The sequence below is a fragment of the Acipenser ruthenus genome, chromosome 18 (assembly GCF_902713425.1).
Source record: "Acipenser ruthenus chromosome 18, fAciRut3.2 maternal haplotype, whole genome shotgun sequence".
NCBI lineage: Eukaryota > Metazoa > Chordata > Actinopteri > Acipenseriformes > Acipenseridae > Acipenser > Acipenser ruthenus.
The window spans coordinates 347,220-417,500 of record NC_081206.1 but is presented as its reverse complement, the minus strand read 5'-3'; the positions used below and the strand labels follow the sequence as shown (position 1 = coordinate 417,500).

The following is a 70,281-nucleotide window of genomic DNA, read 5'->3' as shown; positions in this document are numbered from 1 at the left end:
CCAGAAAGTGCACAAAGCTAATGGGCTTTATTTAAAAGCGCGTCCATTATTTGCCTGTTAGCTTACTTTGACAAAACTCATTACAGTCTTTCGCCACTTAGTCTTGCAAATCCCATTTATTAAACTCCGGCTCCAGTGCAACCGTTTTGTAAGCCTGTCTCATGGTCTTCAACAGAGAGTCTGAGCGCTGCTTATTCCCGTACATTTTCAGTATGAACCCCCTGGTTCGGTGCTAAAGCGTGGGAGAAGCGCCAATGAATTACAAAGGTGGAGCTGTCCAGCTGGGTGCAGAATCAAATGAGTGGCTTTTCAGCTAAAGAAGCTTTAAGATTGTGCCCAGTTTATTGGAATGCACAGTAACTGGCATCTGATAACCCAGCACGTTTACAGGAATTAGATGAATTCCACAGCCTAGACAACAACCACTAGCATCTTGTAATAAATAGACTTTTAAAATGATTATTCTTATTTATTTATTTCTTGCTTGGTTTTGTATTGAAGAAGCATTACATCCATCTTTTTTATGTTTTCTGGTAGCTATTAATATGTATTTGTGTCGTTTTACAAAAGCCAAGATATCATATAACTTAGGAAAATTGCAAAAGCGTGCAAGGGTGAAATAATAGCGAAATTGAAACTCTGGAAAGCAATAATTTAAAAAGTATAAGGTCTGCATTTGATGAAGAGCGGTTTCGTTGGAGTAAACACCATGTGCCCACACAACACATTCAATTCACAACAGATGCGCCTCTCTGAAATCAGAATGATGTGCTTATTTGTGGCACGCCAGTTCGCAGGTATCTGCTTATTGTACACAAGACACTTGGAATCATCACAAGGGCTCTGCTCATACCACAGCGTTGGATCATCTTACTGGCTTTGATGTTGCATGATTTTAAAAGGACTGTCTCGGATTCCCCATGATCAGGGAAATCGGCTTCCAGTCTTCTTTATCTAAAAGGGCCAAAACATTTCTGCAAGAAGCAGAGCTCAAAGGAAGTGTCACAAAAAATCTTGGTCCTGTTCTAGAGGAAAGGTTTTCTAACAGTTTTACAATATCGGTCGACCCAAAATCAACAAGAAGCTCCAACTTCCCACAGAACTTATTGTCCTGTTCCTTCATTTTCAAAATGTGTGGTTCATTTATTATTATCAGAACCAGATATCTTTAAAGGAGCGCTCTCGTGGTGCCTGCTTGCATTGTGCCTAACCATAACCACTGCTGTTGTCATTACACAATTCACAATGTAATTACACCATTCACAATGTGATTACACCATTCACAATGTAATTACACCATTCACAATGTCATTACACCATTCACAATGTAATTACACCATTCACAATGTGATTACACCATTCACAATGTAATTACACCATTCACAATGTCATTACACCATTCACAATGTAATTACACCATTCACAATGTGATTACACCATTCACAATGTCATTACTATGTAACCACACATAACATTCCAGTGTAATTACAGTGAGGATAGAGACAGTGTAACTGTTTGCTAATTTAAATCCTTTGCATGCATTTGAAAATGGGACGATTATCAAAGACGAGATTCTGAGATATTTACTAAGAAAGGAAGTTGGAGAAATGACCAGCGGAGCCCCAGTGGTTCACCATTCATTCATTCATTAATTCATTCATGTGTGTGTAAGCAGTAAAGAATATACAGAAAGGAATATATACTACAATGCCACCAGCTTGGTTCCTATTTCAACATGTGCCTGGCAGCTGAAGGTATCTCAGATACCTATAGCGGATAAGTAATATTGAGATGGAGCTATGGAATATTTCACAAATTGAAAACAGAGCCCAGATCTGTGTTGAAGCCACTCAGTTTTCTGTACCTTCATATCTGAAACCTGTTTTAAATCAAATTGACTATAAGAGCACACATGTAGACATGGAGCACCTCTCTCTCTCTCTCTCTCTCTCTCTCTCTCTCTCTCTCTCTCTCTCTCTCTCTCTCTCTCTCTCTCTTGTTCTCTCTCTCTCTTGCTCTGTGTCTCTTTGTTCACTGTAATTTATTGTGAGAGGGATTTGATTGTTTGCTATTGTTGCTTTGCATTATGAATGAAGTGCTATTGCTGGTGTGGGTTTGCCTGTTCGTTCTCATGTGGGTCATTGGTAATGTTCACATTGTTGTGGGCAGTTTCACTGAGTGATGCTGCTGCTTTTGTTCAGCGGCTCGTTTGATCATTTTTTACATGTGCTGTAAATGTTCTTGATTTGTCCCTCAGATTGTCTTTGTTCCTTGGTAATCAGTCATCTTGTAAGGGCTTGCTAACTTAATTGACATTATTGCAGGCATCTGGAAACAAGAGAGCAGATAGGAAACTGCTTGCGAGACAGGAAGATGAAGTTGGATCTCCCTTCTAAACACTCCAGCACTCTGGTTCATGTTTCAGACTCTCGGTCACTGTGACAAACGCAAGAAGAACACATTACAGGAACATATGATATTTACAAACGAGAGGGGGCCATTCAACCTGTCTACGCTCATCCTGAAAACTTTGTCAAGTTGGGTCTTAAAGGATCACAATGATGGATCTTCGACAATGCGGCTTGGTAACCCTTGGTGTCCCATTCCATCCCCTCAGCACTCTCTGTGTAAAGAAGAGTCTCCTTCCCTCTGTTCAAGGTCTATCTCCACTTCAATTCCAGCTGCATCCCCTAGTCCTGCTTTCTGTTCTGAAGGTATTAATCATGAAGCTAACATACTGAAGGTATTTGTGATGAAGGTAACACACTGAAGGTATTTGTGATGAAGGTAGCTGTAACAGTGGTGGTATCTCTAAAAAGGATAGAAAGTTGAATGAACCTTTACATGATGGTATGACTGTGTGGTTGAATACACATTTGAATGGTTATTTTTCCATATTTGAAAACAATATGTTATGTTGCAATTACTCACGGTTTCAGAGTTTCCGTGTGAAGCAACGTAAACGCTACAAAGAAAGGAATGGTCTTTATGAGATTCCAAACGTAGGCCAACATGTTACTCACTTGTAATTGAGGAAATTATTTTTTTTATTAATGACTACTTGTTTTACAAAATCCTTTGTTTTTTAAATATCAGTAGCTTTTTTTGGTCTGTCTTTCAAAAGTTGACCTTTGAAAATTGGTTTTGTTGTGTAAGTGTTTGTGATTCACCCCCCACACTGACTATTACATGATGACTCGAGACACGGTCTGCACTCTCACTCTGATTCCTGGGCACAGCACATGCATTCCTAATTACGTGACCATATTCTCATTGATCACAGAAGAGACTTGGACAGATCGCATTCATGTTGCTTACCCATGCTGTGTGGAAAAGTACGCTGAGCCATATCTTCAATAGAGATGTGCAGGAAAGACCTGTCTCACAAACACTCCTCAGCTCAAGTTATGTGATATCTTCAATAGAGATGTGCAGAAAAGACATGTCTCTATGTGTAACAGTCACTGAAAACCAAGAGAGTGACACAACTTTTTTCCCTCTAAAAAACAAAAGGATAGGTAAGTAAGTTCAGATCTGATTCACTTATTCTTCACCTTTCCCTTACCCTTTTTTTATCTGGGTTACAATCATTCTGAGCAGTGGTCCTAGTCCTAAATCTGAAGGGACCGGAACGCCACTAAAATATTGATTTTCTTGAACAAAAATTATTATACAAATTCACATTGTATTTTATATTGAACTTCTAGTAACACATATAATAGGAAATGCATTTATCTAATTTCTACTCAGTCGTAATCTTAAAGGATCTTTCAGGATCTTTGGGATAAAAACCACCCGACTAAGTTCTGGTATCAAATCAGGTTAGTACTGATGGTGTGAACAGCCTCCTCTCCTTCTTAACCTTATGTTTCTCTTATGTGAATACGGTTTTGAAAAAAAATCAGATTGAATTATTGATTATACTTTTATTTTAAAATGCAACTTCACCACAGATATGAACAAGAGGCAAACAAGGCTGGCGCACGGAAGTCAACCATTGAGAATGTGGAACCCTTTCAAGCACGGCCACAGACTTGCATTTATATTATTAAACCGAGTCGTTGTGTAAAAGAAGGCTCAGCAGGCAGCCTGTTGGTTTGTTTGCAGAATCTGTTCCAGTTTGATCTCTGTTAACATTTGATGATTCACAGGCACAGATTTTACTTGCTTGAAGTGTACAAAGGCAGACGATTGCCTTTTTATTGATTTTGGAATTGCTATTAGCTGTTGTCTGGTTAATGTAAAGCTTGATACTTCCTTACTTCCTCCTTAGCTCAGTGTTTGAATGTACATTACCAGCACTGAATGCACACAGCTAGGTACAGTGTTTGAATGTGCATTACCAGCGCTGAGTGCACACAACTAGGTACAGTGTTTGAATGTGCATTACCAGCACTGAATGCACACAGCTAGGTACAGTGTTTGAATGTACATTACCAGCACTGAATGCACACAGCTAGGTACAGTGTTTGAATGTGCATTACCAGCGCTGAATGCACACAGCTAGGTACAGTGTTTGAATGTGCATTACCAGCGCTGAGTGCACACAGCTAGGTACAGTGTTTGAATGTGCATTACCAGCACTGAATGCACACAGCTAGGTACAGTGTTTGAATGTGCATTACCAGCGCTGAGTGCACACAGCTAGGTACAGTGTTTGAATGTACATTACCAGCGCTGAGTGCACACAGCTAGGTACAGTGTTTGAATGTGCATTACCAGCGCTGAGTGCACACAGCTAGGTACAGTGTTTGAATGTGCATTACCAGCACTGAGTGCACTCAGCTAGGGAGAGGTCATAAATGACCTCTGCTTTCTGACCCCCAGATGTTCTAAGTGTGGTCAAATAATAGAGCAATTTCAATAAAAGAAACTGATGTTTAGTGAGGAGACTGATGCAAGCAGACCATGACTAAGATTAAAGCACATGGAAACATGAGCGTTAGGATATCCCCCGGGAATATTTCAGAAACGTCAGTGACTAACGTCAAGCTGCTGGATGTGGTTCTATGAACACGTTTTATATGACCATCAATAAAATGAATTAGAACAATGGGCTTTGAGAATCAAACCAACTCTGTTTGGATTCCTTTTCCTTCCTCTTGACAGTCTGGCTCTACATCTAACCATGTATCATGAAAGAGTCTTGAATAATAATGAGAATAATAATAATGATACTAATAATGATACTACTACTACTACTACTACTAATAATAATAATAGTTAGAATTGGGTCCAATTGGATACCCCTCTCCCCCAAAAAATGCAATTAACCTCAACTATAAAAATAATTTAGTTAAGAGCTCATTGCGTTACACTGCAGACTGAGAATGCAGTCTACACATGCAAGCAATTCTTAGAACATTTTACAAGCTTCTTTTTTATTGCTAAAACATAAAGCTCACACACAAATGGGTACTAACCTGAGGTCTTGAATGCAGCTGGAGAGTGGAATCATGTTGTCAAAGCTGTGCACTTCCTAATTATATAAAAATACCTCTGTACACAGCACTGCACACGGGAGGCGACGGTTCAGCTAAGAAAGCACCAGCACTCTTACTGCAAGAACACTGCAGAGATGTTGGCAGGAGGTTGTGTGCGTCATTCGACATGTAATGAAAAGGCTTGCATTGATTGCAAAGTCAAATGTACAGCTTGTTTACTATAGGGATCCGCAGGTGTTCAATTGAAACCACATTGAACTGCAGAACGAGTCCCTTTATAAGAGTCTTGGCAATGCTGGTGCACGGGGTTTGAAGGTCATGCTAAAACACATGCAGCTGGAAGAAACTGCATAACAGCAGATAAAAACACGGGCAGCCTTGTAGTGGAACTCAAGCTTCTTGACTAATCAGAGCAGGCTGGTGCGCAGTACACTCTTCAGGCAGCCTTCTGAAAACACTACTAACTGTACTTAGGGAAACCAGGGAAAGGCTGAATAGTTTAAACACACAGCTTCCATTGTATTTCATTTGGGTGCAACAATTTCCATTTCACACTACATAAATAATCTGGATCAAATAATGTTAAAAAAGTGATTGTGAATGAAGCAAACAAACAAAAACTCCAACAAAAAATAATATTCAAGATGCCATGTGTTGTGCTCCTCGTTCTTTTCGAAGGTACAGTTATTTGAATCATTTTAATAAGCAGAACACTTTCACTGTTTACATTATCGAAAACGCATATAGAAACGTGTATTTAAAATGTCTTTGACCACTTCATTTAATTAACCAAAACAAAGTGTATATATATATAATAACCAGTATGCATGATTGTTATAAGATGAACATGTAGTTTTAAGATAGTAGTAGTCATTGTATATGACCTGACCCCAGACTTTGGCTTAATCTTAACCCTAACCTAATGGAAAGCAACTCTTCTGAAAGGGAACGGTCACCATTCCTACAGCTCCACAATATTTCATGCCACTGGAATTGACAGAAGATAGAAGTTTAACATGGTGCAGGTTTGCACTGAAGCACACATCTTCAAAGTACTTTAAACATGTTCACAGGGAGGTCCTTTAGAGTCATTCCTGAAGCGTGGGGTTCAGTAGTGCAACATCATACACATTACCTTAACAAAACAGCCTGGCTTCCATTGGATGGAGGTGGGAGAGCGGCCAGTCCCTCCCGAATCTCTGTCCTGAGGTAAACCAGGGTCTGAGAGTGGAACTCGAAGCTCAACAGCCAGTCCTGTTCAGGAGGTCCGAGGCGGTGTGAGCAGAGAAAGAGAAGCACACTCACAGATTTCACTTTAACAAAAGCCAGTTCTGTCTTTGGAGTGGCTTTAGGAAAGCAGGCACATCTAAAGAACATAAAAATAAGTTTGCTAAATGTTATATACAGCCACGTGTAAAATGTGTTTTTTTTAAATAACAGCTGATGCAGAGAGCTTGTGGAGATCATCACTACAAACTGCTTTATCTTATGCAGAACTGTATCTGCAGCTGTAGTATAGGGTTACCAGAAATGCCTGTGCTTCCAGTATCTCATGGTTTCTTCCAGTATCTGCATGGTATTCCAGTATCTCCATGGTATTCCAGTATCTCATGGTTTCTTCCAGTATCTACATGGTATTCCAGTATCTGCATGGTATTCCAGTATCTACATGGTATTCCAGTATCTACATGGTATTCCAGTATCTGCATGGTATTCCAGTATCTGCATGGTATTCCAGTATCTGCATGGTATTCCAGTATCTCCATGGTATTCCAGTATCTGCATGGTATTCCAGTATCTGCATGGTATTCCAGTATCTCCATGGTATTCCAGTATCTGCATGGTATTCCAGTATCTGCATGGTATTCCAGTATCTACATGGTATTCCAGTATCTCATGGTTTCTTCCAGTATCTGCATGGTATTCCAGTATCTGCATGGTATTCCAGTATCTGCATGGTATTCCAGTATCTGCATGGTATTCCAGTATCTCATGGTTTCTTCCAGTATCTACATGGTATTCCAGTATCTGCATGATATTCCAGTATCTGCATGGTATTCCAGTATCTGCATGGTATTCCAGTATCTCATGGTTTCTTCCAGTATCTGCATGGTATTCCAGTATCTGCATGGTATTCCAGTATCTGCATGGTATTCCAGTATCTCATGGTTTCTTCCAGTATCTGCATGGTATTCCAGTATCTGCATGGTATTCCAGTATCTGCATGGTATTCCAGTATCTCATGGTTTCTTCCAGTATCTGCATGGTATTCCAGTATCTGCATGGTATTCCAGTATCTGCATGGTATTCCAGTATCTGCATGATATTCCAGTATCTCATGGTTTCTTCCAGTATCTGCATGGTATTCCAGTATCTGCATGGTATTCCAGTATCTGCATGGTATTCCAGTATCTCATGGTTTCTTCCAGTATCTGCATGGTATTCCAGTATCTGCATGGTATTCCAGTATCTGCATGGTATTCCAGTATCTCATGGTTTCTTCCAGTATCTGCATGGTATTCCAGTATCTGCATGGTATTCCAGTATCTGCATGGTATTCCAGTATCTCATGGTTTCTTCCAGTATCTGCATGGTATTCCAGTATCTCATGGTTTCTTCCAGTATCTGCATGGTATTCCAGTATCTGCATGGTATTCCAGTATCTCATGGTTTCTTCCAGTATCTGCATGATATTCCAGTATCTGCATGGTATTCCAGTATCTGCATGGTATTCCAGTATCTGCATGGTATTCCAGTATCTCATGGTTTCTTCCAGTATCTGCATGATATTCCAGTATCTGCATGGTATTCCAGTATCTGCATGGTATTCCAGTATCTGCATGATATTCCAGTATCTCATGGTTTCTTCCAGTATCTGCATGGTATTCCAGTATCTGCATGGTATTCCAGTATCTCATGGTTTCTTCCAGTATCTGCATGATATTCCAGTATCTGCATGGTATTCCAGTATCTGCATGGTATTCCAGTATCTGCATGGTATTCCAGTATCTCATGGTTTCTTCCAGTATCTGCATGGTATTCCAGTATCTGCATGGTATTCCAGTATCTGCATGGTATTCCAGTATCTGCATGGTATTCCAGTATCTGCATGGTATTCCAGTACACAGAAATGACAGCTCTGACGTGCAGCGCTGTGCATGGATTCATTAAATAATCCTTCAGTCAGGAATACCATTGCAATTTAAAATGTTATTAGGGGATACAAACAGCTGGCATGTCACACCAGATGGTGTTGCTTTGAAAGTCTGTTTGACATCACTGAACCAGTGCTGAGAGATCAGCTGGCAGGGCGGCAGTCCCACAGGCAAGACCCATGCATTACTACAAAGAGAAGTAGGGTTACATTTCTCTGGCTTGAGTTCTATTGGTAACAGCCACTGGAAGAATGCCAACTGCAGCAAGGCACTGGAAACTGAACACAAAACAGGTCACGGAACTGACAACAAGCATCACAGCTAAATAACAAAGTGCACACGGAGGAAAGTGATCGTTAGCTACTGTAACTAGCAAACATCTGTGTGTTATGGAGTTATAACAATGTACCAAGCTGCTGTCCTGACCATTAAGAGGGGAAGCACAGCTATCGTGCACAATAAGCTGGAAAAGACCTCAAAAGCAGTACACCTGCTGTTTAACACTAGCAGAACAGGGCTCTGCTTTCAATGCATCAGATCAAGCTACCTGTCCCAGGCTGTCTGCCAAGTGGTGCTGTACATCAAACAGTACTGCAAGCGTGGACGTTCACAAATCATGCGAGTCCTCTGACAGAGGAGAAGGGAGCATGCTGAGCTTTTCCACTTACTGTGAGGGCTGACTCTGTACTGTTACTTACCTCAACTGCATGGCGAGTCTCTTTGGAAAACTGTGCGTAACATTATCCACTCTGATCACACGCAGTGCTTTATGAGTCACTTCAATGACTGATTTCCATTCACTAGATTAGATTAATTAGACTTCTGAAATTGGACATTGTTTTCCAAGGCTTACAGCGTGGCACAGCAGCTAAGGGCACTACTGGGGTCTGGGTGTTACAGGGAAAGCCCAGGTGAGCCTTTCATCTGTCCCAGTCTATTTTGTATTAACTGCCTATTTTAGAAATGCTATTCGTTCAACACCCCATTAATATCTTTATTGAGTGAAGGTGATCCAATATCCAATGTATCCAATAGCCTGCATCCGAATTATATCACAGACATTGTCCAGCTGCACTGGGAAAGGTCGTTTTTTGTGTGTGTGTGTGTTAGGTTTTAGTTTTTTAAGTGGGAAAGTGGTGATGACGTCAGCGTGAATTGAGTAACCATTTCCAGTGGTTTTTTTGTTTTGTTTTGTTTGTTTGTTTTGGTTTTGTATCGGGGGTGTTTTATCGGTTAAAACCGAAAATCAGAAGCGCTAATTATATTATTATAGTCACTTCTATTGTGTATGTGTATACATATGTGTATTATGAAAGCATATATTAAAATAACATTCAAATATAAAGCTGTATGCTAGGGCTACGCAGACAGTTGATAGGTAGGGGGTACGTGACCATCAAAGGTTTGGGAGCCGCTGCTCTCTAGTCTAACCAGTAGTAAAGATCCTAACCTGCACTGTCCTAAGACACTGTGGTGGTCTACAGGTCTCTCTAGCAGCGGTGCGCGGAATGGGGGCGCGGCTAAGGGGCAGTTCTGGATAGAACATTTTAAATAAATACATAAATGACAGCTAATTAGTCCAAGTTCTTACCTTTCAAATGAGCCGTTGACTCTAAGATTGTACAGCCGGAGAAAGGATGTTTGAAGTGGCGAGTGTGAGTGAAACTGCAGTGAACAGCGTCGAAATGACGGCTACCATGCACGGGACACAAGTGCAAAAAGAAACAAAACACTAATGTTTTAACAGCTGTTTTTTTCCGGATTTAATGTAAATAGCGAATTTTTCACTAGATTTAACAACAACAACAACAACAACAACAACAACAACAATAATAATAATAATAATAAATAATCCAGATTTAGCAAAACACATAAATGTTAATAAACACATTCTTACAAGCAGGAGTTTAACGGCAACTCTGCAGCACACAGTGCCAAATGAAACGCGCCAGCGGGCGTGGGCTTGCATGTTAGCTTCGGATTTAGCTGGCAAAATATTTGTTTTTTGTGAAAACCCAGATTTATTTTTTCAGATTATTTTTTTTAGATTTAATTGCTGAACGATAATGTTTTTCAGATGTATCTGTTAGGGTAAATGTTGAATCGCCAAGTTTTTTTAAAAAAAGATTTAAATTACATGTATTTTGTGACGGATTTACAAATTTGTCTGCTGAGGGGGCGGCTGCGCACAAACTGCTCAATATGTACAGTAGTATACTAAAGATCCTAACTTCCACCGTCCTACGAGACACTCTACTATATACAGTAGTGTACTAAAGGGGTTTTAGATAGTATACCCATATATAGTCATTTCTTTAAGGAATTTAAATACCCAGCCGCGTGTAAAATGTGTTTTAGATATTGTAAAACAGAAGCAGATGTCATCGGCTTCGTTGCATGAGCTTTAAGATACATCACCGAGCTTGCGGTGCTGAAAAAGAAGGGAATAAATCTGCGCGCGTTTATGCATCACTTTTCCTCAGTCGACAGCGCTGTATTGCCACAGCCTGCCATGCCGTATCCAAACACTGGGGGGCAGAGCTGACATTGGAAATCCTGTAAAGAGAAAACAAAAAACCAATAAACCGATTCACAGACAAAATAGATGAACAGCCAGATACGTCATCAGCTTTAACAAGGTAACATATCTCTGTCATAGACTGTCCGAACTCGTAGAGCACAAACATAATAATTACACAATACCTTGCTTGATAATAATAACAATACTAACAGGAATGAAATTCGCTGTGCAGATACACGAATATAAACGAGAATGTTTGAAGTATCCTTTAAATGCGGCACATCATAATTCCACCGTGCACTTAGACTGCCCTCTAGCGGTTGATATTAGGTTTGCATGGTTAGGGTTCAGAAGTCCCAATGCAGTACCACAGAAGTATAATGCAGTAATCAAAGACCGTGTTAGCTGCAGTTCAGTGCATAGCAATAGTAAAATGCCAGTCTGGTTGGAATTGTTCGGATGTACTAAATGCAAATGTACTGTGATCTATTACTGCACCCGGCTAATGCACTTAACTCGTTTTCAAAACTCAGCGCTACTAGCAAAAACTAAAACTAAAAAAAACACATACATGTAGGAAAATTACAAAGAGCGTAACGGTTTTTTTTTAAATTTAATGTCCCGTCACAATGGGCAAGGCAGCAACAGCGCATGACGTCACTCACCTGCACTGTGTCGGGACGGAACCAAAAAACACATCATTCACGGCGTTCATGTTTCTGCTCCGGCTCAACACCATGTAGCACAACACGCGAAACGGACGAAGCGCAGATAAACGCAGTTTGTTTTGAGTTTTGAGTTTCGATTCAGTGTTTTGTTGACTCACTCATCAAGATGGCTGGTTTGGAGCTGCTGTATAATTCTGTCATCGATAACATCGCGTCTCCGCAGGATGCCTTGCTCTGTTTCGTGCATTGGGAAATTATAAGACACGGGTATAAATGCCTTGGGACTGGAGACCAGGTAAGAAACGATGCATTTGTATTGGTTACCTTAGTTACACGAGTTACATACAACACGTAACATTATTATTATTATTATTATTTATTTCTTAGCAGACGCCCTTATCCAGGGCGACTTACAATCGCAAGCAAATACAAATACATTCAAGTGTTACAATACAAGTCATACAATAAGAGCAAGAAATACAATAATTTTTTCAAGTGTGACAAACCACAATTCAATAATACAGCAGATAATAGTGATAGTTACATCAGGATACGGTTAAGTACAAAATACTACAGGTTAAGCACTTGGCAGATTACAGTATTCTGAAGTACAGGATTAAATGCAGTAAAATAGGGGGCAGATAAGAGCAAAATAAAGCACATTTAAATGAAGGGTGATAGTGTCCCAGGATACAAACAGAGGAGTTCTACAGGTGCTGTTTGAAGAGGTGAGTCTTAAGGAGGCGCCGGAATGTGGTCAGGGACTGGGCAGTCCTAATACCATTAATGATAATGATGTATTTGATTGATTTATTGTTTTACCAGTACGGTTTTATATTACACGTTTGCACGGAGATTCCGAGATTGAAGCAGTATTGTTCTTAAGAAATGAAGTAACCAACTTTATAAGAAACACAAGTAAATAATTGTGGCCACTGATGTTAACTTCTCGAAACGATGAGTGTTTGGGGTACACATAGATCTACTTTATTAGGTGGCTTTTTCTGTACAGTATGGATATGTTAAGGTTGCCACCTCGGAGGTTCAAAATAACAGGATGTATTTATATATCGATTTATTTGAATAGCCAGGGACCAATGACAAGCGATCTGAATTGCTGCCTGCTCACTGGAACGAAAGCAGTGAACTGTACACACTGCGTTATGAGTCCAGTGATGGTAAAGTCCAGCTTCTTGTGAAAGCCATCGCTGTGGACTCCTCCGTCATCTTCAACGTCATGGTAAGCGTTCAATAATAAACACCGTGTTACCTTCTGCTTGCAACTGGAAGTCTGTATGATGTTAAAGAGAATCGCCGTGGTAAACAACGAGAGTCTATTTATGTCATTATTTGGCATAAATACATTATTATTATTATTATTATTATTATTATTACATCTTGTTTAAAAATATGTGCTGTACAAACCTTTTCAAGAGATGCAGAGAGATCTACTACAACTACTACTACTAATAGTCAAACTAAAAACAGTATCTAAAGTTAGGTCGTTTCTGTTGTGCTGTTTCAGTTAGATCGTTTCTGTTGCGCTGTTTCAGTTAGATCGTTTCTGTTGTGCTGTTTCAGTTAGATCCTTTCTGTTGCGCTGTTTCAGTTAGATCGTTTCTGTTGCGCTGTTTCAGTTAGATCGTTTCTGTTGCACTGTAGCTGTTTCAGTTAGATCGTTTCTGTTGCGCTGTTTCAGTTAGATCGTTTCTGTTGCGCTGTTTCAGTTAGATCGTTTCTGTTGTGCTGTTTCAGTTAGATCCTTTCTGTTGTGCTGTTTCAGTTAGATCCTTTCTGTTGTGCTGTTTCAGTTAGATCGTTTCTGTTGCGCTGTTTCAGTTAGATCGTTTCTGTTGTGCTGTTTCAGTTAGATCGTTTCTGTTGTGCTGTTTCAGTTAGATCCTTTCTGTTGTGCTGTTTCAGTTAGATCGTTTCTGTTGTGCTGTTTCAGTTAGATCCTTTCTGTTGTGCTGTTTCAGTTAGATCGTTTCTGTTGTGCTGTTTCAGTTAGATCGTTTCTGTTGTGCTGTTTCAGTTAGATCCTTTCTGTTGTGCTGTTTCAGTTAGATCCTTTCTGTTGTGCTGTTTCAGTTAGATCCTTTCTGTTGTGCTGTTTCAGTTAGATCCTTTCTGTTGCGCTGTTTCAGTTAGATCCTTTCTGTTGTGCTGTTTCAGTTAGATCGTTTCTGTTGCGCTGTTTCAGTTAGATCCTTTCTGTTGTGCTGTTTCAGTTAGATCGTTTCTGTTGTGCTGTTTCAGTTAGATCGTTTCTGTTGTGCTGTTTCAGTTAGATCGTTTCTGTTGTGCTGTTTCAGTTAGATCCTTTCTGTTGTGCTGTTTCAGTTAGATCGTTTCTGTTGTGCTGTTTCAGTTAGATCGTTTCTGTTGTGCTGTTTCAGTTAGATCCTTTCTGTTGTGCTGTTTCAGTTAGATCCTTTCTGTTGTGCTGTTTCAGTTAGATCCTTTCAGTTAGATCCTTTCTGTTGTGCTGTTTCAGTTAGATCGTTTCTGTTGTGCTGTTTCAGTTAGATCGTTTCTGTTGCACTGTAGCTGTTTCAGTTAGATCGTTTCTGTTGCGCTGTTTCAGTTAGATCGTTTCTGTTGTGCTGTTTCAGTTAGATCGTTTCTGTTGCGCTGTTTCAGTTAGATCGTTTCTGTTGTGCTGTTTCAGTTAGATCGTTTCTGTTGTGCTGTTTCAGTTAGATCGTTTCTGTTGTGCTGTTTCAGTTAGATCGTTTCTGTTGTGCTGTTTCAGTTAGATCGTTTCTGTTGTGCTGTTTCAGTTAGGTCGTTTCTGTTGTGCTGTTTCAGTTAGATCGTTTCTGTTGTGCTGTTTCAGTTAGATCGTTTCTGTTGTGCTGTTTCAGTTAGATCGTTTCTGTTGCGCTGTTTCAGTTAGATCGTTTCTGTTGTGCTGTTTCAGTTAGATCGTTTCTGTTGTGCTGTTTCAGTTAGATCGTTTCTGTTGTGCTGTTTCAGTTAGATCGTTTCTGTTGTGCTGTTTCAGTTAGATCGTTTCTGTTGTGCTGTTTCAGTTAGATCGTTTTTGTTGCATTGTAGCTGTTTCAGTTAGATCGTTTCTGTTGCACTGTAGCTGTTTCAGTTAGATCGTTTCTGTTGCGCTGTTTCAGTTAGATCGTTTCTGTTGTGCTGTTTCAGTTAGATCGTTTCTGTTGTGCTGTTTCAGTTAGATCGTTTCTGTTGTGCTGTTTCAGTTAGATCGTTTCTGTTGTGCTGTTTCAGTTAGATCCTTTCTGTTGTGCTGTTTCAGTTAGATCCTTTCTGTTGTGCTGTTTCAGTTAGATCCTTTCTGTTGTGCTGTTTCAGTTAGATCCTTTCTGTTGTGCTGTTTCAGTTAGATCCTTTCTGTTGTGCTGTTTCAGTTAGATCCTTTCTGTTGTGCTGTTTCAGTTAGATCCTTTCTGTTGTGCTGTTTCAGTTAGATCGTTTCTGTTGTGCTGTTTCAGTTAGATCGTTTCTGTTGTGCTGTTTCAGTTAGATCGTTTCTGTTGTGCTGTTTCAGTTAGATCGTTTCTGTTGCGCTGTTTCTCTTAGATCGTTTCTTTTTTGTTTTTGCAGCGTTCAGGTTCGGAGGAAGTTGCTGATATGACAGTGAGCCTCAGCGATTATGTAAATTGTGATCATCTTCAGGATTTCGACAGGTTTGTTGAATGTCGATATTATTCATGTACTCTATTCGTGCTATTAGCATGGCTTATAACATACCATGAAGTTTTGCTAATGCAGTGCAGGGGCGGGACTCCCATTGCTTAGCATTTAGAACCACACTGGGTTTTACTACACAAGCTTGGTCACCCCTGCACTTAGTAATGTCTGGAGTAGCACTCCGGGGGTGGAGTAGCAGTGACAGCGGTGCACTTCAATCCTTGCTTCACACACTTGCTACATTTCCGGGGGAAAGCTGTCAGTCTGGAGGTGCACACAGTGTGACCTGCGGTTCCTTTTCCTCGCAGGGTTTTTAAGAACACAAAAGAACTGGGAGGTCGAGTGCAGTCGGGAATCCTTTCTTCTGGGCCTGGGTCCAGGTCTGGGTCTGGGAAGGGTAAAGAACCCGCCAAGTCCTGTAAGAAGAGCCTGCAGGACGAGGACCCTTTCAGAATCCCAACAAGAACGGCTGTCAGGCAGCCCGGCTGGTAAGGGGGTGAGAAGCTGGGGGGCTCAGAACACACAGAATCCCAACAAGAACGACTGTCAGGCAGCCCGGCTGGTAAGGAGGTGAGAAGCTGGGGGGCTCAGAACACAGAATCCCAACAAGAACGGCTGTCAGGCAGCCCGGCTGGTAAGGGGGGTGAGAAGCTGGGGGGCTCAGAACACACAGAATCCCAACAAGAACGGCTGTCAGGCAGCCCGGCTGGTAAGGGGGGTGAGAAGCTGGGGGGCTCAGAACACACAGAATCCCAACAAGAACGGCTGTCAGGCAGCCCGGCTGGTAAGGGGGGTGAGAAGCTGGGGGGCTCAGAACACACAGAATCCCAACAAGAACGACTGTCAGGCAGCCCGGCTGGTAAGGGGGTGAGAAGCTGGGGGGCTCAGAACACACAGAATCCCAACAAGAACGGCTGTCAGGCAGCCCGGCTGGTAAGGGGGGTGAGAAGCTGGGGGGCTCAGAACACACAGAATCCCAACAAGAACGACTGTCAGGCAGCCCGGCTGGTAAGGGGGTAAGACGCTGGGGGGCTCAGAACACACTTTCAGATGAACGTGACACACACTAACCTTGGACTAACTAGCTGACAGCTGCTTTCACAGAATCTTGGTCCGCCTTAATCCAAGACAAGTGCTAATCAAGGTCTGTGAAACCAGCCACTGACGATTCACAGACCCAGATTAACACTAATCTTAGTTCCTGATGTTAATTTAGGTAAACTAGTCCAATGTTACAGTTTATTGGGTTCTGTGAAGCCAGCCAACACCCAAAACCGATAATAATAATAATAATAATAATAATAATAATAATAATACTAGTGAAGTGAAGAGGGCGCTCCTGGGTCAGTGTGTCACATTATTGAAGTTCATTTATTAGAAAAAAAAATACTGAACCACTTCCGGTGACTTGTCTGAATATACTACTCATGGGCACATGACTGTTCAAGAACAGTTATTATTATTATTTTTTATGATTACAGTTACACAAGATGCATTATACATACTATATACATTACACCTGAAACTCCAAATACCATTTAAAGATGTTGAGCGCTCCACCACAAACTGGCCACAAGGTGGCGTCAGTAGAACTGTACCACAGTGTAAACTGGGTTGCAAGACATACAAATACACTTGGTCAGTGTTCAGAATGATTCTGAAAAAGCTTTTGTCGTCTTCACCTTGATTGTGTTTTGCTTACGTTTCCCATTGCTAATTGATGTATTGGAAAGGGCTCTGTCCAAGTGTTCTGATTGAAGACTGTGTGTCAGTGTAGAGATGCACACACTGTAGATTAGTCTGTGTGTGTCAGTGTAGAGATGCGCACACTGTAGATTAGTCTGTGTGTGTCAGTGTAGAGATGCGCACACTGTGGATTAGTCTGTGTGTGTCAGTGTAGAGATGCGCACACTGTGGATTAGTCTGTGTGTGTCAGTGTAGAGATGCGCACACTGTAGATTAGTCTGTGTGTGTCAGTGTAGAGATGCGCACACTGTAGATTAGTCTGTGTGTGTCAGTGTAGAGATGCGCACACTGTAGATTAGTCTGTGTGTGTCAGTGTAGAGATGCACACACTAGATTAGTCTGTGTGTGTCAGTGTAGAGATGCTCACACTGTAGATTAGTCTGTGTGTGTCAGTGTAGAGATGCACACACTGTAGATTAGTCTGTGTGTGTCAGTGTAGAGATGCGCACACTGTAGATTAGTCTGTGTGTGTCAGTGTAGAGATGCGCACACTGTGGATTAGTCTGTGTGTGTCAGTGTAGAGATGCTCACACTGTAGATTAGTCTGTGTGTGTCAGTGTAGAGATGCACACACTGTAGATTAGTCTGTGTGTGTCAGTGTAGAGATGCGCACACTGTGGATTAGTCTGTGTGTGTCAGTGTAGAGATGCGCACACTGTGGATTAGTCTGTGTGTGTCAGTGTAGAGATGCGCACACTGTAGATTAGTCTGTGTGTGTCAGTGTAGAGATGCACACACTGTAGATTAGTCTGCGTGTGTCAGTGTAGAGATGCTCACACTGTAGATTAGTCTGTGTGTGTCAGTGTAGAGATGCACACACTGTGGATTAGTCTGTGTGTGTCAGTGTAGAGATGCACACACTGTGGATTAGTCTGTGTGTGTCAGTGTAGAGATGCACACACTGTAGATTAGTCTGTGTGTGTCAGTGTAGAGATGCACACACTGTAGATTAGTCTGTGTGTGTCAGTGTAGAGATGCTCACACTGTAGATTAGTCTGTGTGTGTCAGTGTAGAGATGCACACACTGTGGATTAGTCTGTGTGTGTCAGTGTAGAGATGCGCACACTGTAGATTAGTCTGTGTGTGTCAGTGTAGAGATGCTCACACTGTAGATTAGTCTGTGTGTGTCAGTGTAGAGATGCTCACACTGTAGATTAGTCTGTGTGTGTCAGTGTAGAGATGCACACACTGTGGATTAGTCTGTGTGTGTCAGTGTAGAGATGCGCACACTGTAGATTAGTCTGTGTGTGTCAGTGTAGAGATGCGCACACTGTAGATTAGTCTGCGTGTGTCAGTGTAGAGATGCGCACACTGTAGATTAGTCTGTGTGTGTCAGTGTAGAGATGCACACACTGTAGATTAGTCTGTGTGTGTCAGTGTAGAGATGCGCACACTGTAGATTAGTCTGTGTGTGTCAGTGTAGAGATGCGCACACTGTAGATTAGTCTGTGTGTGTCAGTGTAGAGATGCTCACACTGTAGATTAGTCTGTGTGTGTCAGTGTAGAGATGCTCACACTGTGGATTAGTCTGTGTGTGTCAGTGTACAGATGCTCACACTGTGGATTAGTCTGTGTGTGTCAGTGTAGAGATGCACACACTGTAGATTAGTCTGTGTGTGTCAGTGTAGAGATGCTCACACTGTAGATTAGTCTGTGTGTGTCAGTGTAGAGATGCGCACACTGTAGATTAGTCTGTGTGTGTCAGTGTAGAGATGCGCACACTAGATTAGTCTGTGTGTGTCAGTGTAGAGATGCACACACCGTAGATTAGTCTGTGTGTGTCAGTGTAGAGATGCGCACACTGTAGATTAGTCTGTGTGTGTCAGTGTAGAGATGCGCACACTGTAGATTAGTCTGTGTGTGTCAGTGTAGAGATGCGCACACTGTAGATTAGTCTGTGTGTGTCAGTGTAGAGATGCACACACTGTGGATTAGTCTGTGTGTGTCAGTGTAGAGATGCACACACTGTAGATTAGTCTGTGTGTGTCAGTGTAGAGATGCACACACTGTAGATTAGTCTGTGTGTGTCAGTGTAGAGATGCACACACTGTAGATTAGTCTGTGTGTGTCAGTGTAGAGATGCACACACTGTGGATTAGTCTGTGTGTGTCAGTGTAGAGATGCGCACACTGTAGATTAGTCTGCGTGTGTCAGTGTAGAGATGCACACACTGTAGATTAGTCTGTGTGTGTCAGTGTAGAGATGCACACACTGTAGATTAGTCTGTGTGTGTCAGTGTAGAGATGCGCACACTGTAGATTAGTCTGTGTGTGTCAGTGTAGAGATGCTCACACTGTAGATTAGTCTGTGTGTGTCAGTGTAGAGATGCACACACTGTAGATTAGTCTGTGTGTGTCAGTGTAGAGATGCACACACTGTAGATTAGTCTGCGTGTGTCAGTGTAGAGATGCGCACACTGTAGATTAGTCTGCGTGTGTCAGTGTAGAGATGCACACACTGTAGATTAGTCTGTGTGTGTCAGTGTAGAGATGCACACACTGTAGATTAGTCTGTGTGTGTCAGTGTAGAGATGCACACACTAGATTAGTCTGCGTGTGTCAGTGTAGAGATGCGCACACTGTAGATTAGTCTGCGTGTGTCAGTGTAGAGATGCACACACTAGATTAGTCTGCGTGTGTCAGTGTAGAGATGCGCACACTGTAGATTAGTCTGTGTGTGTCAGTGTAGAGATGCGCACACTGTAGACTAGTATTGTGATAAAGCTGTGTAAAATCTTACAGTAAATATCACTGCAGTGGAAGCTGATGAAGAGCCTGCTTGAGAAGCACAGTGCAGACAATGCAGCGAGCCCTTTAGCAAAGTCACACTGTAGTGTTCAGCGGTCACGTCTGCTCTGAAAAGGTGTGCTTACTGCAGCTGGGCTGCAGATACAGTCTGGTTTGTTTGAGGATATTAATGACCTTTTGTGTGTCCCATTCTATAAATATTCACAGCTTGGATTGTTAATTGGTGTTGTGCTGACAGGAGAGAAAGGCAGTGTCATCACTGCTCCGCTATGGGAGAAATACAGGAGAATCTGAAAACTGCTCATTAATTGCATTTATCTTGGAATAAAACATTGTAGTAGCAAGAGTGATTGCAGGCAGTACTGGGTTATGAGAGATTCTGCATTTCTATCACTGATTTGTAGCCCATTGGAATGTCATGAATAATCCCTTTCATAACAAGCCCCTTCCATGCACATCACAGCTAAGCACTGTATCGTGTAATAAGGACGCCTGGGTTTTGTGGGGTTGTGTACATGGCTCTTGTTTTGCTGCTTCGTTGTGATGGTGCAGAATGTGTTTTTTTTGTTCTTTATTTCAGGGCTCAGCCCATGAACCCTTTTGCAGCTGGAGGAGCAGATTTAGATCCCTTCGGGTAAGAGCCTGGCTCTTTCTTTTTAAACATTTCACTGAGAGGAATACACCAGCTCCTGTGTTCAGTATATCCAGGGAACGGTATCTCGTTATTGATTTGCTTTCACAGCAGATGGCTGTGGATTGAAATGCCATCCGCTCTGTCAAGGTTATCGCTTGCCCTTGAGCTCCTTGATGCCATTTCCAGCCCTCGTTTCGAAGCTTTCTACAGTAAACGCTGTCTGTCCTGCGAGGCGTTCGTGTACCACAGCTGTGTGAAGCCAGGTTCATAAAGACGCAAGCCTTGGAAAGCAGTCCGGTTCAGCACTGAAAAGATGTGCTTACTGTTTCCCATGCCGCAGTTCTGTTACGTTGAACCATCATTAAGTGCTTCTGTCTTGATTCGTTTTTCCAACACACAGATCCTGCTGTAGGTCTCTGACCCTCCACACAAGCAGACTCCTGTTTGAAAGCTGAGGGATTATTCTTCACAGTGTGAACTGGCACGCGAATGAATGTCCATTAAAGGATCAAACCCAGAGAAGGGCCTGATCACAAAAGCATTACCTAATGTGTCAGACAGATTTACTGCTCTGTAATTCCTATTAATCTGCATTGATACAAACAGTCCTGGAGAATTTCAGTTTATTCCAGATCCTCTTGCAGCGTGGCAATTGATATTCAGTGCAGAAGCCAGTGCATGTGTTTGGGGTCCTGTGGGTTTAGCAGGGACCAAGTCTCTGTGCTGCAGCCACCAGTCATTCCAGCCTACCCTGCTGCCTCAACATCATACGCTAGACAGCAGCAGCTTCTGCTTTGAATTATTTAAAAGAACATCTAAAGACATTCAAGTTTTAGTTCAGAAATAAACCCCCGAAGATGATGAATAATTGAATGCACTTTCTAAAGAGCCCCAGGAAGGGATTGTATTTTCCCTGCAGCTGTATCACTGAATCTAGAGAAACAGCAGCAGCAGCAGCATCTGGTGATTACAGTGTGACGGCAGCAGCTCACCTTGAGAAAAGCAATAAACAGAATGATGCTGCCGGCCGTCAGGACGCTGTGTGGATGACATCCAGGCAGGTATACAGCTGGGCAGCATGTGATAAACCGTGTAAATTCATTTCATCTCGCTGGAATCACAAGAGCAGTTTTATATGCGGTCAGTGCCAGGGCTGCAGGTATTGTGGAGGTGAATGTGTTTTATCCATTTCTAATTGTTTTGTTGTTTTTTTTTGGCAATGTCCCTATTTTGGGAGGGACACATGATTCTTAATCCACAGCGCTGTGCTTGACCTCTGCCTTGGTCTCTGGATTAAAACAGATTACTCTTGTGAAGATGTGGGTGGTTGATGAAAGCACTGATCTCAAAGGCTTCATTAGGAAATGGGTGCTTTTGTCACTTGAAGAGCATTGAAACATGAGCGAACACAGAGAAATATAAAACTCTATAAACTACACAGACCGTAATAGCACACATGCACCGATCAGAACGTATCAGTGATACAGACCCACATGCTCTGAGATATAGCGTTTTTACAGCTGGTACACAACTGTATTCTATGATTCTCATTCTGCAGGCTGTGTTGTAGGGTTCTGCACTGCAGGATTCCCAGCGCTAACACGGCTGGAATGTGTGTTCATTCTGCAGGGGTCGTCCGGGGGGTATGATAATGGACCCCCTGAGAGCCGGTTTTCCAAGATCGGGATTGGATCCCTCTTCCGGGATCCCAATGAGACTTCCCCCAGGCGCTGTCCCTCCAGGAGCCCGGTTTGATCCCTTCGGACCAGTCGGAAGGCCAGGGTATGTGGCTCTCTTTGGATGTTAAAGTTGGACCTTGGTCCTCCTCCTTGTAGATAATTTTGAACTGTATCTTGTATCTGTGTAGCGAGATTATGGAACCCAGAGTTCTCGGTCAGAATTGTCTTTTAAAATGCATTGGTCTGCTTGTAAGTGTTTCTTTTTGTTTCTTTCAGCCCAGATCCGGATCACTTGCCCCCTCCTGGGTATGATGACATGTTTATGTAATGCTGAACCAGTCCAACGCCTTTGTTAGCACTTTAAACATCTGGACAAAAAACCTGCCCCAACAGAAAAAAAACAATTACTTTTAGTTTTAAGGATCCATTAGAAAATAATCAAACGATAACGAATCATTAAAACAAATCACAGCTATAGCAGTGGTGTTGTAAACCTGTATACAAGAATGCATTTGAAAATGCAGTGGCTTAAGTGTGCACTGTCTTCTTAAATTACATTAATAAGAACTAGCTTGGGGTGATAGTGAGTGCTGCTGAACCTTCACAACACGGGACGCCAGAACATATCTACAGTGTTGACGGGTGCACTTTATTAGGCAAGGTCTGTGCTGGGGCTGACCCTCAAAATAAGAAACAGACAGACAGAAAGCCTGTCTCTGTGCTTGTCTTCTGTACCCTGGTTTTAGCCGGCTGCACTGTGTTGCTGTGGAGCAAAACGATGCTAAAATAACAATGTGTTTCATTAAAGACAACACAGTTTGTGTCTTGCAGGTCAGCGCTTGTGTTAAATACAGTAAAACTGTGTTGTCCTGAATAGAGCATTTAACCAAAACTGTGGTTTCCTTTAGCGAGTATGTGATGACGTTACAAGTAGCAGCTCTGTTCTGTTTGAAATTCCCTTGGGTTTCTTTTTTTATTATTTTTTTGTTGATTTTTTTTTAATGTTGAATTCTAAGCTTTAATAAAACCATGTTGTTTTTGAAATATTCTCTTTATTGTCTTCCAGAATTCATCCATTGTGCATTTTACTGTATATAAAAGCAAACCTGTTGTTCTTGTTCATTTGTACCCGCTTGCTCCCAGCCTGTGTGTCTGTCTGTAACCAGTGTTGGTCAATGAGCTTCGGCACCAGAACAGTGAATTCACTGAGCTTGCAGTGAAGGCAAGAAGTACAGAACTGTGTGTGTGCCTGTAACCTAGAACAAGTGTCTGTTATTAACATGCACAGTGCAAGCAGGTCATCTTTTTTTTTTTTTACTAGTTATAATGCTTCATTGTTCGTTTAGTCTCTTTTGCAAAAATACATTTTAGAGCGCCTCCTTAAATACTGGCCCAAAAATAGGTGCAGAACATTGTACCTGTTCAATTTTCCTAACACTTCAAGAGTTTACTGCAGTGACTGCTGTTGCACTGGGACAGCATTCTGTGTGACTGGCTGCTTCTACCATCCCCCCTGACACACACAGTTAAAGCCTTGACTGCATGCAAGCCTGACTGCTGCTGCTTAGTAATACTGAGGGGGGGAGGATCAACACATTTCTATTGAGCCTTCATGACTTCCACTTGTATTTGTGTGCTTATAGCTTTACTCTGCTTGTTAGCACTGGTGGAGTCGATTTATAAGATAAGCTTTTAATGGAGGTTTCAAATACTAAAGAAGAAAACAGAGACACAGCCGCACACACAGCCACACACACATAGAGCCGCAGCCGCACACACAGACACAGAGACACACACAGAGACACAGACGCACACACAGACACAGAGACACACACAGAGACACACACAGGCACACGTAGGGGTCATTGGTATTCACAGAAGGACTCCTGCTGTTTGGTTGATGGGATTCCATTCTGATTACCTGTGAATTGGAACGATCCGTGTATCTCACTGCACAGCCACAGTGAGAAGCTATTAGGAGCTACTCATCCTATTAAAGTGTCTTCTTCTCTGAAGCAAGGCTTTGTGAATCAGGGACTCAAGGGCTGGCAAGGCAGTGGGAAGTGAAAGGAAGCCTTTTGTCAAGAAGGATGCAAGGGCTTTATTGTATTTTATTATCATTACTGTTATTATTACTGCCTTTCTGTTTTAGTTTTTTTTTTTTTTTGACACAAGCACCCATGAATAAACCACTCGTGATTTCATCTAGAATTCTTCCCTCTGTCCCTCAACAATCAGACTGCAGTTTGCATTTTAATTCAGTTCTGCACACAGTGAATATTGCATAGCCTTACATTGTTCAGCCTTTGCAAATATTTTCTGCTCTCATTTGATTTATGGTGCAACACAAGCACCGCAGAAATGACCCCCATATGCTTTTTAATGGACAACAGTACTGTGTTAAATACATTCACAGGTTTCAATAAGGCTCGCTGGGTAATATCAGCTCAGAAATGTGGCGTTGTATCTTCTTATTGGGTATATTTCTAACCATCCAGTTATATTTAGGTGTTATAACCGTTATAACTGCAAGAAGGAAGATCAGATCCCTGACAGTTGTTTGCTCTGGCATTTTGCATGTGTTGGTTTCATTTTCCATTCTTTTCAACATGATCTTATGTCTGGAACCTTAGCGTGGTTTCCATGGCTACGTGCAGCTCCAATTCCATGTCAGTATTGATTGAAGACATTAGCTTTCCGAGCCTTCAGTTTAACATGGTGATATTGCAGCATCTGCACAGGTATTGGCTTGGTTAAACAACGCTATGTTAAAAGCAAAGCAACACTTTCCCCAGGTACCTGATTAGGGTGTGTGTTACTGACCCGCTTGTGATGAAACGGAGCTGGGGCAGGGATGTGTGGCACTGAGAAACAATAAAACAGCTTCTATTGATCATAGTAATGATCAGGCAGCAGCATGAACTAGCTGTAACGAGACACTGAATTAAAACATGGTTACAATGCCGTGATAAACCAAGGTCTTCCATTAGCAAGAGTCACAATGCAGACCCTGTGCATCAGCTTCAATGCCCTGTACCTGTAATAGTGTTATTGATAGCTTGTGTTAGATTACAATGGCAAAGAAGCTGCCTGGAGGGGATATCCATTCATCTCATCAGATAAGAACAATTCCAGCAAGCGTTGGATTCATTTTATAGCCCATAAGAAAGACAAACCAATGGAAGTAAGAATGCCTGGCCCTGCAGAACAGCTCTCGCATGCACTGCATCATACTGAATAAACAGGGGTAGCCCAGCCTGCCTGTCATAAGGAAGCATGGATAAGCCTGGAGTCGTTCATGTAGACAGATTTTCACAGCAGCTGTCAGCTTTCTTGTTTTCTGTAAAGCATTGAGATAAGGGAGTAAGCGAATGTATTTATCCAAGGCAGTCTGTACTGGAGGCAGTGTGGAGGGTAATTGGAGTGTGCAGTGGAGTGGAGTTTAATTAGAGTGTGCATTGGAGTGTGGCGGGTAATTGGAGTGTGGAGGTTAATTGGAGTGTGCAGTGGAGTGTGCATTGTGCAGTGGAGTAATGCCAGGTGTTTAAATGTAGTTTACCAGGTGACAGCACTGCAGTAAAGATCGGACTGTGTTGCCTTGCCTGTTAATCACACAAACGTCTGAACAACATTGTTGTCTAATGCCATCATCGATGTTTACCCATAGGGCCACATGCGCTTTTTAGAACCATGTTATTTACACCACATATACAAGTGTAACCCATTCCAATTCACACTGCTGACACAGATGTGCCATCTGTGCTCATGAAAATCAGGAACACAATGAGTTAAAAAAACAACATGTTTATTGGATATAATAGAAAACAAAGATTTTAAAGCACGGTACGATATGCACAAATACATAGCTACGTTTACCGTGTCTTCGTGAATTGACAATGTATTACACAAACACACATGCGAGTAACATCTTTCACAGGTTTTATTTTCTGGTAACTGGTCTTTGCTGAAGTGAATGGTTGCTTAGCACGCTGCTTAAAATACAACAATGCAAAATTCTAAAATGAAATACAAAAACATATTAAAAACCATAACAGTCTCACTCTGAGGCACTCTTGTGTGAAGCTGTGCCATGTAACTGGCTTCAGAGTTTGCAATACAAAGGTTTTACAAATATTTACATGATAGCAAACACTGTGCTGGCCACACCAGGCATTTCTCAAGAGGACACATTGAAGCACGCTGCAAAATCATGGGTTAAACTGAAGCACGCTGCAAAAGCATGGGTTAAACTGAAGCACGCTGCAAAATCATGGGTTAAACTGAAGCACGCTGCAAAATCATGGGTTAAACTGAAGCACGCTGCAAAATCATGGGTTAAACTGAAGCACGCTGCAAAATCATGGGTTAAACTGAAGCACGCTGCAAAATCATGGGTTAAACTGAAGCACGCTGCAAAATCATGGGATAAACTGAAGCACGCTGCAAAATCATGGGTTAAACTGACACAAATGTGTTTAACAAGGACAACATTCAGTTTGTTTTAAATGTGTAACAAAGGACTCTATAGTTTGTGTTTTAATATAGATATTGTCCTCAAACACTAATCAGATTGCCTGTAATCAAACGTGTCTGGATTAACACGTTGTGTTTGTAGTGGTACGGTATACGATTTTGTTTGGGAGAGGGTTTAGTTCAGTTGTTTACACAGTTAAAATTTACATCAGTGTTGTCATTTCAATCAGCCATGTCAGTAAGCTTTATGTTTAGCAGTGCTGGAGTGATACTGGACAGCGTGCCTCACTGCCTCTGCGCAGGCGTGGCTGTACCAGCAATAGCATTTGTATTTATTTATGGAAACAGGGTAAATGTTCATTAATTTCAATACAAATATATCCGATAAGTATTCACATCTTAAAACAACAAAACAAAAACACAAACAGGTGACTTACATTCGGTCTCGTGTCTGAGCTTATTACTACTAGCAGTGCAGTTAATACCTACCTAACCTTAAGACCTACAGACTCGAAGTGTATTGCTGTGTAAGTGGCGTTGCTGTTGCACGGAGCTCTTTCCAGTTTAGGGCCTGTAAGCAAGCAGTAAAGCACAGAGGATCGTGTCGTTTGTTGTACATCGGATAGATTTACTCTGCAACACCTCTGTTCTCAACCTGCTCTGGGTTTTGATTTGTGTTGTTACCATGGACACCCCCATTTGAGTTGTATATTAGTTCATTATTATAGTCATTATTATATTCATGTTTTCGAAACTGTTGTGCTCTTGGTCTGTTGCTGGTTTCGTATGTACAACATTGGCAAATGAAATAAAACTGCAGACCGGTTTAATTCAATACATTAAAGACATATTATATGAACGCGTGGCAAACGTGTAACTTGTACAGTAAATACACACCTCGAAGTGTTTACTTCTAACCATCATTTATTAAAAAAAAAAAAAAAAATACGTTTCAGAAAAACCGTTTAGAGAAAGGAATCTGCCACTTATGACATCAAGATTCAGCCCGCCTTTGGCGTTTTCTTTGTCCTGTGCGCTCCTGCACAAGAATGCAAAAACCTGAGACAGGAGGATTGTTGTATTTTCTGTGTGTATGTTTCATATAAGCATTGGTTTCGTCAGTCAGAGCCAGTCATTTATACGTATTCACACATTGTGCGTATAGCCTCTTCTAACTCGAGTGTATTTGTAAACTAAACTAAGTCTTTGACTGTTAAATACCGGATATCTTCACATCCCACCCTATTTACTGCTCTGTGTGGATATCTGTATATCATCCTACCTAGAAACCCTGGCATTGGATTCGCTGTGCTTCGCCAACAGTGAAGTGAGGCGAACGGTCACGTGTCTGTCAAGAAATAAAGAAGGCCATTCTCTGCCAGGTTTAGCTGGATCTTTGTGAATGCACCGCGCACGTGACTGGAGCGGGTTCACAGTCCACCAGCGACTGCCGTCCATCTCCCTCCATCCTTTTCATTCTCAGGTTTATAGATCCGTACGTCTTCTTAGACCTTCTGGAGATAGAGAAGGTCCTTCTCCTGTACAAGTCCCCTTTGCATATGGACACCATGAGCAGCATGGACAGAAGCATGCCCCCGAGAGTGAGCAGCCCCAGGCCGGCAATGATGCACCTGTCCAGGTGAGACCCGAGGCGCGCGTAATACCTCTCCAGCTTCTCCATCTCTCTCGCAGTCACGAAGTCTGGGTTCACCTTTGCCTCTCTGGGGATCGTGTAAGCTATAACGACCAACACAATCCCGCTTACTAAGAACACCAGGGAGAAAATAAAGCCGTAGTCCACGGAAGGGGCACTTGTCTCGGCTTCGTGTTCTTCAAACGCCTCGCTGTTGGGCCCCCTGTGTGTGCCAGTGGGGCTCGTTCGGATATGTTTCCCCTGGTCGGCATTGGCACGGTTTGTAAAAGACGTCTCTTCTTGCTCCTCGTCCTGGAACGAGGCGTTTTCTATGCCAGCACATGGAGCTGTCCGCGGTCCTGAAGTGCTGGCGTTGCCGGGATTGAGCTGCGGGCGATTGATTCTGTTACAATCACCCACGTGCTCTAATTCCAGGGAATTTAAAGACGCCATCGGGAGCTAGTAGTGTAATTCATCCCAAACAAACAGGTCTCCGCCACCCATCCTCCCATCAGCGATCTGTAAAGAATATAAAAGAAACGGCTTCTTTAAATAGCGTCATCCAGTTAATACATGTTAAATCAAGGGTTTAAGGATGAAACACAAACACAACGCATGCACCCTGTAACGTGTAAAGTGCGCATAATTGTTTCCACTGGTCCAGATGTGGTGTGGACGAACTCTGAAGCCTGTTTATTAGTATACGCGTGTGTGGAATGGTGTTTGACGCGTGTATTCCCCACGCCGCTGCAGTAAATGTTGATACAATTGTAATCTATTTTCTCTTAAGCGGGTTATTGTTTTATTATCGAGTGTCCTGTACACGTTTGAAAGGAGGTATAACTGCAGGGTACAAATGACATGTACACACAAGGGTTAGCTAAATGATTAAAAAAATAATTACAAAAAAAATGCATTTATCAAAAATAAGCGCAAAACGAGCACAAATGCAAAGTGTTTAAGGTTGCCCTGTATGTCGTATTCTGGGTGCTGTGTGGTTATTTATTTATATTACTGTGGAGTGGAGCCATGGCAACGAGTGTGCAGGTGTGGTTCACTGTGACGTACTGAAGAGGAGCTATCCTTTCAGCACCAGCAGCTTGGGGATTGTGGCACGCGAACGCGTCGGTGATGAATTCGGAGCCGCTGTGCTAACCGGCTCCGACATCGTTCCACTGAACTGAGCTGCCGCTGTGCTAACCGGCTCCGACATCGTTCCACTGAACTGAGCTGCGCTGTGCTAACCGACTCCGACATCGTTCCACTGAACTGAGCTGCACAAAAAATTTAAAAAAACCGTTCACCTCTGTATAGAATGAGGCATCGCTGACAGGTCGAAAAAATACATTAAAAAAACAAAACCTACCGGTGTTCCAAAAATCTCGAGCTTATAATAGGTCAGACCCGCGGAGCTTTATCGCGCCTTTTTTTTTTTTTGGGGGGGGGGGGGGGGGGGCTATATTTGAAAATAGTCTTAAATGAAAACGTGCCTCCCGCTGTAACCCCGTTTTAAAGAACATATTCCCCTGAAGACAGATCAGTAACCCACGTACCAGCAATGACAAAAAATAACATAATGTGCTCATATTCCTCGAACATCATCATCATCATCATCAACATCATCATCATCATCATCATCATCATCATCATCATCATCATCATCATCATCATCATCATCATTAACATAATACTACTAATACTACTAATACTAATACTAATCCAATAATAGAGTATGGTATCGTTTTTTAAAGCGAGATCATCAGTGATGACCTTGATCCAGCTCTGGAAGCTGTCTGTCTGCCTGTGCTATGCACATTCTAAAGACAGACGGCACATTATTACACATGCACACATATACAAACACATATATAGATCGCAAAGAAAAAAAAATAAGAAAAAGGAAAAGAGAGAAACGTACGTACCTGGAAGACGATTTTTTTTTGGTTGTTTTCAATGCATTTTGTTTTTAGCGGAAAGTAGGGAAGTGGAAAGGCAGAGCCTAGAGGCAGATGCCTAAGCTATAAATTGAAAGACTCGCCGTGCGCAAGTTTCAGGAGGTGGGTGTTTGTGATCGAGCACGGAGAGATCTGAACAGCGTGCGAGACAGCCAGAGCAGACTACAGCTACCGCCACCTTTTCTGTGTGTTTCAATAAACTGCCGGAAAGAACAATCTTGTGACATGTATTAAAAATGCATCGCAGTGACTCAATCGGAGCGGCGGTGCTGTGAATCTATGACGGCTTCATCGCTGAACGAGGACTCGCATTACAAATCACGAGTGGCTTTGTAAAGTGCACTCTGACACAATCCTAAAATGCAGATCTGAGCACAAGCAGGGCTGCTCTGAAGAAGCTCAGGTGTGCCCTTTTGGCGTCGCCGGCGTAGTTTATTCTTGCTCTTATGAATACGGAGCAGGTCTTTCTTGAGTGCAATCTGAAGAGCGAGTATACCGTGTTGTGGTGCTGATTGAGTGCTCAGCAGAGACATATACACACTGCCCCCTACAGGTAAAACAAGGGCACTGCAAGCTCTTTCTGCAATGAGAAGAAAGGTACCGGAATGTATTTTACTGCAGAACTATAGATGGAGCGAACAGATAGAAGTAGCTATTTTAAAGAAACCCCGGATTGTGATCTCATGTTGCGTAGTGGGAGTGCGGTCTATAGCTCACAAAGAACAGTGGTGTGATGAGAGACGGGAAACAGCAGTGGAGTGATGAGAGATGGGAAACAGAAGTGGAGTGATGAGAGATGGGAAACCTCATATGAGGATGCAATTTTCATGCATGAAAGACTTAATCAATGCACACCTGTTGCTATACATCCCTTATTTGACATTAAAAGGGTATGTGACTGCCTTTCTATTACTGATACTGCTGCCCCCTGCCGGTGAGAGGAGAGCATAACACATGTGTCATTAACGCTCGCTTGCAGGGACGGGTGGTTTTGCGAATGTATGCTGCGCGCATTGTTGTTGTCATAAAGCTGACCCCGCTTTATTCCCTAACTTTGTTCTTTTGTTTGTAGTATCCTATCTTATTTACGTAGATGCAGTGATCCTAACAACCAGAATTTTCTCTTTCAGTCAGCAAACACCCCTAGCAACGTCATTAACACTGTTCATATTAAAATGGTCCTTAGACGGCTTGTTATTTTAAATATGTGTCAGACATGCTTTGTTTTATAACATCCCTAATGTTAAGAATCGTTTAATTGACTAATATTGTGTTTAAAACAACAGCACGCAAATTTCTTTCTCCCCTGGTGTACACGACTGTAATATTTTACAGGGGGGCCTTATCACCACACAGCCACGACGAAGACTTCACGAAGCTGTCCAAACAACGCCTGACAAAACTAAACACACAATACTAGGATACATAGTTCTCAAATCTCCAGACAAATTACATTAATGTAATACAGCAGTGAACTTTACACGTATTTGCGTTACTTGCCAAAGTTTCAAACTGTGTGCTACTTATGTATTAAATTGATTTTTCAAGCACGATATCGAGATAGACAGCCCGACGGGGTCCTGTGACTCAGGGAAGAGCTACGCAGGCAGACGGTGTCCATGTCTGAGTTGGAATGGCTGGTGGGTTGAATATTTCTTATTTTGTTGATATTTAATGCATTTTTTAAAAATCAGAAATCTAAAAACGTTTTATTTGTTGTCTTTTAAATACGGGCCCCGGCGTATAATTTAGCTGCGGCAGTCTGAGCTGCACAAAAACGAGCGGACCGTATGAAAACTGCCAGTAATGAAGCTGTGCTTAAACCGGATCCGGGTAGAAATTCTAGTGTGATTTGTACATAAAAACATTCTTCGTTAGGATATTGTTTTGTTAAATCGCACATTATAACTCTTGACAGTGTGGTGAAGTAACTCAGGGTTCATTTGTTACCTAATGCATAGTTAAAATGTAATATTACATTACAACTTTACGAAACTGTATTTAGCCACAAAGCAACTTTAAAATAATTGCTTTGCAACACCAGGCTAATTCTATGAACCGTGTCAGTGACGTCTTCCTCGAAGGAAACATGTTCCAATGATCCCGCCTCTCCCTCCGTTTAATTCGCCAAACTCCTTTTACCCCATCTTAGTTTTTAGGTCAGATGCATTTTTAAAAATTGTTTCTATTATATAACTTATCTGTACACTGAAACTGTTGCGAGAAGAGGTCGATTAACAGGACCGAAATATAAGTGTAAATCCTTGAATGCGTATTTACAATAGCGGTTGAAAAGTACCCAGCAGACCCTGTGCAACTGTAAGGTATAACTAGAAACCAGGTAAGGTACTAGACCCCTTCACTCGCGAACCCTCCTTCAGAGTTTTACTGTAGAATTCTTCTCGAGGGTTCTGAAGTTCTGGACCACCCTTTATCATAGACCAGCCTTTATGTGGCTGTTTCTCCCAGAAACACGTGTGTGTTTTCTCTCGTACCTGTATGTTGTTAAAACCAGTTATTGGTACTAGCTACAACTACCCCCAGGAGTTTTTCCGTAAAGCATCACCTCTCTCAATGTGTTGTTCATTGGAAAGATGTGCTGTGCTTTACAGGAGTTGAAGTATGAAGCTTTTAATCCTTGAACAGAGCTTAGCTAGGCTGCAGAAAACAAGCAACAAAAAATATAGAGGCAGCTCTTTTTTCTCTCTCTCCTTTTTTATTTACATTCTACTTTTAGCACCACCAGTCTGGCACATTGTGTAACTGCAGTATGTATCTCAAAGGTTTGCATAACTTGATATTTTGTATTTATTAATTTTTTAAAGGACTGACCTGACACTTCAAAGAGGAAATCCCATATCCCTGTTTCCTGCGCCTGCAGTGATCTGTGAACGTCAAGCCTTTTATTTTTTTGTGGATTGCTTTTTGCATCAGTATTAAAAAAAACAGCCATGTACTGCCTTCAGTGGCTGCTGCCAGTCCTCCTGATACCCAAGCCCCTGAACCCGGCCTTGTGGTTTAACCACTCCATGTTCATGGGGTTCTACCTGCTCAGCTTCCTTCTGGAGAGGAAGCCCTGTACCATTTGTGCCTTGGTGTTTCTGGCAGCCTTGTTCCTCATCTGTTACAGCTGCTGGGGGAACTGCTTTCTTTATCACTGCAGCGATTCTCCTCTCCCAGACTCCGCGCACGATCCCAGCATTGTGGGCACCTAGACCAGCTTCATCCAGGGCACTGCAGTACCAGCTCCTCTCTTAACTTATTTCTACATCGAAAACAAAAAAAGGACAATCTGAGATTGCGAGGCTGTGCAGTGATTCTATCGGCCCCTCCATGAGCTGCCACGATGCTGAGGATGCCTTGCTGGCTGAAGAAGGCTGAACATTGTCTTCCTCTCTGTTTGAGAGGGGTGGAGATGCTAGGATCTGTGGATTTGTAATTGCATGGGTTCTTTATTGCTTTCTTGTGTTTGATATCTTTTTTTGTTTGCTTTGATGTAATAAGATAATGATAGGCGTCTGGTTATTGAATATTTGGTTCTAGTTTTAAAAAATCAATCTTACATTTCCAGATCATGCTAGAATGAATTTCACCCCCTTAAAGGGTGCAGAAGAATTGGTTTTCTTCACTGATCTTACTTGAAGTATTTTATCAATCAGCATTTATCAAAAATTACCTTCCAGCAAATTCCTGGCAGATCCTTTTCTTTTTGTTCTACAGAGGCAATGATCTCACATAACCCTTAACACAATTTTCATTAAAGTATTTCAGTTCCTGCTTGGGGTGCACTAAAGATGAAAGGAAAGGGGTACACCCTCTTTGAATTGGAACTTCAGTAACAACATAAAGGGGTACTGCGACTAGAAGAAGGGTTCTGCAAACAGGGATCTGCTGAATTTGGCTTCTGTAAGAGTCTTTAACCCACAACGCTGTGGTGATACGGTATTCTGATAGTTTTCTTCATAAGCATGACAGCTGAAATATTAGTGGCAGTCACTGCTTGTCTCATCAGAAAGTATGGTGGTGGAAACATCAGTGAAGATAAAGAAATGGGCTCCTCCGTGCATTCCACTGCAGAGACGTATTCCGCCAGGGCCGTTGTTTATCTGAATTTACTTTTCTGTGAAGATCAAAAAGGAAAGAAGGTCTTGGTTGGAACAGCGCTTTACAAGGCAGTGGAATGGAAGAGCCAAGGTTGCCTTTCACTGTACTGGTGAAACTCCAAATGAGCAAGTTTGAAAAAGTGCATTCAATCACTCTGCACAAGAGGTAGAGAGATGGGGAGAGGGAGAGGGCCGAGGGACAGCTGTCACAAATTTGGTATTGACTGACCCATTTCGGTGAAAAGGTGAACGTGTTCATTTTTGAAGATTATGTTTGTGAAAAAAAGAACCGAAAGTCTAAAATAGTTTGTGTCTGTGTTTCTTTTATGATGTTCATTGGTGTTGGTGGTGTGAAATGGTAAATTATATATTTTTGTAATTCATTAATAAAATATAAATCTTCAGCTGAATTATCAAAGATGTTAGAGGAGAGTGCATACAAATAAGAGGAAGTTGAGTTTGATTCCTGCAGTCCCACTGACTACCTCCACGCTGTCAGTGCATCAGAGAATATGTTATATTTAACACTGAGGCGCACGCTGGTATTTGTTTCATGCAGCAGAGCCCCTGTTTAGGGGATTTGAAATGAGGTCATTGCCAAGCCCCCGGGGGCAGTCGAATATCTGCAGAAAGGTCCCTCTGTAATGTGAATGTCTGGGGCAATCACATTTTTTTTCATAGACTTTGCTGATTGAATGCAAAAGGTACTTTCTAATATAAATTGTGTACAAGCTTTGCAGTGATTTTCAAAAAGGCACCGCAGTGACGCCGGCTTTGAACTCGTCTATTCCACTGGAGTCTCTTGGTTGTTAAAATGTAAACAGAGGTTTTGGTGTCCTGTTGCATTTTATTGATCAATTGCAGCCGTAAAGGTCGAGGCATCCTAATACTGCGTGTGCAGAGGTGATTGATGAAGAGAACATGCTGAAGCTTACAGTAATAACAGAAAGTTCATTTTGCATTTAGACAGTGATAGTCACCCTTCCTGCATTCGTAATTTAACTTTGTGAACTATCTGTGAAGCTGAAAGGCTGCTCTGCCCCTTTTATGAGACACTCACTATAGTTATTGTGTCTGTTGTTACAAATCACCTTTCTGATGCGTTCCTGGGTTGGATTGAAGTTGCTGTGTGGAAGTCAGGCTAGTGTGAGTTCAACAGCACTGTAATGCTTACCTGACCCTGGCAAAGGCCTCGGCTCACTTCAGCTCAGAAAAGACAAACGATATTGTGGGGATACTAAAGTAAGAAGAGTTTAGTCTAAAAAACAAAACCTGGATTTTCTTTCCAGTTGCAGTAGTGATCCCAACCGCGTGGTCAGAGGTGCCCTCTGCCCTCCCCCCTCCCCCCTCCCCCCTCCCCACTCCCCCCCCCCCTCCCCACTCCCCCCTCCCCACTCCCCTCTCCTCCACAGGCACAGCATTTCCATCACGCTGCATCACCTGCACTGGGCTGTGTATAATGTGAACACAATAAATACTGCAGCTTTATGACATTTGTGAAAGTGTAGAACCAGATTTCCGTCAGTCTGGTTAATAAGTAGACTGTAGTTGAGGTGTTGATTTTATGATTCGCGGTTGTTCGTAAGGTTGTAAAGGCTGTTGTTTTTTTCTGTTTCTGTATCCATTGATAAGTATCTCATGTTCACACTTCCATCTGCGTCATGTACTAGCCTGTTGCATGTTACAGTCTAGAGCACCAAAATGTAAAAAAAAAAAAAAAAAAAAAACAACTTCTAAAATAAATGGGTTTTCAAAATGTTTGGTGGTGTTGCTGTGCTGGTCGCTTCAATGCAGTTTGTAATGCATCAGAAGTTTTCTAATTGCATGCGTGTTCGTTTTGGAGATTGGTTTCTGTACAGAATAAATGCTGATGCTCAGGAGTATTGGATTGCTTTCAGGCTGTAGCTTGGTGCCATGAATTGGTATAAACGCCATAGTTTTGATTTAACCCAAGCCCAGATGCCCAGAGCGGACGTGATCCGTGGGTTAACCAGGACACTTTCAATATTCCCAGCTGGTCACTAAATACTGTAAAGTAACTAACAAGAAACCCTGCATATTGGGACCTCTTTCTAGGCTCAGGCTGCTGAGCTGTAACGTGAGTCCTCAGCTGGCCTGGCTTTATGTAAAGGATACGTGAGAGCTGGGGTTGTTCTCAAGGTTATTTCTCTGTCAGCAGCCTGGAAACACAGTAAACAGCTCTGCAAAACCATTGACTTCCCACGTCTGGACTGTCCGCTTTAAATAGCCACACTGCTGCTCAGTAACAGGGAATTAACAGAGCAGGTTACAGATGCACCCTACCTGACAATTTAAACCACTGACCTTGACTTTGAATTACTGATTCAGTTCTCCTACCGTCCCTTATGAAGGCTGTAAAAGCTTAGTAAGGTGTAGCTGACATGGAAAAATTTGATTTGATTCGATCCCGCAGGTGGAAAATGTATTGGTGTTCTCTCCAAGTTCAGCTTGCATGCTAGCGCTCCAGCTCGTTTCGTGGGCACAGTCCAGCCTGTACTGATACCCATGCATTGTTGATAGACAGTTATTTTATCTTGTGCTTGCTGCAGAGCGGAGCTCTTCAGTTTAATTGGTAAGCACAGTGAGTGTTGCACGTTTTCATGGACTGTTTCCTTGTGGCTCAGTTACCTGCGGCATGGCCCAACGCATCACAGCGTGACACAAGGCACTCGAGGCAGGGTGTATTGCATGGTATGATTAGTTTTAAATGTCAAACACAACAAAACAAAGGGTGTATTAGCTTTACTTATTCGAGATTTAATTAAACAAAATGTACACTGTATAAACCCAGCCTGTACAGTTATCAGGCAGGGTCTAATACCACAGCACTGTAACAAAAACAAAGGACATGGCTGTTTCCACTCTGCCAGTCACAAATTTACCAATATATTCTGGAACCAGTATTTGGCCATTAAAAAGTCCATGTGACTCCTAAAATAATTTTCATGTAAAGTGCTGAATTGATCACGTCAATTTCAGACTGAGCTTTAAAACAAAGATACAATTACACTGGCAATTTAATTAGTTTAGTTTTCCTTAAACTAAAATATCCATGGAACTAAAATGTAAAATATCTAAGAAAAAAAAAAAATCCTTTGCCTGGTCTTAGTTCTTGAACCTGCACAAAGCGCACAAGACCAGGTCTTTAATAAGACACACAAAGCTGTTTACTCCAAAACACAAATAATCCACTCTTACATTTATCTGAGGGGTGAAGAGTCTCACGTTGTTTATTATTAATTCTAGATTTAAATTTTTTATTTATATATATATATATATATATATATATATATATATATATATATATATATATATATAATTACTAATAGTCAAAATAAACATTGTTATAAAATATATTCTGAAAAATGGATACAATATTTTACAATCTTTAGAAAATTTGAAATTGTTTCAGCTTTCAGGATCCTCTTCATTCTGACCTGGCTGTATGGATTCACTCAGGGGACAGTGATTTCTGACCTGGCTGTATGGATTCACTCGGGGGACAGTGATTTCTGACCTGGCTGTATGGATTCACTCAGGTGACAGTGATTTCTGACCTGGCTGTATGGATTCACTCAGGGGACAGTGATTTCTGACCTGGCTGTATGGATTCACTCAGGTGACAGTGATTTCTGACCTGGCTGTATGGATTCACTCGGGGGACAGTGATTTCTGACCTGGTTGTATGGATTCACTCGGGGGACAGTGACTGTTAGAGGATAGTGATTTCAGTGTCCTTGTTCTGGAAAGCCTCCTCTTGCAGCTCACAACAGATTTTGTCGATCTTCAGGAAAACAATATGGCCCTTTTTACCTAAAAAAAAAACAGGCAGTGTCAGATCCTGTTACCATCGCCCCCCCCCTGCTGAAACTATCCTTCCAGTCAGGGTCAGATCCTATTACCATCGCCCCCCCCCCCCTGCTGAAACTATCCTTCCAGTCAGGGTCAGATCCTATTCCATCGCCCCCCCTGCTGAAACTATCCTTCCAGTCAGGGTCAGATCCTATTCCATCGCCCCCCCTGCTGAAACTATCCTTCCAATCAGGGTCAGATCCTATTACCATCGCCCCCCCCTGCTGAAACTATCCTTCCAGTCAGGGTCAGATCCTATTACCATCGCCCCCCCTGCTGAAACTATCCTTCCAGTCAGTAAGTTTGAACTCTTTTACTCACCAAACGAAAGCACAGCTTCTCTCGCAGCGTTGCGCAAATCCTCATCTCCGGAGCGCCAGAGGTCTGCAATCTGCTCAACGCTTTCCACTGCCTGGAAGGGATTATTTGATGAAATAAAGCAATATAGTGGAGCACAGGTTATTATCTTTTCTTTCTTCTACAGTTAGTTTGCCTGTTTCATAACCCTGAAAATGCGCCTGCGCTATCACACAGAAAGACAGCTGGTTAGTTTCTGAAATGTCCATGGAAACAAGCCAGTCAATGGATGGAGACCCACAATGCAGCACTTCAAAGTGTTTCCTATTATTGCGACAGTGGCAGGTCTTCATATCGCCCCACTGATGCCACTGCATTTGTAATAATGTCAGTCAGTGAATCAGCCATTGTTAAGGTAAGCACTAGCAGAATAATGGAGATTGAGCAGGCAGGGATAGTAATTAGACCCCCCCACTGTTGAGCTCATTTGACTGTCATTTAAAGTCACACACACACAAATAAATGGTCTTACTTTAAGACACTTGAGAGCCATGCAGGCTGCTCGTTGAAGCTGCACGTCACTGTCCCTCAGGGCGGCTGTGTAATACACGATGGCCTACAAAAGGAGTGAAATATACAGACATTAAATAAGTATGGGAACAGAACCTAGACAGTAAAGGATTCAAATTGTTTGCAAACAAGTGCCAAAATGAATCGATTCTAACACACTGCCTCCTCTGTGTGTATGAAGCTATGACTCCTAACACACTGTGTGTATGAAGCTGTGGATCCTAACACACTGTGTGTATGAAGCTGTGGATCCTAACACACTGTGTGTATGAAGCTGTGGCTCCTAACACTGTGTGTATGAAGCTGTGGCTCGTGTCACACTGTGTGTATGAAGCTGTGGCTCGTGTCACACTGTGTATGAAGCTGTGGCTCGTGTCACACTGTGTGTATGAAGCTGTGGCTCGTGTCACACTGTGTATGAAGTTGTGGATCGTGTCACACTGTGTGTATGAAGCTGTGGATCGTGTCACACTGTGTGTATGAAGCTGTGGCTCGTGTCACACTGTGTATGAAGCTGTGGCTCCGCACACACTGTATGAAGTGCAGTACCTTTGCTCTGAAGCTCTTGACTGCAGCTGCTCTGCACAGACAGGCCGCTGCTCCCCTGCACACCTTGTGGTTCTCGTCGGTCTGCAGCATGGCGAGGAGCTGCAGGGTCTGGGGCAGCGGCTGCAGCTGAGAGAGACGCTTCCCCTTCAGTCTCTTCAGAGCTCTCCTCCTCTTGGGACACGACAGCGCCTCGATGAGCTGCACTGAGATTACCAGGACAACACACACACACATAAATATATATATATACACACACACACACGTGAGATACCCACCATGCTTAGCAAATAAGAACATGCGTTATGCTTGTTGTGGGGTTGTCACAACAGAAGTCAGTTTTACTGCTTCGCCGGATCTAATTTGACTGTATTTCAGTGTAGTCATTTATATATTTAAGCTGAAGGATGCTGTATTACACATGCAACATAACAATGCTCTAAATTACAAAGGCACTGTTACTGTAACTCCAGGTTTTCCCCTTATGTAATCAGCAGCTTCTTTTCCAGCTGTTTCTTGTGACATGGGAAATGGTACCATCTTAAATGATCATCTGAATAACAGCACTTTAGGGAACATGCAGAGGGCTCCACTAGCAGCCCACAGCCCCTCTAATCAGTGACCATGCAGAGAGCTCCACTAGCAGCCCACAGCCCCTCTAATCAGTGACCATGCAGAGAGCTCCACTAGCAGCCCACAGCCCCTCTAATCAGTGACCATGCAGAGGGCTCCACTAGCAGCCCACAGCCCCTCTAATCAGTGACCATGCAGAGGGCTCCACTAGCAGCCCACAGCCCCTCTAATCAGTGACCATGCAGAGGGCTCCACTAGCAGCCCACAGCCCCTCTAATCAGTGACCATGCAGAGGGCTCCACTAGCAGCCCACAGCCCCTCTATTCAGTGACCATGCAGAGGGCTCCACTAGCAGCCCACAGCCCCTCTAATCAGGGTTCCAGTGCCTATTAGTGTAGGAGCTGTGAATGCACCTTCTTTGGAGAGCTGGGTGAGGTGTTCCCCGAAGTCAGTGATGCTGCATTTCTGCAGGTAGTTGAAGAGCTGGAAGACTGTCAGCACTCCCTCAGACACGCTGGGCGGAGGGACCAATCGCACTCCCTCAGACACGCTGGGGGGAGGGACCAATCGCGCTCCCTCAGACACGCTGGGGGGAGGGACCAATCGCACTCCCTCAGACACGCTGGGCGGAGGGACCAATCGCACTCCCTCAGACACGCTGGGCGGAGGGACCAATCGCACTCCCTCAGACACGCTGGGCGGAGGGACCAATCGCACTCCCTCAGACACGCTGGGGGGAGGGACCAATCGCACTCCCTCAGACACGCTGGGGGGAGGGACCAATCGCACTCCCTCAGACACGCTGGGGGGAGGGACCAATCGCACTCCCTCAGACACGCTGGGGGGAAGGACCAATCGCGCTCCCTCAGACACGCTGGGGGGAGGGACCAGTCGGCAGGAGGACAGTATCTGCTCGAGAAGCCTTCTGAACACTGTAGAGGAGCAAGAGAGAAAACACAAGGAAATCTTCCAATGTGACTGCAACGTTTCTTATCAATGCCTTCACTTCATGATATTCATGGTGATGTTTCTATAACGCAGTGCTGTTGTTCATGGTGATGTTTCTATAACGCAGTGCTGTTATTCATGGTGATGTTTCTATAACGCAGTGCTGTTATTCATGGTAATGTTTCTATAACGCAGTGCTGTTATTCATGGTAATGTTTCTATAACACAGTGCTGTTATTCATGGTGATGTTTCTATAACGCAGTGCTGTTATTCATGGTAATGTTTCTATAACGCAGTGCTGTTATTCATGGTAATGTTTCTATAACGCAGTGCTGTTATTCATGGTAATGTTTCTATAACGCAGTGCTGTTATTCATGGTGATGTTTCTATAACGCAGTGCTGTTATTCATGGTGATGTTTCTATAACGCAGTGCTGTTATTCATGGTGATGTTTCTATAACGCAGTGCTGTTATTCATGGTAATGTTTCTATAACGCAGTGCTGTTATTCATGGTGATGTTTCTATAACGCAGTGCTGTTATTCATGGTGATGTTTCTATAACGCAGTGCTGTTATTCATGGTGATGTTTCTATAACGCAGTGCTGTTATTCATGGTAATGTTTCTATAACGCAGTGCTGTTATTCATGGTAATGTTTCTATAACGCAGTGCTGTTATTCATGGTAATGTTTCTATAACGCAGTGCTGTTATTCATGGTGATGTTTCTATAACGCAGTGCTGTTATTCATGGTAATGTTTCTATAACGCAGTGCTGTTATTCATGGTAATGTTTCTATAACGCAGTGCTGTTATTCATGGTGATGTTTCTATAACGCAGTGCTGTTATTCATGGTGATGTTTCTATAACGCAGTGCTGTTATTCATGGTGATGTTTCTATAACGCAGTGCTGTTATTCATGGTAATGTTTCTATAACGCAGTGCTGTTATTCATGGTAATGTTTCTATAACGCAGTGCTGTTATTCATGGTGATGTTTCTATAACGCAGTGCTGTTATTCATGGTAATGTTTCTATAACGCAGTGCTGTTATTCATGGTAATGTTTCTATAACGCAGTGCTGTTATTCATGGTGATGTTTCTATAACGCAGTGCTGTTATTCATGGTAATGTTTCTATAACGCAGTGCTGTTATTCATGGTAATGTTTCTATAACGCAGTGCTGTTATTCATGGTAATGTTTCTATAACGCAGTGCTGTTATTCATGGTGATGTTTCTATAACGCAGTGCTGTTATTCATGGTAATGTTTCTATAACGCAGTGCTGTTATTCATGGTAATGTTTCTATAACGCAGTGCTGTTATTCATGGTGATGTTTCTATAACGCAGTGCTGTTATTCATGGTGATGTTTCTATAACGCAGTGCTGTTATTCATGGTAATGTTTCTATAACGCAGTGCTGTTATTCATGGTAATGTTTCTATAACGCAGTGCTGTTATTCATGGTAATGTTTCTATAACGCAGTGCTGTTATTCATGGTGATGTTTCTATAACGCAGTGCTGTTATTCATGGTAATGTTTCTATAACACAGTGCTGTTATTCATGGTGATGTTTCTATAACGCAGTGCTGTTATTCATGGTGATGTTTCTATAACGCAGTGCTGTTATTCATGGTAATGTTTCTATAACGCAGTGCTGTTATTCATGGTGATGTTTCTATAACACAGTGCTGTTATTCATGGTAATGTTTCTATAACGCAGTGCTGTTATTCATGGTGATGTTTCTATAACGCAGTGCTGTTATTCATGGTAATGTTTCTATAACGCAGTGCTGTTATTCATGGTAATGTTTCTATAACGCAGTGCTGTTATTCATGGTAATGTTTCTATAACACAGTGCTGTTATTCATGGTAATGTTTCTATAACGCAGTGCTGTTATTCATGGTGATGTTTCTATAACGCAGTGCTGTTATTCATGGTGATGTTTCTATAACGCAGTGCTGTTATTCATGGTAATGTTTCTATAATGCAGTGCTGTTATTCATGGTGATGTTTCTATAACGCAGTGCTGTTATTCATGGTGATGTTTCTATAACGCAGTGCTGTTATTCATGGTAATGTTTCTATAACGCAGTGCTGTTATTCATGGTGATGTTTCTATAACGCAGTGCTGTTATTCATGGTGATGTTTCTATAACGCAGTGCTGTTATTCATGGTGATGTTTCTATAACGCAGTGCTGTTATTCATGGTGATGTTTCTATAACGCAGTGCTGTTATTCATGGTAATGTTTCTATAACACAGTGCTGTTATTCATGGTAATGTTTCTATAACGCAGTGCTGTTATTCATGGTGATGTTTCTATAACGCAGTGCTGTTATTCATGGTGATGTTTCTATAACACAGTGCTGTTATTCATGGTAATGTTTCTATAACGCAGTGCTGTTATTCATGGTGATGTTTCTATAACGCAGTGCTGTTATTCATGGTGATGTTTCTATAACGCAGTGCTGTTATTCATGGTAATGTTTCTATAACGCAGTGCTGTTATTCATGGTGATGTTTCTATAACGCAGTGCTGTTATTCATGGTGATGTTTCTATAACGCAGTGCTGTTATTCATGATGATGTTTCTATAACGCAGTGCTGTTATTCATGGTGATGTTTCTATAACGCAGTGCTGTTATTCATGGTGATGTTTCTATAACGCAGTGCTGTTATTCATGGTAATGTTTCTATAACGCAGTGCTGTTATTCATGGTGATGTTTCTATAACGCAGTGCTGTTATTCATGGTGATGTTTCTATAACGCAGTGCTGTTATTCATGGTGATGTTTCTATAACGCAGTGCTGTTATTCATGGTAATGTTTCTATAACGCAGTGCTGTTATTCATGGTAATGTTTCTATAACGCAGTGCTGTTATTCATGGTGATGTTTCTATAACGCAGTGCTGTTATTCATGGTAATGTTTCTATAACGCAGTGCTGTTATTCATGGTAATGTTTCTATAACGCAGTGCTGTTATTCATGGTGATGTTTCTATAACGCAGTGCTGTTATTCATGGTAATGTTTCTATAACACAGTGCTGTTATTCATGGTAATGTTTCTATAACGCAGTGCTGTTATTCATGGTAATGTTTCTATAACGCAGTGCTGTTATTCATGGTGATGTTTCTATAACGCAGTGCTGTTATTCATGGTAATGTTTCTATAACGCAGTGCTGTTATTCATGGTGATGTTTCTATAACGCAGTGCTGTTATTCATGGTAATGTTTCTATAACGCAGTGCTGTTATTCATGGTAATGTTTCTATAACACAGTGCTGTTATTCATGGTAATGTTTCTATAACGCAGTGCTGTTATTCATGGTAATGTTTCTATAACGCAGTGCTGTTATTCATGGTGATGTTTCTATAACGCAGTGCTGTTATTCATGGTAATGTTTCTATAACGCAGTGCTGTTATTCATGGTAATGTTTCTATAACGCAGTGCTGTTATTCATGGTAATGTTTCTATAACGCAGTGCTGTTATTCATGGTGATGTTTCTATAACGCAGTGCTGTTATTCATGGTAATGTTTCTATAACGCAGTGCTGTTATTCATGGTAATGTTTCTATAACGCAGTGCTGTTATTCATGGTAATGTTTCTATAACGCAGTGCTGTTATTCATGGTAATGTTTCTATAACGCAGTGCTGTTATTCATGGTAATGTTTCTATAACGCAGTGCTGTTATTCATGGTAATGTTTCTATAACGCAGTGCTGTTATTCATGGTAATGTTTCTATAACGCAGTGCTGTTATTCATGGTGATGTTTCTATAACGCAGTGCTGTTATTCATGGTAATGTTTCTATAACGCAGTGCTGTTATTCATGGTAATGTTTCTATAACGCAGTGCTGTTATTCATGGTGATGTTTCTATAACGCAGTGCTGTTATTCATGGTAATGTTTCTATAACACAGTGCTGTTATTCATGGTGATGTTTCTATAACGCAGTGCTGTTATTCATGGTAATGTTTCTATAACGCAGTGCTGATATTCATGGTGATGTTTCTATAACGCAGTGCTGTTATTCATGGTAATGTTTCTATAACGCAGTGCTGTTATCTGGTATTGTGTAGCATCCTTTATAACATGGTTATAGATGCATTCATAATAATTGCTCACGACAGATTAATTAAATAGAGTGCTAAACCTACTTTATCCTGGGCCGTTCCTAATAAAGTGTCCAGCCCTGCCTTGCCCTGTACCTGTGTCTGCTTGGCCCGGCTGCTTCGCTTTCACTTTATGAATGAATCGTTTCCTCAGTTGCTTCAGTATCTTCTCTGTGGAGCAGTAGAACACTGTCTCACTTTCTGTGCATTCGTCCCAGAATGAGAGAAGTGATTTTAACCTCTGACACTTTGGAACAACTGGAACAAAAACAAAACAGTATGTAATCAGAAAACAGAATCAATAAATTCAGTGTTAGATCAGGAATCCCATCGTTACAATGAACAAAAACGTTAGCCTGTCTGTATTTAAGAGCATTGCAACATGACTCACTGCTACCAGTACGTTTCTGATAGTTTGTACTGTGCAGAACATCCTGCACTTGTGTTATCTTACCACCAGATGGTGATATCAGAGGAAAGTGCACAAAACAGCAATCTGTAAAGCCTATTACTCGTATCATCACAATATGATGTAATAACTGAAAGCTATTAAATATGTTTTTGGTTTCTATAAAGCAACATGTATATATTTTCAGTATTTAATATAGCATCTCTGGTTTAGCACATTATTATTATTATTATTATTATTACATCATCTACTTACGGTCCCTAGCTGAATATTCATTTGCAGACTTCTCCAGTGATAGTTTGCTTATTTTCTCTAAGACGTCAGCTTGCAAAGAAAGCTCTTCTAATAGAGCGCTCTGAACCACAGAGGAGTCTGAGCAGCTCAGGAGCTGGAAGGAGAAGAAACAGAAAACAACCCAAATATAACCTGGAGCAGACAGAAGCAAGTGCACAGTGCAAGGCTGAAAACCATTCAAACACATGGAAACCATTGCAGAGCAGGGACTGCAATACTGAGACGAACCAGCAGAGGGCATCGTTCTGCTGTTGTAAAATGTAAGCAGTAGTACTTTCCAGCTAACGAATGCAATTGAAACACATGCTTTTCCCACGATGATAAAGCACAGCTTGTAAGGACGATCCCCGCGGGTCGTACCTGCACAAGGAGCTTGCACATGCACAGGTGAACGGCGAGTGACAGGTCTAAGCTGCTGTCCCCTGTGGTTAGCGGGACTCTCTCTGTCACTGTCCTTGACTCGGTGCCCTGTGGTAACATCCCCAGGTTTGGAAGGATGCCTTCTCGGAATGCACTGACTCTGAAAGAGATGAGATTGCGTTGTTACCTGCTGATCTGGTGCACCAGCGGTCCAGAGTTCTTTATCTATACTGTACATCACAGCCACTCATTGCTGCTCGCTCTTACTAAGCAAGGTCACAGTCCAATTCAACTCTAAACACAGCAGGACAAATCCACAAAGAAACAGAAACGTGCATGCGCTATTAGAAACGAGGGTGTTTGTAAGCGTGACACAGAAGGAAACCTTGTTTGCAGTCCCCAGCTAGTATACGATGCTGAGCTCTTCAGTGCTCCCGGTCCATAGCTGGGATGCAATGGTGAGGCAGCGTGCAAACCGGGCATTTCAAATGGGGGTCCAACTTCAAAGCACATAGAAAGTTGGGTCTATTCAATTGATCTAATCACATGGGATCTGTAAAGGAGCATTCCTCAGAGTCCAGCCCTCTCCAGTGCTTGAATACAGACCAGCTCACATAGGATCTGTAAAGGAGCATTCCTTAGAGTCCAGCCCTCTCCAGTGCTTGAATACAGACCAGCTCACATGGGATCTGTATAGGAGCATTCCTTAGAGTCCAGCCCTCCCCATTGCTTGAATACAGACCAGCTCACATAGGATCTGTAAAGGAGCATTCCTCAGAGTCCAGCCCTCTCCAGTGCTTGAATACAAGCAACACCCTAAAGAGACGTCCATGCACTGTTTCATTTGATACATAAAGGGGCCTGTATTATTTCTATGAACGCTATTTAGATCAACTGAATGGACCCCAGTGCTGTGTTTTAATTGAAAGAACCAGCATACCTCACACTGCCCAAGCAGGACAGCTCGTCAGCATTGAAATCAGTGGAGAGGAAATCGAAACTGCCCAGCACCTCCTCCTCCACCGCCAGGGTTTCCATTGAAGAGGTTTTGTGCAGGTAGAGGTCATTCTGTAGGAAGAGAGCAGTGATACTGTAACAAAGTCAGCGGTCAGGACTGGAGGACAGGCGTGACATGAGTACATACTGATAGGTGTGACATGAGTACATACTGACAGGTGTGATATGAGTACATACTGATAGGTGTGATATGAGTACATACTGATAGGTGTGATATGAGTACATGCTGATAGGTGTGATATGAGTACATACTGACAGGTGTGATATGAGTACATACTGATAGGTGTGATATGAGTACATACTGATAGGTGTGATATGAGTACATACTGATAGGTGTGACATGAGTACATACTGATAGGTGTGATATGAGTACATACTGATAGGTGTGACATGAGTACATGCTGATAGGTGTGACATGAGTACATACTGACAGGTGTGATATGAGTACATACTGATAGGTGTGATATGAGTACATACTGATAGGTGTGATATGAGTACATACTGATAGGTGTGATACTGATAGGTGTGATATGAGTACATACTGATAGGTGTGATATGAGTACATACTCTTGTGTGCCAGGTGGATAAGAGTCACAGAGATGGAACCAGTTAACAACATGTAACAGCGTCGATGTGGGAGCATTTGAATACCACACTTACCTTTAGAATATCTCCAAAGAGCAGGATTTGCTTCCCCAGTCTCTTGAGCTCCCAGTCCTGTCTCCCCGTGTTCTGCAGGTCTCCGTTGACCTCGTGCAGCAGCTCTGCCAGCCTGCGGGACGTGCTCCTCAGGGGAGTGGCACTCTGAGCTCTGTCTTGAAACGTCAGTCGCGTCGTGAGACTCCTCCTCCTGCCAGCGTCTCCTCCGTGGAGGCTCCAGGGGGCGCTGTCGGCATGGGGGCCTCCTGTCGGCTTGTTCTCTCTCAGGATGTCCGGCGTGCTGTACCTCTCCCATTTGCTTTCCTCTCCAGACCAGCAACTGCTTCCCATCTCCGAGGAGAGGCGCCCCCCCTTCGCCTGCGAGTCTGACCTGTCATCAGGGAAGGGAGGGCTGGCTCCAGGCCCCTGCCATCCCTCATTGTCTGGGGGGAATACGGGGGAGAGCGAGCCCTGTGGACTGTCTGCCAGGTAATTCAATACGGACGCTGCCCTGGAGTCAGGAGGCAGCAGAGCGAAGGAGCTGTCGGGGTCCTGGTACTGCTGAACAACAGACATCAACATCAGCACCTCATCTATTAATATAGAAAAGCACTATCCATCCATCCATCTAAAGTATCTATCTGTCCATCCATCCATCCATCCATCTATCCATCCATCCATCTATCCATCCATCCATCCATAGTATCTATCCATCCATCCAACCATAGTATCCATCCATCCATCCATCCATCCATCTATCCATCTATCCATTCATCTATCCATCTATCCATCCATAGTATCCATCCATCCATCCATCCATCCATAGTATCTATCCATCCATCTATCCATCCATCCAACCATAGTATCCATCCATCCATCCATCCATCCATCTATCCATCTATCCATTCATCTATCCATCTATCCATCCATAGTATCCATCCATCCATCTATCCATCTATCCATCCATAGTATCCATCCATCCATCTATCCATCCATCCAACCATAGTATCCATCCATCCATCTATCCATCCATAGTATCCATCCATCCATCTATCCATCCATAGTATCCATCCATCCATCTATCCATCCATCCATCCATAGTATCTATCCATCTATCCATCCATCCATCCATCCAGTTCTAGATCTATAGATGGTACTCACAGTGAAATACCTCTCCCGGAAGCTGGGAGTGCTAGGAGGAGTCCAGCTGTACAGGGATCCCTTTCTGCTGGGGGCTGGGAGCCTGCCGGAGGGGCTGCTGGGTGAGCTCACCTCTCCAGTGTGAAAGGGGCTAGAGGACAAAATAGGGGGCAATTAACAATGAAGCTGGTGTATACTGTGTACTCTCAGATGACCCATATACTAAAATATAGTACTTAGTAAAACACTTGGGTTTGCTACAGTATATGACTCATGGGCATTAATAAAAACAACAGTATGGGAAGAAAGCACATTAAAGGTACAAACTCAATAAATCAATAAAAAGAGCCTGCTTCTAACGAGTGCTCAAGGGGTGTGCAGAGTCAGGGGTCTTTCCCGGTCATGGGGATTATACTGCGGTTCACAGCTGGTCCCATTTCACCAGCAATATTTATGACAAATAGGAGATTTTGTGACGGGGCTGATGTTAATAAACTAGAAAACAGACGAAATTTTTTCCGGCAATCAAATCCACCTGGGCTTACAGATTCCCAGTGAAGTGCCAGAGGTTTCTTTTTAGTGGCATCTGGTCGTCTTGACTACAGAAGCAGGGGCTGTGATCACATGCTCTCTCGCACAGCTGCGCTCGTTTCCTGTGTGTGTGTGACCGAGGGGTCTTAGCTCCATGTTTGCTTTAGCATTTTAATACAGTGTTATTAATATCCCTAATATCTGTATGAATATGACCATTAAAATGAACTCTGTTTCATTCATTTAAACGTATGCAGTGCGAGGAATTTGCTACATCTCCCCACCTTCGTGTCATGTTAAGCTGAGGGAACACAAAGCCACTTTGTGGCTTGGAACTTGGTTTCAGGAGACTAGGTTTAAGGCCACTGCGCAGCACAACAGGGGAGACTTGGGTTTGATACAGCAATGTTGCCTCTAACTAGGTCTCCTGGAACCAGGTTTCAAGTCACTGTTTCTGAGAAAGTGGCTTCATGTTCCCTCAGCTTAAGACCCTATTAAGAAAGTCCAGTTATTCAACAGTACAAACCACACTCACTCCCATAAGACCTCCATCTGCAGTTTGATGGTTCCCAGTTCAGTGATGTCCACAACCATTATCTGCGGTCTGGCAGTGAAGAAATTGGCACTCTGACACGTCACCACCCCTACCAGAACTGTACTCAGACCTCTCAACTCCGTAACCTGAGGAAAATAAATACAATGAAACAGCAGCTCGACCTGCACACATCTGTGTTAGATTGTGACAGTTTACCTTTATCATTCAGACATGTTAATAAATGAACATGCATGAACGAAGCCTCTGACAGAGACACGCTTGTGGGTTTGCTGTGCAGAAGCTCGGCTGGATTACCTTTATATCGAAGCTCTCGTGAATGAGGGGCAGGAAGACCATCTCCTCAGAGTCCCAGGTTTGTCTGTCGTCACTCTGGATCTTCCCCTTTATCTTCCACCTCTGCCGACCCAGCCTGATGAAAACCTGCAAGAAAACCCACGCAGAGAGAAAAGAGATTTTCAATGCATTTTTACCACATCTCATTTCACTCAAACCCTACGACAGAATCACACTGTTCCACCTTGCACATGGCTGCTAAGCATGTGAAGAGCCTGATCTAAGGGTATTGTTCTCTGAGTCCAGCTGTTTCATTTAGGTTGGAACATGCTGATCTGTGGAGTCATTTTGTACTTATCTTGGTTCACCGTATCATAACCACGAATCTGTCACTTTCGGATCGTCTCATGTTTTGCTCTCAGTAATGCTGTAAAGTCCCTCAAATGGCAACACTGTTAATAATATACATTAGTTCAAACTTTACTGTGAGCAGGTGCATAGGAATAGTGTAAGAATGCAGAAGGACCCGTCAGTACCTCATACTGATCCCCCGGACACAGGCGTGCAAAACCAATCAGCCCTGCAAGAGACCAAAGCAGCATGGATTCATTGAGCGCACCATTACCCTGCTGTTTAGTGACTCCTTCATTTAGATTGAATTCTCTCCAACTGGTAATGTTTGTTTGCTGGCAAAAATAATTACGTTCAATCCATAAACATCAGAGGCTTTGACTCTCTCTAGACAAATGACATGCGTGCCAAAAGAAGCCGTGTGTGTGGGGAGAAGCCCTGCCCATGGGTCTGTCATGAAGCTGTGTCTGAGCTTGTGAAGTGTGCCATTACCAGGTCATGCCCTTGAGTAGAGAGAAGCCCTGCCCATGAGTCTATCTTGAAGCTGTGCCTGAGCTTGTGAAGTGTGCCATTACCAGGTCATGCCCTTGAGTAGAGAGAAGCCCTGCCCATGAGTCTATCTTGAAGCTGTGTCTGAGCTTGTGAAGTGTGCCATTACCAGGTCATGCCCTTGAGTAGAGAGAAGCCCTGCCCATGAGTCTGTCTTGAAGCTGTGCCTGAGCTTGTGAAGTGTGCCATTACCAGGTCATGCCCTTGTGTAGAGAGAAGCCCTGCCCATGAGTCTATCTTGAAGCTGTGCCTGAGCTTGTGAAGTGTGCCATTACCAGGTCATGCCCTTGAGTAGAGAGAAGCCCTGCCCATGAGTCTGTCTTGAAGCTGTGTCTGAGCTTGTGAAGTGTGCCATTACCGGGTCATGCCCTTGAGTAGAGAGAAGCCCTGCCCATGAGTCTGTCTTGAAGCTGTGCCTGAGCTTGTGAAGTGTGCCATTACCAGGTCATGCCCTTGAGTAGAGAGAAGCCCTGCCCATGAGTCTGTCTTGAAGCTGTGCCTGAGCTTGTGAAGTGTGCCATTACCAGGTCATGCCCTTGTGTAGAGAGAAGCCCTGCCCATGAGTCTATCTTGAAGCTGTGTCTGAGCTTGTGAAGTGTGCCATTACCAGGTCATGCCCTTGAGTAGAGAGAAGCCCTGCCCATGAGTCTATCTTGAAGCTGTGCCTGAGCTTGTGAAGTGTGCCATTACCGGGTCATGCCCTTGAGTAGAGAGAAGCCCTGCCCATGAGTCTGTCTTGAAGCTGTGTCTGAGCTTGTGAAGTGTGCCATTACCGGGTCATGCCCTTGAGTAGAGAGAAGCCCTGCCCATGAGTCTGTCTTGAAGCTGTGTCTGAGCTTGTGAAGTGTGCCATTACCGGGTCATGCCCAGCCTCTCAAAACTATGTTCAATGTTCAAATTAATATCAGCGATCATTAATTGATTCAAATGAGACACGGCGATTGACAATTGGTCAGTCAATTAACTGTTGCATCTTTCATTTCCTGGGGTTTTACCTTTCATCCTGATCCGAAGCTCTCCCAGGAGTATTTCAAGTGTTCTTTCCATCAGGCACATGTCCTGACAGAGAGAGGAACCATGCTATTAATGAAAACATGTCCTGACAGAGACAGGAACCATGCTATCAATGAAAAGCAGCGCCATGAACCCAAACCCGCGGTTTCTCCTTGAAAACAACAGAAAGGTGGAGATTCTCCAATTGGTTTTAGGGCTCCACTGTCTTCCCTACCTCCATGCACTCCCTGAGGTTTCTGCTGAGCTCCACCTGGCTCTCCCTGGAAGCTCTGCTGGAGGGCGACATGGAGAAAGCGTGCTTCATGTTCCGGGCGCCGTCACACAGCCTCCACTGGATGCAGTACGACTCGTAGAGTTCCTCCACCTTGAGGAGCAGAAACAGCAGTCAAGCGGCGCACAGCAGAGGAGGAGCCGCGCTGGGAAAGCACGGTCACTGTGCTGCACGGAGCATCGCAATGGGGAGTCGTCAATTCCTTACCTTACTGAGGTGAAATTCCAGTCTTCTCACGTACCGCTCCTCCATTCGGATTTGCTGTGGAATAAATGATGGATGTTAAAAGTAGGCCGTGCAGTATTGGATTTCAATTTCAATATTTTTCAAGTTAATTCAACTCTATTAAACAAACAGAAAAGCAACATACCTTTTCTAAGTCGTACAAAAAAGCCTGTAAAAAAAAAATGAAAGTACAGTAGTTATATTTATTATAAATTTGCCTGAAAATTCAAAATGACATGGTGCTCACCGGGTAATCACTTATAATTGCTGTGTTATATTGTACTGACTGGGTAATCACTTATAATTGCTGTGTTATATTGTACTCATGGTAATCACTTATAATTGCAGTGTGTTATCCTCCCAGTGGCCGAAGGCCTTGCAGTTTGTAACACTGGAAATTCCCACCAGTCTTTCTTTCCCATTCCCTTCCTTGTCTATTTTCTCACCAGTCTTGAGTTCCTCTTGATGTCTTTCTGCTGCGCGGTCAGGAAGAGCAGCTCTGCCTGGTGCGCTTCCAGATATTCACTAGATTAAACACGACAACCACTCCATGTTAGCCAACATCATCTCATCAAACAGGCAGATCAACGGGACAGAGCAGAGCAGAGCCGCAGAGCAACACTCAGCTCCACCAGCCTCTCTTCAACATGTTCAAACAGACAGATCAGAGAGCAGAGCAGAGCAACACTCAGCTCCACCAGCCTCTCTTCAACATGTTCAAACAGACAGATCAGAGAGCAGAGCAGAGCAGCAGAGCAACACTCAGCTCCACCAGCCTCTCTTCAACATGTTCAAACAGACAGATCAGAGAGCAGAGCAGAGCAGCAGAGCAACACTCAGCTCCACCAGCCTCTCTTCAACATGTTCAAACAGACAGATCAGAGAGCAGAGCAGAGCAACACTCAGCTCCACCAGCCTCTCTTCAACATGTTCAAACAGACAGATCAGAGAGCAGAGCAGAGCAGCAGAGCAACACTCAGCTCCACCAGCCTCTCTTCAACATGTTCAAACAGATCTTACTTGGTGAAAGGCATGAAGGGTTTGCCACTGTGTGAATGCCAGCTTGTGACAATGCTGTCCTCGATGAAGGGTGTGGCTTGCATACATTAACGACAGCATTGTATTGGATTGGTGTGGTGGGAATTGTATAACCTTGGACCCTTTGATTTGTTATATTGTTTTTATCATGCCTCCAATCAGATAACAATGCCACTGTATACTGATGTAATAATAATAATAATAATAATTTATTTCTTAGCAGACGCCCTTATCCAGGGCAACTTACAAGATATCACATTATTTTTACATACAATTACCCATTTATACAGTTGGGTTTTTACTGGAGCAATCTAGGTAAAGTACCTTGCTCAAGGGTACAGCAGCAGTGTCCCCACCGGGGATTGAACCCATGACCCTCCGGTCAAGAGTCCAGAGCCCTAACCACTACTCCACACTGCTGCCCATAGCTGCTAGCATGTATACAGGCTTGTTAGCATCCAACACAAAGAGTCTTACTGCACTTTCAAGTGTCGTGTATCTGTACAAAGTGACTGTTAGCACAGCGCACCTGTATCTACACAAACTGTATATATATACATACATAGATAGATATACATGCTGTTTAAAAAGCATTCAGATGACCTGATAGCTACGGAATTAAACAAAACAGAACAAAAAAAAAACAGCCAGGAAAAGAAGCATCTGAGATCCTGGACTCGGGTTATTTTCAATAGTCACATAATAAGAACGATACAGAACTAGCATGCGGTCTTCATACTACATGAACGTGCTGGATTGTGATATTAACCCAGGTGTTCCCACAGTGTGTGCAGAGCAGCTCAACGATCCCGGGTTAGGTGTAGATGTGTGAGTGCAGGGCATTATTCACACTTTACAATGTGTGACTGTTTATTGGCTTCATTGTAGTGTTTGAAATGCTCTCAGAACAATCATGAAGAATAGGTTTCCTCAGTGAACGCTGCCAAAGCACATTCAGCACACAGGGTCCCGGCTGCAGCTTTATCTACAGGAATGATGGGCTTATCTAGGTAACGTAAAGACTAAGCATGTCGCCCCTATGAACAGGGAGGGGCTCTTACTTCAAGCCTTTCTTCAGAGCTCGGAATATCTTCTCCACCTGGAGCGGCTGGGGCTCAGGGCTGCTTCCTGCCATGTTAGAGGCAGGGTACATCTGCATGGATTTCACAGAGGGCACCCTGGACCTCACTGAACTGCTGCTCACAGCGTAGAATCTGCAGAGAGAAGAGAGACTAAAACAGGGGCGTCCAGAAACCCTAACCCTAACCCTAACCCTGGAGCTCACTGAACTGCTGCTCACAGCGTAGAATCTGCAGAGAGAAGAGAGACTAAAACAGGGGCGTCCAGAAACCCTAACCCTAACCCTAACCCTGGACCTCACTAAACTGCTGCTCACAGCGTAGAATCTGCAGAGAGAAGAGAGACTAAAACAGGGGCGTCCAGAAACCCTAACCCTAACCCTAACCCTGGAGCTCACTGAAATGCTGCTCACAGCGTAGAATCTGCAGAGAGACTAAAACAGGGGCGTCCAGAACATTAATACATTGCTTTCCCTTTAAGCAAAACATTGAAATGATCATATATAATAAATGCGTTACAAACTCACCCTCAAGGGGGGGGGAATGTTAATCATCATAATAAAAATGGTCCTGCTTTGAAACTTTAAGGTAACAGACTTGCCTCGCATACTGTACATGCTGGTGGGGGTTAGGGGTTATGGGTTAGGGGTTAGGGGTTAGGGGGTTAGCAGTACTGATGTTTGTCTATAATATTGTATTCCCACCACCAGCTAAACAGGTCCAGCGTGTTCAACAGTCACAAAAGCATGTCTAAAATGTGCGTCCTGTGTGGTCTGGATACACTGTGACAGTCACTCACTCTCCTTTCCTTCCAGTGCATCCCCTCATCACCACCGCCACTGTAACTAACCTCAATCTGCAAGGGTTGAAACATGTCCTAAAATATCCACACAGTATAGGCTAGCATACCTTTGTCTTTTAATAACAATGCTGTAGTCTATACGATTTCGAAGGTGGCATTTTAACTTCCTTATATACTGTCTATATCAGCGTGCAGAAGATCAATTTGTTATTCCACCCTGAAGGCTGTGACCACATCGCCCCTCTTAGCAACTAAAGCTGGCTGTTTTAAATGCTTTAGACCCTTTGCATACCTATCGTTACCGGTCACGAAAGACTAAGCAATCGTGCCTGTGTAAAAACATTACACAGGAAAGACCGCTGCACCTCATAACAGAACATTTTAATATCTGCTCTCCAATCAGCATGGTGGATACAGTTCAGCCTACACGTTTGGCTTCGCATTGCAGATGTTCCTTGAATATCAAACCTTGATTTGCTGCCAGCTTTATTTCCTTCGTCCGCTATTCAATTAAACTTCCAGTCATAGGAGAACGTCTTTCTGCATTACCGACAGAGGCAAACACCTGCGTTACAATGATTACACACCTTAAATTGAAATTCACAACGCATATATATATATTGCGTGTCTAGAAAGATGAAAAGATGGAACGTCGTCATAGCACAGGTGCTGATCGTTTTGATTGGCTCTCCCCCGTGTGTCTACCTGCTTGGAGCAGGTGTGCCGTGTATACTCACTGCGCTCTCCTGCCGTGCAGCGCTCTGAAACCAGCAAACGAGCGACTCCTGCTGACTGCACCGCCCTCTGCTGGCGAGACGAAACGCAGCTTCACTGACATCCCAGCCAGGTACTCGCGCTCCGCCACTGAGACACACAGCACTGCAATGAGAAGACGGCAGGTCCGTTTTAAATAAAGGCGTGTGGAGAGACGTGCAGCGTGTGTGTGTGTGTGTGGCTGCTGGCGGTGATGGGGTTTTTCTTTTTAAATGAGTTATGAGTTGTGGGGTAATAAGCAAACACACAAAATATGAAACATGTGAATTTAAACATCCGAGCCCTGTCTAGACTTTTTATAGGTATTTGTTTGAGGCGGGAGAATGACTTATTCCACTGCAACACGTTCTTCTGTTTACATAAAACATTAGTATTCTGTCTCCTTTTCTAACTGTCACAGCTCTGTTTTTGCACTCTGTTATTTCTTGTTGGGGGGAGTACAGATTCCCCGGGATGAGGTGCGAGCTGGGAGCGGGGGTTGAAGACAGACTCCCCGGGGATGAGGTGCGGAGCTGGGTTTGGAAGCTGATTGATATCCCAGGACCGGTAGCGCGGACTCCGGCAGTGATGCACGTCACAGATGCCTGCAGAAAGCATTACTGAAGTGTTGAATCTGTAACTGTTACATTATTTTGACAATAAAGGGCTTAGCTAGTATGTTGCTCTGTCTCGTTTTGTTGCTCCTAGACAGTTTTTTTCTTCAGAGTTGGATTTATTTACAAGCATAGTCCCAAAAGGGACGAGGATGGGGAGAGTCGGGTAATTAAACTGCTGTGATCCTCCAAACAGCCCCCCAGTCTGGTAAATATTTACACGCCGTTAAACAGCCTGGAGCCAATGAAATCATTAGCAGTGTCACCATGAACCTTTGTATAATCTGCAACGTCCATTCATCTTTATTTGAAAAGTGAACAGGATGTCACGTAATAAAACACATTGAAGTCCAGCTTGCTTTTTTTGCACTATAAGCTTCCACTGTGTATGTTAAAGGTCACACACGTTTGTGTGTCATGTGGAAGGCAGTTCCTTACGGTTGAATGGTTACTGTCTGCAATGGAAAATGAGTTCATTATAAAGAAAAGCAAGGTATACAGCAGGTGAAATTAATGTTGCTAATGAAAGCTTCTGTTGTCATGAGAAAGAAAAAAACAATGAAAATAGCAACATACATTGAAAACTAAACAATGAGAACTGCAACATGCATTGAAAACTAAACAATGAGAACTGCAACATGCATTGAAAACTCTAAACAATGAGAACTGCAACATGCATTGAAAACTAAACAATGAGAACTGCAACATGCATGGAAAACTAAACAATGAGAACTGCAACATGCATGGAAAACTAAACAATGAGAACTGCAACATGCATGGAAAACTAAACAATGAGAACTGCAACATGCATTGAAAACTCTAAACAATGAGAACTGCAACATGCATTGAAAACTAAACAATGAGAACTGCAACATGCATGGAAAACTAAACAATGAGAACTGCAACATGCATGGAAAACTAAACAATGAGAACTGCAACATGCATGGAAAACTCTAAACAATGAGAGCTTTCTCTGCTTTTGCCATAGTCTACCATCAAAATGTATTAAATAAACAGCCACTTGTGCATTCGATATTTGGTGACACATCCTCAAAAAATGACAAGGTCCAACAGCGACCGTTTGTGATTATTTAATACTCTGAGGTATTTACCGCGCTCTCTGCCATTCCGTTGGCAAAAGAATGACATTCCATATGAATATAGAACAGATTTTTAAAATAACTTGCATTTTCAGTACAGGAAGTGTCAAAGAGCTGGGATAACCCTTTCTGAGCACGGGTATGGCGTTTCTTATCTGGTTTTATTTCAGAGTGTAAGCTGTGCGGCTCTAGAACCATGCAATACAGTGCGCTGTGACCGCACTCCTGAGGATCGCCCTGCTGTTTCACACAGATGTTTAGGAATGTCTTGCGCTCCTCTGGACAGGGACCACCCGGCTGGTGTTCAGAGTTTATTTTCAAGGAAAACATTGGTCAACACAAAGCAGCCAGCCAGGAGAGTTCCTCTCGCTTTCTGACCTAGGGCCCTGTTCTCAGTAATCGAGTGTGATTGTAATTGTGATGAATTCTTTTTTATTGAATCAGTTTCGCTAATGGATGATGAACTGATCTAATTTACAAAGCAGCCCAGGGAGGAGAACGCAGCTGACACAGCCATCAGCACTCATGTAAGCTTACAGCAGTACAAACACGCAGGGTTAATGCACTGGTGAGCGACTGCATGCTTGCTGCTAACATGGATATTGCATGCTGCTCTGTAAAATTGATTGATTTAGCAGCTTTATGTTCTTTTTTCTACAGATCCACCCTCAGATTAAAGTCCAGTATATACAGGTAATAAAACCTGTATATGTTTCATTTATTTTGTAATGAGGCTGAGGTACAGTTTTGAAGAAGCACATGCTCTATCAAACATGTCATGAAATCACTAGAGAGAGAGAGCCCTCAGTTTAGCATGTCTTCCAGGTAGTTTCAGGTAGTCTGTTATCGTGTCCTTACACTTCCTTCTACTCCTTCAACTGCAGCAGAGAGTCCTTCTGTTCTGCAAGCTGCTCCTCGAATCACTGACATGCTTTCCTCCGTACATCAGGTTGCCTGCTCTCTCTGTTTTTCATAGCTCTAGCTTGCATTTCTAAGCTTTATAAAACCAGTGAAAGAAAACATATCCGTGCTAATAAATAAGCACATATAGTATAGCAGCTCTGTGTTTGATCCTGGCACCAAGAAAGACACACAATTGTAAAAGCTCTTAGGATATTTGACTCGCTCTTATTATTTCTTCTAATATATCTCCTTTCCATAAAAGCGATGGTCCCTGGAGGAGGTTAGTCATGAATGAACTTTAACATTCATCCCCCAGGGAGAGCTTAAACCCCTTGGAGCACTGCCATGAATGATGCTGGCTACAAACTATTGCATTCCCTGATGTTCAGCTGACAGGAAAATGAAACAGGGATTTCACTCGGCGCTCAAATGAAAAGTGAGTCTGGAAAAGGGTTTCTTTCTTCTTTAAAAACTACAACTGAAAAGAAAGAGAAAGAAAGAAATGACCACTCGTCCCTTTGATGTAAAGAGATTAGCAGGGCTGGCAGAGAACACAGACAGGATGAATCTTGTGATGTGCTGCATGCATTTACTGTGTTAACATGGACAGGGATTGAGAATTCACATTTACTGTGTTAACATGCTACAGGGACAGGGATTGAGAATTCACATTTACTGTGTTAACATGGACAGGGATTGAGAATTCACATTTACTGTGTTAACATGGACAGGGATTGAGAATTCACATTTACTGTGTTAACAGGGACAGGGATTGAGAATTCACATTTACTGTGTTAACAGGGGCAGGGATTGAGAATTCACATTTACTGTGTTAACATGGACAGGGATTGAGAATTCACATTTACTGTGTTAACAGGGGCAGGGATTGAGAATTCACATTTACTGTGTTAACATGGACAAGGATTGAGAATTCACATTTACTGTGTTAACATGGACAGGGATTGAGAATTCACATTTACTGTGTTAACAGGGACAGGGATTGATTATTAACCCAGATGTATTAATACAGAGTTTAACATTGGCGTGTGGTATTTAGACCTGCCAGTGTGCAGATCACAGGCTCCTTGATGTGATATTGAATTCTTTCCCCAGATCTCCTTTAATACATTCTCAATATTGGGGCTGTAAGTCCTTCAGACCTCCACTGACGTGCCACGTGTGCTGTCTTAAATATTCCCATGAAGAACCGCAGCTTGTTTTAGTGTCTGACTCACCATCTTGGTGACCCTTTTTTATAAGGAGTATTTATGGGTTACTGGCGTTGTAAACTGGACTCTCTAAAAAAATATACAATGCAAAGTATCCGGCTGCTCGTATAACATTGTTGGAATGCTTCACATTTCGGTTCTGCTTAATTTATTCTGCTTTCTTTACTTTGGAAAGTGTTCAGAAAATATGTACCGTTCTTAATCTGTTTTCTCAGGCGTCCTTATATAATGGAAGCGAAGATTCCGGATTTACCTTGTTAAATATACAGACTGATTGGCATGAAACAGATCCTTCTTTTGATTAGTTTCAGATACAATGTGACTCTTCTGAATTGTTAATCATTGTGTATTTGTTTAAGATTTGTTCTGATTGCGGTCACCTACGCTAAAGAAACAACTGTACCGCTGAGACCTGTCAGTATAATCACTTCTCATAACCTCCCCCTGCTGAAGGGAGGGGGGGCAGTCTAAGCCACAGATAAAAGAATTGTTAAAAAAGAGAGACACTGAAACTAACAATGAAAGTGTGGGGGTTTGGTTTTTCTGGTACACCTTCATCATTGCATCATTGTTACAAAGTGGATCTGATAGGAGAACGTTCTGCTGCTCTAATGTAATAACATGCAGAACGAGGGCATCATTGTTACAAAGTGGATCTGATAGGAAAACGTTCTGCTGCTCTAATGTAATAACATGCAGAACGAGGGCATCATTGTTACAAAGTGGATCTGATAGGAGAATGTTCTGCTGCTCTAATGTAATAACATGCAGAATGAGGGCATCATTGTTACAAAGTGGATCTGATAGGAGAACGTTCTGCTGCTCTAATGTAATAACATGCAGAACGAGGGCATCATTGTTACAAAGTGGATCTGATAGGAGAATGTTCTGCTGCTCTAATGTAATAACATGCAGAACGAGGGCATCATTGTTACAAAGTGGATCTGATAGGAGAACGTTCTGCTGCTCTAATGTAATAACATGCAGAACGAGGGCATCATTGTTACAAAGTGGATCTGATAGGAGAACGTTCTGCTGCTCTAATGTAATAACATGCAGAACGAGGGCATCATTGTTACAAAGTGGATCTGATAGGAGAATGTTCTGCTGCTCTAATGTAATAACATGCAGAGTGAGGGCATCATTGTTACAAAGTGGATCTGAAAGAAGTCAAAATCAATGAGCTTCCAACATTTCAGAATAATCTACAAGTTATGTGATTTTACATTCGACAATTTGCATCCCATGTGGCAGGATTAGAATACTTCACACTCTTCGAATTGTTCCTTTGATTCTTATGTCTGATTCCTGGTCTCTGTATCAATTCTTATGTCTGATTCCTGGTCTCTGTATTGATTTTTATGTCTGATTCCTGGTCTCTGTATTGATTATACTTTCCAAGCATTTCCTGTTGTGAGTGTTTGCCGTGCATAATGAGATACAAGGTATCAGGGCCAAAGCATCCAGAGAGGAACATTGTGCTTCGCTGTCTTGTAGAAAAGGACAAGGCATTTTTATACACCCCAGTGTAAAAACATAGAACACAATTGGGTGGGCTGTAGTATTTTTGGCAGAGGTATACAATGCTCTGCTATTTTCATTACGATCTACAAGACATTACCATAAAAGTGAGATTGTTTTGCTTATTCATTTCACTAAGCATCTTGTTTCCAAGGGATTCCTGGCCAAACGGAACCCGCGCTGCCAGCAAACACTAACCCTCATACACAGGTAATACTGCTTTCAAAGACGTAGCTTTTTTCTTTTATTTAAATCCTGACTCCCGCTGACACGACAGCTGTGGCATCAAAGGCCCTCGTGATCATTACATTGCAAATCACGGCATGCCATTATGTGTGGCTGCCAGTTCTCCTGGTTCATGAACTTAGAAAAGAATGAATCCCATTTTAATGCAAAATCAGATTCCGTCAAGAATGCTACTGATATGGTGCCACATGACAAATAATTCTGCACGACATGAAGTTCATCGGACCTGCACTTTACTGTTATTTGAAGACAGTGTTTGTTTTTATTACATACTTCTAGGGGGTCCTAGTTTAGCGGCAAGCAGCGTTTCATCTGAGCGTAAAACAGAACTCAAAGCAGCAGCCAAAGCATTGTTTGTGATGGCACTGCACACTGAATCAAAAGGACTTGCAGCCAGATATCCATGGCTAAAATCAATTAAAACATATCAAATAAAATAAATGAGCACGTCACTTATCAAATCTTACGTACTCTTACGTTTTTCTACGAACAAATTTCAATACCCTAAGATGGGCAAACTAGGAGCAATTTAGCAAAAAAGACGATAAATACTTTCTAAACACTCAATGCCTCCTGCTTAATGTTCTGCAATATAAAAACATGCTTGAGGTGTGAAATAGCCCTCAAGAGGTCTGACACTGAAAGAAGCGAACAGCAGAGAGTTCATTCAGAACTTCAGCTGCTCGGAGCTAATGTGTTTTTCTTTTAAATCACATCTATGGCACTTTAAGCTTACCTCTGACAGCCCAGCTGCAAAAGGTTACCCAGCTTCATTAAGTAAAACGATTGTATAATCTCTGAAGACCGGGTAACTCGTAGCTGTCAAGCATCCAGAGAATGAATGACACATTTTAACTTGTGTTTCCTGCCCTTAGAGGCGATTCCAGGGAAAAGCCTGCAGCTCTCTGCAACGTCTCTGCTGTGCTCAATTGTTTTTTAATAGTTCATTTCTTCAGTGTTGCTTTGTGAAGTTTCTGTAAGTATGTTGAAGTATCCTAAGATGCTGTCACATGTTCAGATAACAGCTTTGCTACAGAATTTGAAATGCTTTAAAGCAACCAAGCTCCAGGGATATGAACTGAACAGTTATAAGCTGCAGAGCCTGCTTTTTCAAAACTTACCGTAAACTCCTTGACGGTACTAATAATAACGCGGGTGTGTTGTGTGCGTGCCCTTTTCCCAGCATCTAGAGAATGCCTGTGTGTTTTACTGCATGCATATACAAGGGTGAACGTGTACAGTACTTGGGTGGTGTTTTGATAGGGTAGTGCTTTATATGAGAGGTGCAGATTATACCATGGCTGGAACTCGAAGCTCTCCAGTCATGCACATCGTAGGCAGGGGGCAGGTTTTATTTGCATTTGTGGCGCTTCTTCGTATTTTGATTATTTAGTTCAGTTTCAACTGCCTTGAAATGAGAACCCCGTCCTCACACTACTCTTTTACCAAAATAGTTTACCACAAAAAAAAAGATCCCATGTTTTCCATTGCCATGGCAACGCCTTGCTGAGCCCTGCGCTTGCTATCTTATAAACACAAACAGCTTTTCTGTGTGCTCTGCTGCAGCACATGTTAGGTCAAGATAGACATTTCAGCCCTGCCATGCAGGGATCATGAACAGGATGTGTGTGGTCTTCTTAACTTGTCATTGCTCCTTGATCACTCATCAGTCATATAGCATTCGGTACGTGCTGAGTATTCTCAATCCCTATTCCCACGGGCATTCTCTGAACGAACGCACACTGGACTGTGACTTTGAGGGTCTTCTGTTTCTCACAAGTGTTTCAAGTGTTGGTCGAGCTCTGCTGTGGTCATCTCCTCTTCTCAATACATTGATAGTTTCTAGGCTGACTCTCCAGCTCTGCACTCCCTGGTTTCTCTCTCTGACTCTCCAGCTCTGCACTCCCTGGTTTCTCTCGCTCTCTCTCTCCAGCTCTGCACTCCCTGGTTTCTCTCTCTGACTCTCCAGCTCTGCACTCCCTGGTTTCTCTCGCTCTCTCTCTCCAGCTCTGCACTCCCTGGTTTCTCTCGCTCTCTCTCTCCAGCTCTGCACTCCCTGGTTTCTCTCGCTCTCTCTCTCCAGCTCTGCACTCCCTGGTTTCTCTCTCTGACTCTCCAGCTCTGCACTCCCTGGTTTCTCTCTCTGACTCTCCAGCTCTGCACTCCCTGGTTTCTCTCGCTCTCTCTCTCCAGCTCTGCACTCCCTGGTTTCTCTCGCTCTCTCTCTCCAGCTCTGCACTCCCTGGTTTCTCTCTCTCTCTCTCTCCAGCTCAGCACTCCCTGGTTTCTCTCTCTCTCTCTCTCCAGCTCTGCACTCCCTGGTTTCTCTCGCTCTCTCTCTCCAGCTCTGCACTCCCTGGTTTCTCTCTCTCTCTCTCTCCAGCTCAGCACTCCCTGGTTTCTCTCTCTCTCTCTCCAGCTCTGCACTCCCTGGTTTCTCTCGCTCTCTCTCTCCAGCTCTGCACTCCCTGGTTTTCTAATCACTCAGCCTCTCTCTGACTCTCCAGCTCTGTCCCGACTCCTGTTTTAGCTCCCATCGGAATGCAGCTCCATGGAACCCGACTCCTCTCCCTGGTCCCATTTGTGTCCAAGAAGATTAACAGATGCTGCCCGAGCGTCAGGTTTCTGTGCCTCTCAGGCTGCTCTGTGTGGACTCTTACTCTCACATGGAGAGCCTCGTGCAGCTTTGTTTTTAGCAGCTTGTTGCTTGACTCAGTCATGTTGACCAGTCAGACAGTTTTTCAGTGCTGGGGCATTTGAGCAATGCAGTGGATAGCTGTGGGACTAATCCCTGTGAATAATACGGATATGCATTCATGTAAGACTCGTTTTGAATAAATATTCTTAATATTATTAGGCGTTTATCGTAACAGTAGTGAACTCAGCCACACTCTGTCTGGTTCTGATTGAGATAAAATCCACAGACCCTTGGCACTTGCCTTGAATGGCCCTGTTACGGATTCAGTGCAGTTTGGTAATCCCCAGTTCCATCAGACATCCTGTTTATAATCTCCACTCAGTAACAGTTTTTTTCATTGGGGGCAAAATAAAATGGGATCATTTTGTATTCGTGTTAAACTTGAAGTCGCTGTTGCTGTAGTTTTTCTTTTTGTAATTGCGACCCTATCTGTGGTTCATGTGCCAGTACCATGCTGTGGTATTCACACTAGGGCTTTAGGACAGCGCTAGCAGGGATCTGTATTTAGGAATAAGTGTCTCACTTGCTGGAACCCATGGATTTTCCACAGGCACTTCTCAAGTGAAGAATGCTTCCCCTGACCCTAATCCCGGTGGCCTTCCATGTTGGATTTGAGGGAGAGGCCACCTGGGCTCAGCAGGGTTATCAGAGGGGCAAGGGGGTCTGCTAAACACATCCGAGCGACAGAGACCCATCCAGACCAGGAGACAGAACACACAGGGCTCCTGGGCACCAGCCTGGTTATTACATGAACATGCAGGTTATCACCTCTACTGTGGGAGGGATCCGTGGAACGAAATGGGAAGAGCTTACAGTCCTGAGCAGAACATTAGAATCAAAGGCAACCAGCACAACCTTAAAGGGTATGAAACACTGCAAATCCCTTTCCTGCACATTCACAGCCTCAAGCACCAGCAGTACAACTGCAGAATCGTTTCACTGTGCACAGCGCATTGATCAAATAGAAGCTATTTAAATGACTGGTTAAATGGAAATGGAACATTGCTTGTCGCTTGGTAACAGTACATTACACCACCATGCTTATTTATTGCTAGTTTTGCAGCTAAAGGGTGTTTTTTTCTCCTTTCTGCAAGAAATGACACTGAGGATAAAGACAAAAACAAGCTTTGACAAAAGCCAGAATCACAGGAGTGTAGGAGGGAAGGTAGACACCAGGCAAGAGGGAGCAACACTTTAAACATCCCGAGCAAACATTTCCTAACACTTTACAGAACTGTGGTAGAAGCGAGGTTTCCCTGCTGAAAACCAGTGAACATTTACTCAAGACCCTATATGATTAAAACCATGTGCATCTGAGTGAGACATCCATGACTTGTTCATCAATTATATAAACACATGAGTTACTGTAGATACAGTGTTGGAATAAAGACTCCAGGGTTGCTGTGTCCTGATCATTCTGAGGTGATCGCAGTCAGAGCTTTGAGCCTGTCTGCATACTGTCTACAGAGTTATGTCCTGAACATCATTAGACAGTAATTAATAATAGTACCGGGCTATAGCAATACAACCCTTAGAATCACCTCTTTATTACTGTGTCCTCCGAGTCACGTCATTACAATGCTATTGTTCCTTGTTAATAATCTTCAGAGCCTCTCATTACACACGGTTAGATCTGTATAAATTCATCTTTAAATATATTTTAGTTAAAAAAAAAAGTAGCATTATTTACTGGTGCTGCTCTCATCTAGCATTTAGATGAATCCTAAAAAACTAACCGTGAACAAAACGTCTCACATTACAAGACAATGAGAACTAAATAATATACCCAATAGTGCACTTGAGTAGAGCACCTCACATGACACCCAGTGAAGTCTCTGCAGAGTAACAGCACAGCACATGGAGACAGTGAAGGCAGATGGGACTATGCTGTCAGATAAGTCTAGAAAGCAGACAGTCCCAGCAATCAGTCTTGTATACTTTCTCATTCTTCACAGCAGAAATGAAGGTATTTGCAGCTTACCTCTTTAAAATGCTTCTCCCTTTGTTTTCCCTCCCTAGTTGCCCAGGATCTTGCATGGAAGCGCCCCTCTGCTGGGCTACATCCCCCACAGAGCCGTGTTTATGACCGCAGGGCAGAGCAGAAGAGTGTGCATTGCTGATAGCAGCATATCTCACGACTGGAGCTCTGTGATGTCAAAAAGAAAGACAGTTCCAAGAAACAAGCAAGAGGCTGGACACAACAAACTAGAGCCTCCTCATGTTCCAGCACCTCGCTAACTAACAAGAGAGGGACCTCCCCCCTACACACACACACACACACACACACACACACGCACACACACACACACAACAAGCTAGAGCCTCCTCATGTTCCAGCACCTCGCTAACTAACAAGAGAGGATACCTCCCCCCTACACACACACACACACACACACACACACAAACACACACACACACACACACACACAACAAACTAGAGCCTCCTCATGTTCCAGCACCTCGCTAACTAACAAGAGAGGGTACCTCCCCCCTACACGCACACTCACACACACACACACACGCACACACACACACACACAACAAACTAGAGCCTCCTCATGTTCCAGCACCTCGCTAACTAACAAGAGAGGGTACCTCCCCCCTACACGCACACACACACACACACACACACGCACACACACACACACACAACAAACTAGAGCCTCCTCATGTTCCAGCAACTCGCTAACTAACTAGAGAGGGACCTCCCCCCTACACACACACACAGACACACACACACACACACACACACACACGCACACACACACACACACAACAAGCTAGAGCCTCCTCATGTTCCAGCACCTCGCTAACTAACAAGAGAGGGTACCTCCCCCCTGCACACACACACACACACACACACACACACACACACACACACACACACACAGACACACACACACACACACACAACAAACTAGAGCCTCCTCATGTTCCAGCACCTCGCTAACTAACAAGAGAGGGTACCTCCCCCCTACACACACACACACACACACACACACACACACACACACACACACAGACACACACACACACACACACACAAACACACACAACAAGCTAGAGCCTCCTCATGTTCCAGCACCTCGCTAACTAACAAGAGAGGATACCTCCCCCCTACACGCACACGCACACACACAGCTCCCTGCCCGGCCCTATAGGACTGGGAAAGCCCTACTCTTTAATTAAAAGGGCATGGTCTGTTTGAATCCCCCCCTTGAACTCTGTGCTGTTACTCAAAAGGCATCTGATCCTCGGCATGTATTTCTAAATGTTTACTTGTGCTGCTAGAAATGCTTTTTGTCAAATGAATCACAAGCAGATTCCTGCCTAACGGAGGGGGGCGGGGGGTAGTTTACGTATTTCATCGTTTCTTTTGCTTTTCTGTGCCATGGCTTGTCCACCTCTTCATCTTTACAGCCCAGAATAGAAGTGCTTCTGACTCATCAGACCTGGAGACGTGTTCCACATCCTCGTGTGTCAGAACAAGCCATGAATGTGCACCCCTCCCCCAGGAAAACACAAACAAAACCAGCGCAATGAAACAAGGATGCTGAGACCACACGCACACACCCTGACACGCACACCCTGACACGCACACTGACATGCACACACACATGCTGACACTCACACTGACATGCACACCCTGACACGCACACTGACATGCACACACACATGCTGACACTCACACTGACACGCACACCCTGACACGCACACTGACATGCACACACACATGCTGACACTCACACTGACATGCACACCCTGACACGCACACACCCTGACACGCACACCCTGACACGCACACTGACATGCACACACACATGCTGACACTCACACTGACATGCACACCCTGACACGCACACACCCTGACACGCACACCCTGACACGCACACTGACATGCACACAAACGCACACACACACGCTCACACGCACACTGACACGCACACACACGCTGACACGCACTGACGCGCACACACTGACACGCATGCACACACACACTGACATGCACACATGCACGCGCACACGCACACTGACACGCTCACACACACACACACATGCACACACGCACGCACACCCTGGCACGCACGCACACACACACTGACACGCTCACACACACACTGACACGCACACACACACACACTGACACGCACACGCACACACGGACACGCACACACACACACTGTTCAGGAATATCAGCCCCTGTGGCTGCTGGTTTTCATTCCAGCTGAGCTCTCAATTGCAGATTTCAAGTTAGATTTAACATTTTATAAGTAATTTGAACCCTGGAACTGCTTAAGAGGTGAAAACAATTAAAAAGGCATAATTAAGCAAATGATTAGTTCAGTTAAGGGTTTAGTTAAGTAAGTGAGTGCTCAGCTGGAATGAAAAGCAGCAGGCACAAGGTCCCCAGGACCGGGTTTGAGAAGCCCTGCTCTAGATCCTTTTTAAGGATGTTCGTTCGTCTTTAAGTAGCAGCACCTCTTTCCACATGATTATACATTTGGTCAAGCAGTTTCTGACACACCGATTCCCCAGTAGCATGGCAGGCACAGAACCCTGTGTCTAGATCTCCCTCTGGTGGATGTAACGTGACATTTCAGTTCAGTGACAGATAGGAGGTGTATCATACGATATCCTACAATTTCAGATTACTATCAAAAAAGACACATAGTGTGTACATATAGAGTATATGATATCCCCTTCGGTCACTGAGTGCACAGCTGGACCATGCTTTTTATATTAATAATAATAATAATAATAATAATAATAATAATAATAATAATAATAATAATAATAATAATAATATCTTTATTTTTATACAGCACAGCCAGAACATGCTTACATATATATATATATATATATATATATATATATATATATATATATATATATATATATATATGTAATAATTGAATGATTGCCCCTGGGTCACCTCAACATGGCTCTCCCAGTGACAGTACCTAGGACCCTCCTGTCCTCTCACTGCACTGTACAGACTAACAGAAATGCTTTGGTATAACTGAGACAGGAAGCCTGTGCATTCTCTTCCTAACCTGTCTGCAGTTATTCAATGCAGCTCTCCCATACTGCAGAAATGCAGCTGTGATTTCTGTCACTGTGGTGCCCCTTGTCCTTCCCTCCCTGAAACATGTTTAAAGATCAGCACATACAGTATGAGCCGGAGGCGGATCCGACACAAGCCTGTCCACAAACTAAAATACCGTGGCAGCTGCTTTCCAAAACCAGCATCTGTGGAAACTGGGAGAAGAGCAACAGGAATAAAAAGGCAAGTCATTTAGAAGGGAGTTTT

At 43.0% G+C, this 70,281-nt stretch overlaps 4 protein-coding genes across 4 annotated transcripts; 2 read left to right on the top strand and 2 right to left on the bottom strand.

The window, feature by feature from the left end:
- Positions 1-11,828: 11,828 nt before the first annotated feature.
- Positions 11,829-23,304, top strand: LOC117427005 (proteasome inhibitor PI31 subunit-like). Its single transcript, XM_058990647.1, has 7 exons — positions 11,829-12,083; positions 12,876-13,028; positions 15,368-15,450; positions 15,763-15,942; positions 20,528-20,581; positions 22,211-22,363; positions 22,537-23,304. The coding sequence occupies exons 1-7, from the start codon at positions 11,955-11,957 to the stop codon at positions 22,586-22,588; spliced, it is 804 nt and encodes a 267-aa protein (XP_058846630.1). The 5' UTR covers positions 11,829-11,954; the 3' UTR covers positions 22,589-23,304.
- A 2,744-nt stretch (positions 23,305-26,048) lies between these two features.
- LOC117418493 (transmembrane protein 74B-like) lies at positions 26,049-30,905 on the bottom strand. The gene is made up of 2 exons (XM_058990646.1): positions 30,289-30,905; positions 26,049-28,885 (listed from the first exon to the last, which is right to left on the bottom strand). Exon 2 carries the CDS (start codon positions 28,817-28,819, stop codon positions 28,118-28,120), a length of 702 nt encoding a protein of 233 aa, XP_058846629.1. The 5' UTR covers positions 28,820-28,885; positions 30,289-30,905; the 3' UTR covers positions 26,049-28,117.
- A 926-nt stretch (positions 30,906-31,831) lies between these two features.
- LOC117964401 (bladder cancer-associated protein) lies at positions 31,832-36,154 on the top strand. The gene is made up of 2 exons (XM_034907740.2): positions 31,832-31,961; positions 33,147-36,154. Exon 2 carries the CDS (start codon positions 33,273-33,275, stop codon positions 33,534-33,536), a length of 264 nt encoding a protein of 87 aa, XP_034763631.1. The 5' UTR covers positions 31,832-31,961; positions 33,147-33,272; the 3' UTR covers positions 33,537-36,154.
- A 1,611-nt stretch (positions 36,155-37,765) lies between these two features.
- On the bottom strand, positions 37,766-67,816 carry LOC117423342 (RIPOR family member 3). Its single transcript, XM_058990645.1, has 22 exons — positions 66,952-67,816; positions 56,644-56,785; positions 55,087-55,239; positions 53,434-53,512; positions 53,133-53,156; positions 52,970-53,023; positions 52,706-52,855; positions 52,473-52,536; positions 51,114-51,157; positions 50,599-50,724; positions 50,284-50,429; positions 49,239-49,368; positions 48,099-48,638; positions 47,362-47,489; positions 46,422-46,581; positions 46,023-46,155; positions 45,455-45,616; positions 40,697-41,215; positions 39,714-39,916; positions 39,127-39,210; positions 38,619-38,709; positions 37,766-38,258 (listed from the first exon to the last, which is right to left on the bottom strand). The coding sequence occupies exons 2-22, from the start codon at positions 56,742-56,744 to the stop codon at positions 38,158-38,160; spliced, it is 3,192 nt and encodes a 1,063-aa protein (XP_058846628.1). The 5' UTR covers positions 56,745-56,785; positions 66,952-67,816; the 3' UTR covers positions 37,766-38,157.
- Between the last annotated feature and the right edge of the window lie 2,465 nt (positions 67,817-70,281).

Bases quoted from the DNA above. Each gene is read 5' to 3' on its own strand.
- LOC117427005 (XM_058990647.1), top strand. From the start codon at position 11,955: ATGGCTGGTTTGGAGCTGCTGTATAATTCTGTCATCGATAACATCGCG. The intron at 12,084-12,875 runs GTAAGAAACGAT...TTATTTGAATAG, and splicing joins GCCTTGGGACTGGAGACCAG to CCAGGGACCAATGACAAGCG. The intron at 13,029-15,367 runs GTAAGCGTTCAA...TTGTTTTTGCAG, and splicing joins CCGTCATCTTCAACGTCATG to CGTTCAGGTTCGGAGGAAGT.
- LOC117418493 (XM_058990646.1), bottom strand. From the start codon at position 28,819: ATGGCGTCTTTAAATTCCCTGGAATTAGAGCACGTGGGTGATTGTAAC.
- LOC117964401 (XM_034907740.2), top strand. From the start codon at position 33,273: ATGTACTGCCTTCAGTGGCTGCTGCCAGTCCTCCTGATACCCAAGCCC.
- LOC117423342 (XM_058990645.1), bottom strand. From the start codon at position 56,744: ATGTCAGTGAAGCTGCGTTTCGTCTCGCCAGCAGAGGGCGGTGCAGTC. The intron at 39,917-40,696 runs GTGCATTCACAG...TGGTAATCTCAG, and splicing joins CACCCAGCTCTCCAAAGAAG to TGCAGCTCATCGAGGCGCTG. The intron at 38,710-39,126 runs GTAAGACCATTT...AATCCCTTCCAG, and splicing joins TGGCTCTCAAGTGTCTTAAA to GCAGTGGAAAGCGTTGAGCA.